This window comes from Solanum stenotomum, chromosome 10, assembly GCF_019186545.1.
Source record: "Solanum stenotomum isolate F172 chromosome 10, ASM1918654v1, whole genome shotgun sequence".
Taxonomy (NCBI): Eukaryota; Viridiplantae; Streptophyta; class Magnoliopsida; order Solanales; family Solanaceae; genus Solanum; species Solanum stenotomum.
This window is the reverse complement of record NC_064291.1, coordinates 2,913,235-2,980,456: the sequence shown is the minus strand read 5'-3', so window position 1 is coordinate 2,980,456 and position 67,222 is coordinate 2,913,235. Positions and strand designations below refer to the sequence as shown.

The following is a 67,222-nucleotide window of genomic DNA, read 5'->3' as shown; positions in this document are numbered from 1 at the left end:
AAAACAAAAAAAATAATGCTTTTATAAGAAGCGGGGCAGGACAAAGTCTTTGAGGATTTATGCGAATTTACTTCGTATTCACCCTGCATACTTCTTTTATTTTTTGTGTTCGGCTAAGAAAATAGTAATAACACTATGATCAATAGGGGCCGAGGTTACAATTCAATTGTTTCAACTTACTTTGGTACCACTAAAATGCAGTATTCAAATTTACGTACCCAAAGGTCCACCCTCTTCTAAAAAATAAATAAAAAGTTTTCTCTTGAAAATATAAATAAAAAGAAATACAATTTTTTTAAAAGTAGATTTTTTTTCATTCGATATCGAATTAAAACTTTGACTAAATTTAAATTCGCACTAGAAAATTCTATATTCCAAGATGAATCATTTTCTAACAAAGGCAACGCATATCCAACAGAGTTTAAACTTGAAAATAACTAGTGAAAAAATAATTATAACTCTATCATAATTTTAGGGAAAAATGACAAATATACCCTCAAACTATCGTAAATGCCCACATCGCCTTTGGCCTGCACACAACGGTCAGCCGACGTTGGACATGGGCTGCCACTATCGTCCATTGTCTGGACACATCGGTCAGCCGACGTCGTCCGTGGCCTGCACACATCCGTCTGCCGATGTCGGACGTTGCCAACCGCATCATCCGTGGCATGCACATTTCGGTCAGCCGACGTCGGACGTGGCCTGCCCGTATCGTCCGTGGCTTGCACTTGTTAGACGAGCGACGTCGCACATGGCGACACTAATCGAGGTCTAGTCGACAACATGTGGATGTCCATGACGTACAAAAATCAAAAGAGTGTGAAACACCCTTCAAGATACCCTCCGTCATACTTTTGGGACATTGGTGCCCCTGTCATCCAAAAAGTAGAACATATATACCCTCTACACTAACGGACATGCACGTGTCATAATCTTATCCACGGATCTGATATTTATTAAATCAGATCGACGGATAAGATTGTGTCATGTGTCCTTATTTAGTCTTCTGTTAGAGTGAAGGGCATGCATGCTTTAATTTTTGGATGGCAAAGGCACCAATGTCTCAAAGGTCTGCATACCATTTTCGATAGTTTGAGAGTATATTTGTCCTTTTTCCCTAATTTTTATTGGTCCCCAAAAAAATATTTCCCCTTTTAGGAATTTTAAACTTCTCCTTTCCACTTGCTCTTCCTCTTATAAATACACATTCATCACTCTGCACTTCTCAAGCTCAGAAAACAAAGGGAGAGAAAAAAAACACCTCTCAGTTTCCACTAAACTTTCCAAACAACAAAAATTTCAACCTAAAACAGAAAAAATGAGAACAGAAGTTGGCTTCTCTACAATCACATCAAAGTTCGAACAATCAAAATCTACCGTAAAAGCTACATTTTCACCGCCGGCGATGGTACAGAGATCGCCATGGCATTCTCCGGTACCGTATCTCTTCGGCGGTCTAGCAGCTATGTTAGGGTTAATAGCTTTCGCTCTTCTAATTTTGGCTTGTTCTTACTGGAAACTCTCCGGTCATTTAAGAGAAAACGGCGAAATTGATCACGATTCGGAAGTAGATCCTGAGTCCGGCGACGGTGAAAAACCGGCGATCGGAATTGTGAAGGCGATGCCGGTGTTTGAAGAGAAGATTGTTGTGATAATGGCTGGAGATTTGAGGCCGAGTTTTTTGGCAACGCCTGTGTTAAGTAAAAACTCTGTTTTGGGAGACGGAAGTGATTTGAATAAATTCGAGAAGAAATTGGAAAAGGAAACCGAAGAATTAGGTGATGAGAAGGAGAAAGAAGAAGTAGTGATTGAAGTTAGAGAAATGAGCCATGGAGAATCTCAAAACAGCCATGGACAAAATCACTAAAAGAAATTCTTCTATTACTCTTTTTTTTTTTTTAACAAATTTCGTGCGACGAGCTCAATTGAAAATGCATGCAGATAATATGGAACTCAAAATCTACTACTTGGAGTGTGACGAGCTCAATCGAGAAACACATGCAGATCGTATTGAACTCGGAATTTTTTACTTGAAAAATCTTCTGCTCAATCAACTCGATCATCATCACCAATGTGGCATTTTTTGTTTCTTTCTTCTGCTTTTCTGGGGAAGGGGGATTTCCAGTTTTGAGTTAACGGGAATTGTAAATTGTTGGTTGAGATGAGATGAGTGTAAAATTTATTTTTCTTATGCTATAGAGTTTAATTTTAAACATTGATGGGGTATTTAAAATATTTAGATTGAATATATCGTAATCTTTTAAATTTGTTAGTAAATTTTATTTAGATATTTGAACTATTATATCTTTCAATTGAGAACATTACCACATGATAAAAAAACTTCATAAAAGGATGTGATTTACTTATGTACATAATGAATATTTGAGACATACATTAAAAAAATTCAATCTTTCTATTCAAAAGTATCTATAGAAATATTTAATTATATGTTTAGGTGTTTAATTGGAAACATGTTATAGTCCAAGTATCAAAATAATATTTATTGACAAATTTAAGATATACTATCAAGTATTTTGCCAAATATGTATCATGTCAAGTATATAATTTATCTCCGTGTTCCATGAGTTTGAGCAGAGAAATCAACCACTAATTCTTGCATTAGAATAGCTTGTATGTATCATGTCGTGGTTATGGTAATGGTTATAAATGGTAGCTAATAATGGTGACGACAGATGATAGACATTGATAACTATATTGGTGGTTATGATTAATGGTGTAGTTGATAATGAAAGGTAACAACGGGGATAGTAGGTAATAGTGGTTGATGATGGTGATGAATGGATGGAGTTGAAGAAATATCATTAAGATTAAATGCAAACAAATAAGATTTTAATTTAAATAACGCTCTTTATAAATATTATTAAATAATTTATTTGATGGATATATCAAAACCTAAAAATTATTTACTGTGAACTAAAACAAGAATAAATAGAAATATATTTTTAAAATGCTAAATTCTTCCTTTTAAAAAAAATAAATGAACATCGCTATAAAGTTACTTAAAATGAAACTCGAAAATCAAAAGACAGATCTTGGTTTTGATGTTATCCATAGTGTTTATGTAATTATAATAATTTAATAAATAAAATACTATTGCATTTTGATCCTCCACTAAAGAGGGGAATAATAAAGTGGAGAAGAAACAATAAAAGTATATATTCTATCTGTTGGATTCAAGTGTGTTCAGCATTAAAAAAGTTTTTTTAAAAATATATATATATTAAGTGGAGTAAATTAAATGTTTCTCCAGTTGTATGGGAAGTGATGTTAGCAAATAGTAATGTCTCAGTTATTGATAAGGATGGCATTAAAATGAATGAAATTTCTTTATTTTTAAGTATTAATTTTGGAATTTTAATCTTAAATATAAAAGAAATTACTGAATATGTTATTCTTATTGTTATGGTATATAAAAGAAATCATGTTATTAGAAGATGTTTTCCAACTAATATAAAACCCACACAAATTTTAAATTAACCAAAACTCAATATTAATATCAAATAACAAAAATCCCTTTATTTCCATTTTTGTGACACTTTTATAATTCGAAATTTCAATAAATTTATTTTTGATCCTAACTTTTTCATATATATTTTCATTTGTCAGTTATTGTGATTTATAGTATTTTTTTAGTGTAATTTTCAAATATATAAATTTTAATTTTTTTAAAAAAAATTATTTCATACCCTAATTCACAATTAAAATCAAATTATTTGACTCTTAAAATTCAAACTATGCAATATCTTGAGAAAAAAAAGAGAGTAGCAATGTCTAAATTTTCTTGGCGGTGATAATTTTTTTTTTTAATATTTGATATCTGTATTAAAATTTAACTATTTAAATTTGTGTCACGTAGTTTCTATTCATAGTGGTGGTAGTTGAAAAACAGGTGAAGTGAAATAATTGTGGCACTGTTTTCTTCGCAAAGCTGATGTTGAATTGGGCGCTGTGAGGCTGGTGGGTTGTCCGTGAAAGTGGGCGACGCGGCGAAAATGCGCCTGTGAAACCTTTTAATTTTGCTAAACTGTTAACTCATTTATTTTAGTGAGATGTGAGACAACTGTTTTAGAGATCCGAAAAGAGGTGAAGTTTTGAAAAGTTGTATTAGAACTGTATTAAATATTTTCTCATTTCAAATTAATTGAATTGTTAATGTATTTTACATATTTTAAGAAAAGAAGATTAAGACATAAATTAGGCATAACTTTTCATTTTTATCCTTATTAATTAATAACTAATTCTAATACTAACTAATGAAGGGTGAAATTGGAAGAACATTTTAAAAATAATCTTGAAAGTTAAACAATTAAGTTAATTTGAAAAATGAAAAATGTCTCAACAATTCAATTAATTTGAAATGGAGGAAGTATAAATTATGGTTGTAATACAATTTGAATTCAATATTATACATGGTAATGAATTCGGTAGTTGTAATTCTAGGACAAATATAATCCATTTTTGACAATGAAAACTAGTTTAGGTAATATTGAAATGTTTGAAATTCTCATAAAATACTTATAATATGTTTGTATTAACAATATCTTAATTATATATCCACCACGTGCATTAAAACATGCTTATATTATGTATTATGTATTGAATTCAAAATGTATTACATTTTTTTTCTCTAATTAACGACGTAAAAAATGGATTATATATGAATCTCAAATATTCAAATATTATTCGAGTTAGTTTTTGTGTTACTATATTAAAATTGTTTTAAAATATATATATTTGGTATATGCTAGGAAGGATTACAAACATAATAGAAAAAGTTTTCTTGGTTGTCTAGCACTTGAAGAATACAATTATTTGCCTATGATAAACTGGAAACAAATATATTATTGGGAAAGAAGCAGCAAAGATGTAGACAACCAAGAAATGTAAGCACTTACGTCATCAAGAAAGAGATGTAAAAGGAATTATTTATATATATATATGGGTAAGACTAATTTATGTAAAAAAATATATATATTCCATAATTCATTAATAAAATTATATAATAAATTATCTATGTAAATTTTGGCCAAATACAAATCAGCCTTTTTGTCTAACTTATCAAAGAAAGAGAACAAATCAGCTTCCAAAAATCTTCATATTACCCTTCTTTAAACTTGAACAGTTTCTGAAATAACAAAATGCAAACAAAATTTCTTATCAAACTACATCACACAAGTACATTTTATAATAATATTGAAGATCAATTTATAAAGTTATTTGATACGTTGTGTAAAACGGAGTATCTGAAAGTATAATCAATAATAATATTATTTTATTTTATTTTAAAAAATAAAAAAATATTGAATACAATTGAAATTCATTCATACCTAAAAGTCTCAATATCGTGGCTTATAGCCATACTAGTTGCTCTAGTAAAAATAGTACGAACTATGCACGGGCCCAATAATATTAGGAAAAAACTTTTATATTCCAAAAAAGAGAACTATTTACAAGCGGTTATCTCCTTACTTTTACACTCTGCTATTTTTTACTACTAATGCATATTTACTAATTGATACCATCAAAGTATATATATATATATATATATACTTTGATGGTATCAAAGAGGAAGAACCATTGCTTCAGTGAAAAATACTACTCAGTTACTCCTTGATTCCATTAGAGTATATATTTATACTATGCTGGCATCAAGGAGGATTAGAGAATGTTTCAACGAAAAGACTGATTAGTTATTGTTTGATGCAATCAGAGTATATAGATACTATCAAAGTATATATATAATACGATGATATCAAAGATGAAGAAGCAGTGGTTCAATGAATAGAACAAGGGGGTTGCCGGTTAAATAGTTTGAGTCGTGAGCGAGTCAGGGTAAATAGTTTGGATTGGGTCTAATTTAGATAAATACTTTACTTGAATCCAATTTGTATTATAATTTTTTAAATAATTTTGTTATATATATATATAAAAGATACCTCTCTTCTCTAAATTCCATGAATAGTAGTAAGTGAAGATTGTGATCTTCAGCCCTAGGAAAGAACAGTAAGAAAGTAGCCGTAAGACTGAGGTCGTGAAGGCGAAAAACTGTTCATAGCCTGAAATAAAAGAAAATATCTAGAAAATTTTTGCACCAAAAGCAAAAAAGAATAAAGACTTTGTGAGTCAGATGCAGGGTCAACCCAATGAGTAGCATTTCCTTAATACAATCAAATATTTTGTAATAATATTCTTCGAATTCACAAGTGTATTCTTGAATATAACTCATTTTGCAAATTTGCATATATTATATATATAAATGACAATAAGCAGCCACCCTACCGTCAACAAGTGTGGGTATTTTCGAAATTCACTCAAACTATTGCTTTAAAAGTTGGCAAAAGAGTCTGGTGGACCCTTGTACTTGTATGAGTTTGTATTGTAAATTCTTCTACTTACCCATTTGTCATCTGGATCCCTGAACCCATCTAAACTCAACATTTTAAACATGTTTTCTGACTTGGCGTCCTATGTGGCAGACACAACCAAAGGGCGTGTGATACACACACCTGAGGAGCGTGAAATCTGGTTAAAAGGGTCTAATAGCCACATTAGGGTTTTATAAAGTCATCTTCTTCCCCATTTGCATTTAACGCCATTATTAGACAAATTTGAGCTTTTTCTTGCCTCTTTTTCTATATTCTTTCTCCAAATTTCTTCTTCAATTTTTTTCATCGTTATACTCCTCTTTTATTTCTATGCATTTCCAGTTAATTCTTTGCTTCATTTTGTGGTTGATCCTATTGTAGTTTTCTACATCATCATGAAAGTTGTTTTTCTTAGAATCCTATAATCTAATAGAAATCATGAAACATGTAATTGAAAGCATAACAAATAGAATCCCCAAAAAATTTCAAAAAAATCAGTATAATCGACTAAAAACCTAAAAATTAAACAAAGACATAAATAAAAGATGAAATCTAGACTAAACAACATACAAATACGAAAATAAGTTACAAAATTTACATAGATAAATTAAAAATCAAACAAAACCAACAAAAATACTCAAACAATTTTGTGGGAATGAAGAAAAAAATGAGAAAGAAAAAATGTGGGTATATATCTACACACAAATATTGATCTAGGACGACGTTCACACACTGTACACTCAAGCGGCGAACCTCTTTTCTTCGATTTGGATGAAAACAAGGACGGATTGCCTTGATTGTTGTTGGTGTTTTTTCTTCAATGAAAAGAGTAGAAGAGGTTGAAAAAAAATGTGTAAGGAAGATGAAAGAGAAATGAAATGAGATTGTGGGGGAGAGTGATGGGTTTGGTGGCAAAAGGCAAATAAAAATCAGAAATACATTAATTAAATATAATAAAAATGTCAAGATGACATGAAGTGGTATATATATACACATATCATTTTATAATTATTTTTAAAATTACGTGTCAGGCGTTTGTGATACACACACAACTAAAGGGTAAAAAAAGTGTTTAAAATATTGAGTTTAGATGGGTTCAGGGGTTCAGATGACAAATTGGTAAGTAGAAGGGTTCACAATACAAATTTATACAAATATAAGAGTTCACAAGACCATTTTACCTTAAAAGTTATGTACATTCAACTATTAAGGGTTGTGCTACTGTCTCATTTACAAAATAAAAATAAAAATGACTTTTCATAATTTCACTTGGACAGTTCCCCTTTTACCCTTGCTTTTTCTATTTTATTTTCTTAATTTTCGTATATATTTTGGTAATTATAATCAATTCTATATACTAATTAATTAACTAGAGAAGTCATGATGACATTAGCCCATTGTAAGCACCAAACTGATCCTATTCATTTTACTTGCTAATTCCTTCGAGCACCTTTTTTCTTCAAACATTATATTAATTCCAACCTCAAAACATTTTGTGATCTTTTTCTAATATGAAATTAACAATATGTTATATAGCTATTTTCATAGGTAGCTTTTTAATCCAATATGCTATATACCCATATTTTATATAATTAACAAAGTAAAATAAAATTTAATTGACTAATATATATATATATATATATATATATATATACTTTTATAGTATTATTGACTAATAAGTAATTTATGAACAAGAAACCTTAATGATACCACAACATAAATATACTCTTATAGTATCATGGACTAATGAATAATTTCTGAACAAGAAACCTTAATGATACCACAACAATATACATATACTCTTATAGTATCATTGACTAATGAATAATTTATGAACAAAAAACCTTAATGATATCAATATAGTATATATATGTACTGTATCAGTTAAGCGAAATTATTAGCCATAATGATACTAATACAAATATGATATTGATATAGTATCAGTTAAACAAAAATTATCAGCCTCAATGAAGGAGGTTATGAGCTGTAATTATTTATGAGAGAATGAATATTTCATAAATTATTTTCGATTTGGATATGAACATGTAATTATTTTGGATTTTATGACCTTTTCCTAATTTTTTGGTCCTTAATCTGAGCCCAACCTAAGACCCATTATTGATTTCGGGTTCAAAAGTCCGGTTGGGGGCTCGGCACATATTAAGCCACATGTTCCACTTGCGTGCCGCTCCATAAACCGTCCACGTAAATCTCTCTCTGCAATTAACCTTTAAAAAAATACGCAACAGTATCAGTATACAGAAAAATCCAGAGATTTCTCTATTCCATTTCGCAGCTTTGCGATTCATTCATAGGTGAAACGGATCATGTCACGTTTAATTCAAGCTCGATCCTCTCTCTCCAGATACTGGTAAACACATTTTCGCCCTAATTCTTCAAATGTGAAGTTTATTTTGTGCACAATAGAAGCTCAAATTCTCGTCTGTTTTTGTTTTTTGATGGCTCTGTTGAGTTTTCTGCATTGTTGATTTGTTGCTATATGTTGTGAAATTGTGGATTTTGTTAAATGTGTTAACGGATGTATTGTTTGAATAAAAGAGGTTTTTAATCCGAAATTATAAGGGAAAAGATAGAAGGAAGACAAGTGTATGAGCAAATATCAAGCAACTGGGCTGATAAATTCGTATCTATTGCCTGAGCATTTATTTAGTAGATACCCTTGGAGAGACGAGGAGAAAATATAGAACAATAAATGATAGTAATACAATCAGGCTTCGTGGCTCGTGCAATGTAGTGTTAAGCTATTTCAATAGTGTGAATTTTTTTTTAGTATTAACCAAGCCTTCCTTTATTAGTGTGAGTTGGAAAAATAAAATTTAGATAGCAAAACCAAGAAGTTGTGAAGTTGAGTAGTTGGAGTGTAGTTAGGCTAATCCTAAATAGTGTGAAGTGTCGAGAACCTCCCATGTTTTCCAATTAAACATTGCCATGTGTCAGGAAGGCTATCCTGCGAATGTTCTTTTGCCTGAACTGAAAGAGAAAACTAGGTTCTAAATATTTTGATTGCATTCTTATTAGACATGTTGAACATAATGTTGAACATAATGTTGAACATAATGTTGCATATCGGTTTTTTATTTTAAAGAGTGATGTGTTTGGCTGCAATACAATAATTGAAACAAAATATGATAATTTTTTTGAGCATAGTTTTCTACGGTCGGATAAAATTTCTCATGCACCTATCGAGACATATAATGAAATGACCACTACTGAGTAACTGAGAAGCAAAAATCCAAGAAAAGAATATTTTTTCTTATGGAAATGATTTTCTAACTTTTCTGGTTGATAATGAACCATCTACTTATTTTTAAGCTCTATCTTCTTTTCATGCTACATGTTGAAAGAGACGATAAAAGTTGAAATTGATGCTATCATGAAAAGTAAAACGTGTTTTGACTAGTTTACCTCTTGGTGCAAGATTTATGGATTGTAAATGAATTTTCAAAAGAAAATTAAATCTTGATGGCTCTTTAGATAAATATAAAGCTCAATTAGTAGCGGAAGATTTTCTCAAAAATAAAATCTTGCACTCATAGCTAGAATTTCCTCTACTTGAATTTTAATAGGCTTATTCTCAATTGATGAGTTTTTTATTCATCAACTGAATGTTAAACCAACTTTATTAATGGTGATTAATTAAAAGAAGAGGTATATGGTTCAACTCAAGGGATGTATCGTTCCAAGACAAGAAAATAAAGTTTAAAATTAATTAAATCACTTTGTTGCCTTAAACAAGCTCCTAAATAGTGGCATGAGAAACCGGATCAAGTCTACGGGCCAACTTACGTACACCTCGACTAATTCAATGTGATACCTGCCACTTTCCACTAGCAAAAAGGACTAGATAACTATGTCTACTAAGGCTAGGATGGGTGGGAAGAAATCACTTAGTGTGTTTGTCTCCGCTAAGATTTGAACCTGAGACCTTATGGTTCTTAACCACTTCATTAACCACTAGGCTACACCCTTTATTGAAAGGCTACTTTTCTTCCGATGAAGTGGATAAATGTGTTTACGCTAAAGTGATAAGTGGAGATTATGTGATAATATAGTTGTATGTTGATGCCATGCTTATGTTTTGTACAAGTTTAGTTATTATGGGAAGTATCAAATGATTTTTGTCAGCCAAATATGAAAGATATGACGGAAGTAAACATGATAATAAAAAGTCAAAATTATGAAGGGTGAAGATTGTAACACAAGATTACTATGAGGAGAGACTTGTTTAAAGTTAGAATGTTTTGATGTGGCACTTGTGATTACTCCTTGTGATGCTAACTCTCAACAGAAAAAGAAAGATGGTGACACAATTGCGCAAATTATTAGGAGTCTAAACATGATGAATGTTCAGGGTTCAGGGTTAGATTAATGAAATATTTGAGAGGTACCATGAATTATGTTATCTTGTATAGTGAATTTCCTTCTATTTATGAAGGCTACTGTGAAGCAATTAGATATCTGACTCAATTCACTTGTGGTTATGTTTTGACCCTTGGTGACAGTGCAATATGTAGAAATCAGCTAAGCAAACGATTATTTCTAGATTGACTATGAAATCAGAGTCGTTTGTAGATGTGGAGTTAGCTGGTTCTGAGGATGATTAACTAGGAAATTTCTTGGCTAATATTCCTTTAATCAAGTACTTGTTGTTTATACATTCTGATTTTCAAGCAACAATTGCTATTGCCAAGAACAAATCTTATGACTACAAAAATAGACGCATGAAATTGAGACATGATGTTTTTAGTCAGTTGTTAGGAGATTGAATAATTTTCCTCTACTATGTGAAGTTAGAAGTAAATTTGGCCGATCTCTCTCAGGCTAAACCCGTGGAATGTAAATTAATTCTTCATACCTAGAAAAAAAATGAGGTTACTACCACCTATCGAAATGAAAAAAGAGGTTACAGCCAACATGATATCAAAAGAGATGGTAAACCGACCTATCTGATTGGAAACTCCATGAGGCATGAAGTAAGTTTATATAAGTAATAGCAAGTCGATATTGACACTGAAGTACTAAAAGATGAGTGCTTAACTGCTATTAACTGTGAGGATGAGATATAACTCTTAATGAATGCATACTCCTTAAGAGTGATGTATCTAAAGCAATGTACACTTGACGAATTCACCTAATGAGAGTGGAGTGGGATCGCTTCTATGAGATTTTGGTTAAGTCTCTGGGGCTCTCACAAATAACCATGTGCATGACTTATTCGTGCAAAACTGCGTCAAGCACCAAAATTGTGGGGGTCACAATGTGGCTGATAAGATTTTTGACATACAATAGGAATTACTGGTTCATAGAAATATAACCCATTTACATTTCACCAGTAATTCTGTAAGTCATATTTTGTCAGTCTAAGTTTGGTTCATAGTGCAAAAAGACACCAAGGTGATTGCATTTGGACCATACAAGTCCAACAAGTCTTATTCTTTGAATCCTAAAATGCTATTGAAGTATGCGAGGGATGGTTGACAATATTAGTTATTTCAAAGGAATCTATGTTCAAATGTCATGTCTTGGGGACAAGTGTCCAAAGACTATTGACTACTTGGAATGGTTAGTGGCACTTTTTCCTAAGTTGGACAAGTCTCATTATTTAATTGGCCTAGTTGGGAGGTTCTTGATACTAGGTCACTATTTAGGACAAGCATCCTAAAGATGAACCAAAATGTGACATGTCTCATGGTTAGTGACGAGTTTCCTGGTTCTCTGAGAAGTGGGTCCATATCGTATACCTATAAAGAACCTCATTATGATTTCATCATTTGAATACCAAGAATTAGCTAACTAGCACTCCCACATACCTAACTCTCTTTCACCACTTGTTGGGTTTTGTATCTAAATTTTGTTATTTCCCATCCTCCTAATAGAGGAAGGCTTGTCGAGTGCGGGGGAACTTTCACACTGCTGAATAGTTGTTAAGAACAGTGCACTGCATGAATCAAGCCCTATTTGTATTTTCTCGTAAATAAATAACATTTTATTGATCTATTTAACTTGTTTCCCCAACAGATTCCCTTATAGTCTCTCTTATTGGTGCTTAAATACCCTGGTTTTGAACTCCAGTGATTCATTATATGCGTAGGTGAAGAGAAATTTTTTGCTGCTAGATACCACCACACTACTAAAAATAAGGAAAGATACCACAATATTCAAGGTGTGGTCAAAATATGGGATGTGTTCTTGAGTTTTCAATTTTTTTATTGATTAAGAAGCCTAAAACATCTGAAGCAGTTTATTTCTGTTCCACATGACTAGAATGATCTTGGAAGTTTCTATCATGAAAGGAGTAAGATCATAGAATTCCAAGATATGTTGTACCTCCATATTGGTCATTGAACTTCTGTTTAGATATTTTTGCTGGTCATGATGTTATTTTTGCTTAGATATCTGTAAATTATATATACTTGGGAGTTAGGACTGTACAACGGTCGAGTTGACTTCTTTTCATTTTTGCTTTATTTCTCAATTCTACTGGCAAACCATTAACTTTTTTTGTTGTAAAATTGAGATATAATTTCATTCATTGGAGATGTCTGTTTTAGTTTGGCTGATTTACAATCTTTTAACAGGAGTGTTGCATCATCCAGAAATGTTCGGTTTTTGTCAACTGAATCCAATAAAACAGATGAGCCCTTTAAAGTTGAGGAAGCAGAAACAGTAAATATGCCTCCACCCCCAACGGAGAAGGTGTTAATGCTTTAAGTTTTAGTGGGATTATATCACTGTCAATATGTTGCTGCTTGCACTCACTCATTTGAGGTCTCTTTAAACTTTCACTTCAGTTACTTGTGCTTGGTGGAAATGGATTCGTAGGCTCACATATCTGTAAGGAAGCTCTAGATCGTGGTCTTACAGTTGCTAGTCTTAGCAGGTATTTTGCTTCACTTCCATTGTGAGTTAGTTATATATGTCTGCTGTACTTGGAGCATGAGCATTTATTTAGGAACTGTTTTGTTGGGTACTTCTAAGTTTTTGATCCTTATTTTGGTTGAAAGTGCAAGGGGGGGAGGGGGTTAAGCGGGATTGACTCTTTGACTAGAGGAAAGAATATTGCATTACAGGAAAAGGGGAATCATATTGACATCCCTATCTTGTGTAATTCACATCCTTCAAATTAGATTACCTACTTCCTGCTTCCATGCATCTAAGCCACCTTCCCACCCTTTAAAGGTCTAGATAAAAGAAATAAGGAAAAGGTGAACTTACGAAGAAAGACCTAAGAAAATGGGAAGTTGAAATATGACCAAATAGCAAAAGAATATGAAAACTCTGCAGTGTGACCAAAGTAAGGGGGAATAAGTTCAGCAACAATGTTGATGCTCTTGGGGAAGAAGTTAAACCTAAAGCAAGAAAAAGGAACTGAAGGAAGCCATAGTCAAACTGCATGCACTAAGAGCTTCCTGTGACCTACTCCTAATTCTTCTTTCTCCCTCTTGGTGGTTGCACTGAATGTTGCAAGGAAGAGCACTGTATGCAGGGCAATGGTCTGAAGTTGGGGAGGAGATAAGGTGGTGGAGGAAATAGATGATTTGGGAAGTAGGGGTGGGTGGAAAAAATGAGAAACAACATTGAGAGGTGAAGATCTTCTGCTGCAGTGCAGAGACTCTCTTGCTGAGGCGGAATTTGCTGCTGAATATCTGAACTCTGTTTTAGCTACTCATTGTCCAGATACACTCATGTTGCTTCCCCAGCATGTTCCCAGCATCTTCACAAGCATGTGTAAGGGTTTACAAGACATCTCCAAGCCTCTTAACTCATATTCCACCAGAATGCACTTATTAATCTTCAATTATAGCACGACTAACTTCTCTTGAAGCTCTTTACCATGCGACCTCGTCATAGGACGACGAGGTGAATCCTTAGCAGCAGTGCCACGCGATGAACTTTCTTGTGTGCTAACAAACTCCGATATTTGGGACTATATCATCTCTAGTGACGAGTGACCTCTGATTTTATTCTTTATGTCTACCATTTGCATCTTCTGGCGAAGGTGATCATTCCTAATTTGTCTTATTTTGTAAAATTGCTTATCAATCTTAACATCCGTATTTTATTTTAAGACTCATCTTGTAGAATATGTTTGACTTTATAGGTCCAAAATCACCCCTATATAACATTATTGGTCTCACTATTGTTTTATAAAGCCTTCTTTTCAATTTGGTAGATATCCAATTAAGATAATATCCTCTACAAATAGTTTACTTCATGGGACTCATCTTATATGGTGTTAACTAGCTCATCCACAACTAGAGTAAATAAGGTAGGCACTCCTTGCAAATCCCTATTGTGAACTCATGGGGTAGAGGATTGTGTATCCTATCACTGATGTGACTGTTCCTTCATACATATAAGTTTTATTATGAGATTCATATATGTAATATAAGCATAATACATAAATGTGCCATTAACTTGGCTTCAACTGACATCTATGCCCTCCAACTCTGAGTGTGCACAAGCAGTCACTTAAACTTGCATGAAGTTGAACAAATGGACACACACGTCCTACGTGGCATATTGCACGTAGGACGTCATGTGGGATGTGAATTGCCACATAGGACGCCATCAAGGACGCATGTGTGTACTTGTTCAATTTGGTACAGGTTTGAGTGCCTACTTGTGCACCCAAAGTTGGAGGGCATAGATGCTGGCTGAAGCCAAGTTAAATGACATATTTATGTATTATGTATTATGCCTTTCATATAAATTTATTTTTTCTCCAGTCATAGCTGAGAACACTTTAAATATGCTTATTCTCCAGGTCAATAAATACCATGTATAGATCATTTTCCCCCTCCCTCTAAAGTTTCATTTTTTCAGCAACAATACAACATCAAATCTAGTAGGTGTAAATCCAAATTGGTTTCTTTCTCTAAATCTTAGCACTATCATTATTTACCCACAATTTAATTGTATAGCTCATAAGTTTGACGTGATGAAGTTTGCACAACTTCGTATATCTCATTGATCTTATATTTTGGAATCAAGGTAGTCTTGCTCCACTTGTTTGACATCCTACCATTCCTTAGAATAGCATTAGGTAGCTTGGCACGCCTCGCTAAAAATCTCAGGGGTTTATTTATATGGAAAAAAGTGTTCAGATGTGTACATAATTACTCTTTACAAATCAACTTGAATTAAAGTTGATTGATAAGCTTAATGAAGGACTAGAACTGGATGTTGCATTAAAACTTAAATTGTTCTGAACATTATCTTAAAAGGCTTTCCTCTTGTATGAATCCTCCGTCCTGATGGAGTCTTTGTTTCCCTATCCAAAAGGAGACTAAAGAGGAATTATTATCTGACAAAATAAATGCAATTTGTTTATAATCATTCAGCAGAAGAGAATTTGCCTATCATTCCTCTCAATTTTAGGCATCATGTTGTAGGTTCTTTTTTCCATGCCTTGTTTCAATATGTCATGCAAAATCATGCATGACACAATTTTTTCTTTTTACTTTTTGAGTTCATTGTGCATGCCGTCTATATCTAATATAAATGTACTTAAAATAGTTTTTGGACTTGGTCAAAGGGAGGGCCAGTCTATGTGTCCTATTGTGTCTTCTATCATCTATTGTATTCTGAGGTCCCTCTAGTCTATGACCCTTCTATAGTTGGAAGTTTTGTGAGGTTGCCAATTGTGTTGTTCAAATCATTTTTTGGCCTTTTTGCAGAACAGGAAGGTCGTCCATACAAGATTCTTGGGCTAACAGTGTGATTTGGCATCAAGGTTGGCTGTTTCTCGTCGTGCAACTTACTTTTAACTCTTCATGATGCTGATGGGCCTTCTAAGCATTTTCTCCTCCTAACAGGAAACCTTTTTTCAACTGATTCATGGAAGGATGCACTCAAGGGAGTAACTTCTGTTGTATGTACTGCCTCTAGCCCTGAATTTTATTATAATTGCTAGCTGGAACTGTTACTTGGTTGAAGCACACTGAAGCAGAAATGCTGCTGCCTATCTTTTGTTGGTTCTGTCTGTCTCCCCCTTTTTGCGGGGGTGGATAATTTGAAAGTTATGGTTCCTCCTTATTTTAGTCGCTAATCCTACTAAGAAAGTTGTTGTTGGCCGTGTTTTAAGGATTTTCGTTTTCTTTAAAGAAAAATAATTGGTAGCATGTTTCAATTTTTCACAAGATGTGTTGTTAATTTGTGGTATTTTCCTGAAGGATATAGTTTTTGCGGCAAAAGATGCTAAACTGTGGTAAAAAACTGAAGAATATTTTTGGGTAATTGATGCTGATATAATCTGTGGGCTCTTGCTGATGGATTCTCTTTGTACTGAAACTTATCCTGAGCTATGTGCATGGTAATCGTAGGAACAGTCAATTCTCCACATTATGGAGGCTGGTTTATCTTTGTTTAATAGAGTGTAAGGAAGTTGGAACAGTATGCAAGTAATCAATCAGTCAGATCGGTTGTACCAGAGAGAGATGGGATGTTTGGTTCACAAGGTCTCTGGTTCGAGCCCTGAGAATAAGAACTTCTTGCTAGGGAGTGGTACTCATAGTGCCCTCCTTGTCGCAGACACAGATTCTGGGGGAGGAGTTGGTTTCGGGTTTTGGATACTGGATGGTTAAATAAGAAAAAACAGAGAGAGGGAGTTCGTCTCTTATGCAAGTTGCTGAGCAGAGTGATAAAATAATTGGACCAATTAATGCAGGTCTAGAATTGGTGCGAGACTAGTCCTCAGATCCACCATCCTTTTTTTTTTTTTTAATAACTGTGAATATTACCAAATGATAGCAACAACAAAGACAAAGCACCTAAAATTACCAATTGACAGCAACAACAAAGACAAAACACCTAAAATTACCAATTGATAGCAACAACAAAGAAAAAATACCTATAGAGGACCTAATCCCACAACCACCTTCTAGGAAGGGTGTTATGAAACTTAGGCCTTAGAACAGTCACTAATTTCACGGTAAATGCTGCAAAAAACTGCTAAATCCATGAACTCGCCTAGACAATTTAAGTTAATCTATCCTCTCTCAATTTCCTTCTTAATGTGTGCAACTACCACCTCATTATGTACATTTACTCCTTTAAACAATTTCTAATTCCCTGCTATCCACGAATGATAAGACTATATCCCCCCAAATTGCAGCTATCACCTCCTTGAATTGCTTCCAATGCTTCCTTTTGATTCTGGCTAGAACTTGTTGCGTCTCTCCAGCTTGTATCTGAATTCCAGTCCATTGTATAAGGGGATCCCTGACAGTTTAGTCCCAAGTGCAATCCCCAAACAAGTGATGATTCATTTCAACTGCCTCAGTATCACATAAGCAGCATCTCATATCTTCCACAGGAATTCGTAAGTTGAGTAGTCTCTCCTTGGTAACCAGCCAGCCCTGAACCACCATCCATAATATTTGAACATTCTGCACTCCAATTGAGTTCAGAAATCTCTATCTCCCTTTGAGTCCCAATAATGGTATTGTAAATTCTTGTGATAGAATATTTTACTCCAGGAGTTGGGTTGTAGCTCCTATGCTTATACCAAACATTCATGTCCTCTTTCAGGGAATTGATATTTTTCTGGTACCAACTGCAGTCCTGTGGAGCTTTGTGTGTCCATACTGTCTAAATGTTATTCCATGCATCCATTTGACGCAAAGAGAGGCTTTGTTCTCAATTAGATGCCACACCAGTTTTCCAACAGATGCCATATTTCAGTTCCTGCACCCTTTAATGTTCGCCCCCCTACACTTCTTAAGTAAACAGACTTTCTACCAAGCTAGTGAGCTACTAAAGAAGCTTTCCTCTTCTCTTCAAAACAACCCAAAGATGATCATTATTTTTTCTATCAACTTCCTTCTCCCTGCATATGATAATTGTTTTAGAGTATGTGAAGTTAATCTGCTAGCAATCTTCTCAATCAATTGGTGACATTCCAGCTTGTTCCATCTCTTGGGAGACAATAGCAAACCAAGATACCTTAAAAGGAAAAGAACCTAGTGAGAGGCCTGTCTTAGCCAACAATAATTCCTTTGTATGATCATCAACCCCAGCCATGAATATACTGGACTTCTCCATATTAGCAATCAACCCACAAGCTTTGCTAAAGTGTGTCAAGGCTTCAATGACCCTAGTCACAGAACCTAATTCACCCTTGAAAAATATCATTGAGTCATCAGCAAAAATAAGATGAGCAAGTTTTAGCTGCTTACACATAGGGTGATATTGAAATCAGGCAATTCACTCGTACTCTTCAGAATTATCGGAAGATGCTCCATGACTATTTTATTACCCTCAAAACTGAGAATTTTTTCTATGTGAATAAAGGAAAGTAAGTTGGATCCCTAGTGGTTTGAAAATGAATATGGGCTTTACTTCATAGAGCTTCACAATATTCAGAAACAGTTAAATTTACCTGTACTTGTGGATCGCCTTATCTATATCTTTTCATCCACAGCTACAATTAAGTGGACTTACTGATGAAGTATGTTTTCCCTCTTCATAGGTTCGAAAATATTTGTCTATGCTTTTTCCGGTTAAAGTTACTGTTCCAATTCAATATGATTTTCGTGAAGTCTTTCTGAACAGCCGCTATGTTCACTACTTCTTTTTTATGTTATTTATATGAGAAGTTACGAGCACTGGTTGTTTTTTCGCTTATGCGATGGCAAAATATCTCTGCAGATCTCTTGCGTTGGTGGGTTTGGCTCTAACTCACACATGTATAAAATCAATGGGACAGCTAATATAAATGCCATCAGAGCTGCTTCAGAAGAAGGTATTAGCTAGCTATAAAAGCCTACTTAAGCACCTCTCCATATTGGTATGAGATTTAAATTTAATACTTTTTTTTCCAAACCTTGAAACTATGTTCTTTCAATGCCATAAGAGAAGCTTAGTTATATATGTAGATAACTTTACCTGAATGTTTAAGTCTTTAATTAATTGCTATAGATTGTATCCTTCCTCTTATTAATCAAAGAACCTTCCACAGCCATTAAGATAATTCTTGTTTTTTTTATAAATAATTTTCTCACTTGCCTGGAATTTTAAGTCTTAAGAGATGCCTGTTGGTAATTCAAATTGGTCGTAGACCACCTCAAGTTGCTTCTACAGTTGATTGCTTAGTTTTGACCTGGATTTTAAATGTTTATTGCTGCCTCTAGGAGGTAAAAGTAGGTTAATTGCCTGGAAGGACCTGATGGTTGGTAGCACTTTTAAGTGATGTTCAACAGTTGGAAAGGTCTCTGTTATCTTATGAGGAGCATATTTCTCTAAGCAAGCTTTTCAGCTCTTTTTAAAAAATCCCAGTGGGAGTTATGAGTATTGATGTTCTATGTACAAATTCCTTTTGATAGGTGAAGTTGAGGTATGTGGTGGAAGGAGGGGGGGGGGGGGTTGATCTTGTTGATTGGACTTTGTGCGCCATCTAAGGAGGAGGAAAGTTGGGTCTGTAATCCAGCGGTGAAAACATTTCATTGTTAGGAAAAAAAGTTTTTAAATGTTTGAAAAAGAATAATCTCAGACTTGATAATTCATAATGACTTACCCTGTTTCAATGCCACCTAAAAATAGTAATGGTAGATATAATGGTAGATATATTGGTTAATGTTTAATTTTTTATTGCATAATTGATTGGAACCCAAGGTAGTTAGATGACAATTTGGTGCAGTCATAGAATCAACTATCAAAAATTTGTGAAGTTTTCCATATTAGAAGGCATGATCGTTTCTATTAGAATATGAATAGGTTTATATAATCCTATAAGAATAGGAATAGGTTTATACAATCCTATAAGAATAGGAATAGGAATAGGTTTATACAATCCTATTAGAATAGGAATAGGAATAGAAATAGAAATAGGAATACTAAATAGTATCCTACTTGGTAAAGGATTGTATTCTAGGGTCTATAAATATGTCTCAATGTAATAATGTAAACAACACAACAATTCAATATTATTCTTTTCCTATATTTCTCACATGGTATTCAGTAGGGTCGTGCCATCATTCCGACCGTACCCATATTATTTTTCTTTTTCAGTAGGGTCGTGCCATCATTCCGACCCTACCCATATTATTTCTCTTTTTCAATGGGGTCGTTCCATCAATTCGAACTATCCTATATAATTTCTATTTTCTAGTTGGGTCGTGACATCATTCCGACCCTACCTATATAATTTTATTTCTTAGATTGTGATCACTTTTACCCATCAAATCTAATACTCCGGCATATGAGCATGTTTCGGGCAGTTTTTCGGTGACTTGTTTAATATCAACTGTCTATTGATTCCAACATGAACCATGTACTTTATACTAGATTTTGAGCACTTACAATGTTCGCTGCATTGTGAAGAAGTCTATATGGAGCAGCCACCTAATTTTGTTGCTCAGGGGGAGTTTAGTAGCCTTGTATGTTGATTACGTAAGTCACTCTATGGTCTGAAACAATCTTTGCAAGCTTGGTTTGGGAAGTTCCAACACTGTAATTTTATCACTTTGTGTTTTATCGGCATTATGCAGCAAATTCAGTATTTCATGAGAAGATCAAACACATTGAAATTTATTGTCAATTTTGTGAAGTTGAGTGATCAACTCGCAGATGTCTCACCAAGCCCCTCATCGGTCCTCGTGTTAATTACATTTGTAACAAGCTAGGTACATGAATTGTATGCACTAGCTTGAGGGGGAGTGAGGGGGAGTGTTAGAATATGAATAGGTTTATACAATCCTATTAGAATAGGAATAGGTTTATACAATCCTATAAGAATAGAAATAGGTTTATACAATCCTATTAGAATAGGAATAGGAATAGAAATAGAAATAGGAATACTAAATAGTATCCTACTTGGTAAAGGATTGTATTCTAGGGTCTATAAATAGGGTCTCAATGTAATAATGTAAACAACACAACAATTCAATAATATTCTTTTCCTATATTTCTCACAGTTTCATTTCACGAGTTTATCTTCCCTTCTTCTGCCTATTGTCTGAAGGAGTGGATAACGCTGACCTAACTTTCCTTCTGGAGGTCCCTTTAATTTGGACATCCCTTTCTACCTTTCAACTGTTGAACCTGAAATATACCTATCTCACCTTTCTGTATCAACTATCAACAATTTGTGGAAGTTTTCCATATTAGAAGGCATGATCATTTCATTTCACGAGTTTATCTTCCCTTCTTCTGCCTATTGTCTGAAGGAGTGGATAACGGTGACCTAACTTTCCTTCTGGAGGTCCCTTTAATTTGAACATCCCTTTCTACCTTTCAACTATTGAACCTGAAATATGCCTATCTCTCCTTTCTGCCAAAGGGAACTTAATTTCTTCTCTCACTAGATTTCCTTTGAAGTTTGATGGTAGAGAAGTGAATAATCTCATAACTATTTTGGCATTTCCCAAGTACCATGACCGTATTCCCACGAGAAGTCAATGAAGTGGTTGATAACTATGAGGTCTCATGTTCAAAACTCGGTGGAGACAAAAAAAAAACACTGGTGATTGTTCTCACTGGCTTAGCCTTGGTGGACAGAGCTATTTGGTACCTGTTGTTGGTGGGAGGTGGCAGGTGGCAGGTGTCCCATGGAATTAGTCAAGGTATGCGAAAGCTGGCCCGGACACCATGGTCTTCACCAAAAAAAAAAAAAAGTTTTGTACCTCAGAGTCATTTTGATTCTCTTCGAGGCTGTCTCAGGCCTGCATGTGAACTAGGAAAAAAGCCTGTTATATCCCATGTGTGAGGTTCCAGTTAGTGATAGCCACACACTTACTGAAATTCTGGGTTGTAAGGTAGGATCACTCCCCTACCAAATATCTTTGTCTGTCCCTGGGACTCAAAGAACAAAGCCCTGGAGATTTGGAATGAGGTATTGGACAAATTTGATAAAAAAATGACAAAATGGAAGGCTTTATCTCAATCCCTTTGGGGTAGAACCATCTTGATCAACACAGTGATAGATGTAATGCCCACCTATGTCATGTCCCTATTTCCTATCCTTGCCAAAGTGGAGAAAAGGATGGACACTCTTGAGGAGTCAGTTCTTATGGCAAGGGAATGCAGAGAATAATGGGTACAACCTAGTGGTGATGGAAAACAGTCACCCAGAACAAAAGGGAGGGAGAAATGGATATCAGAAACCTCAGTTTCAAAATAAAAATAAAAATGGATATCAGAAACCTGAGGTTGATGAGTTAACTGGCAAAATGGGTATTAGAGAAGAAAAAAGCCTATCGAGGGAGGTCATTAATATAAAGTATGGATCCCTTAGCCAATGGAGCACCAACACAGTCAACACCCCCTATGTAGTAAGGAAATCCATCAGGTTTCTATGTGATGTTTTTGAAAGAAACATTGAACTTTCCCCCGGGAATGGTAGGAAAATTGCTTTCTGGAATAATAAATGCAATGGCTAAGAACCTTTGAGGGACAGCTTTCCAGGAATACATAGACTAGCTAGGAATACTGATGCCACTATCAGTGAAGTCTTGACCAAAAACTTTAACCTCAGAAGAGGGCTAAATGATTGGGAGATGGAAGGATTGTATACATTTCTTCAGCTTTCAGAAGGGATCAGAGAACTAAATGAAGATGTTCTGGTATGAAGGACATAGGGAAGAAGGTGTTCACAGTTGGGGCTACTTATGCTTACTTAGTAATGAGATTCAGCAGCAACCCAACTGGCCTTGGAAGTTAGAAGGCAAAAGCTCCGTACAAATTGAACTGTTCCTCATGGTTGGTGGCTCAGAGACTTGTTTAACTATTGTAATCTTCAGAAAAGGGGTATGCAGTTGACATCCAGATGTTTTTTTGCAAAGCAACAGCAGAAGACAACACCCACCCTTTTGTGCACCGTGCTTATACTTCGCAGCTGGCAGCTTTTGCTGATTCTGAATAACCTGAAATGTGTTATGTCTGGCTATACTTTTGAACTTCTGATAGCTTGGGACCAAGCTGGGAAGAATGTTAAATAGAAGAAATGGTTGAGGGAAATACCAGTGTGCATATGGTGGACCATTTGGAGGTTAAGGAAAAACAGATGTTTTGAGAACAAGAGTAACCCAATCCAGAAAGTCAAGGTGAACTACATTCTGAGCTTGCATTTTTGGTGTAAAGAGCTGGAGGATGCTGACCCCATCCTAGATTTTTTGGAAGCCTTGTGAAGTGTACATAGGCTTCTTTTCTTTCTCTGTGTGATATTCTAGGTGCTAGTACAATCTTTGTACTGATGAATAGAAAAGAACTACCCACATACTCTTTGTGTAAACGAAAAGAGGACCCCCCCTGCTGTATGGTAGATCTGATATGTTGTTTTCATGCTAGAGTGGTCGATGTTATGTTATAATATACTTTATCTCTATGTGCAGGAGTGAAAAGATTTGTTTACATCTCCGCTGCAGACTTTGGCATTGCAAATTATGTGTTACAAGGTTATTATGAGGGGAAGGTATTAGCTCAATACTTTTCATTGATGTAGATGAATGACTATTTAAGAATGTGCAAAAGATGTCAATTTCTGTACTAAAAGACATTGTGTGGTATGTTTTCTTTTGAAACTGATAAGGTTGTATTCTTCAGCATTAAGGGCATGCTGGCCACCACCAAAAAGTGTCAATTACAAACTTCCTAACAAATCTACAATCTGATCTGTATCTACTATACATAACTGTTTACACCAAAAAAGTAGAGATACTATACAATTCCATTTGACCTTGTGTATGGAATTGGATCTATTTTTGAAGCATCTACTATTCCTTTCCCTCCAAACTGACCACCATATACATGATGGTATTAACCTCCACCATTTCCTCTGACTCTTGGTGCCTCCTCTCCTTACCCAGCTCTTCAACACGTCTGATGTATGTTCTGGCATTGTCCAATTCAGATTTGAAATGCTAAGGAACAAATTCCAGATTTGAGCAGTGTAATTACAATGCAAGAAAAGGTGGCTGTTAGTTTCACTTGTCAAATTGCATAAAAAACACCTAGGGATCAGCTGTCTACCCTTCTTCTGAAGTACTTCCTGTGTTAAACAAGCTCTCTTTATCACTAGCCAAGTGAAGCATTTCTCTTTTGTAGGGATATCCCCCTTCCAAAAATGGTTCCAGAGGTGTTTTGGTCTCCCTGCCATCACCTGGAGACCTCTTCTGTAGGCACTGTTGACTGAGAAAAGGCCATCTTTGCTGTGCTTCCACAACATCCTGTCTGTGGCACTTGCGTTTATGGTCTAACTCCACCTAGCATCCCTAATAGCTCAGCCACCCTTTCCACCTCCCAATCATGGTATCATTTGACTAATTAGAAGTTGTGCTTTTTCTTTCGGTTGGTAATTCGAAACCTCTAAGAAGAGGCTTGGGGATGGTTGTTAATTCCTCCAAGGGGTCCTCTGCTGTTTGGAAGCATTTTTTAGAAAACATAACAGACACTTTAGCACCAGTTATCACTTATGCCAATAGACACTACAGCACCAGTTATGCCAATTCTGTCTCCATTCCCCATCTTTAAACGAAAAAAGAAGAAAGAAAGATTATAAGAATCTTCAAATGACTTCTGGTACCTTTGACGTTTAAACAATTTTTGGAGGCCTTGCACTGACAATTTGTGTAAAAATAAATATTATGGTCTAGGATGTAATGGTGAGAGAGTAATTAAACTAGCACATAATGGTGGAACTTACTGTTAAGTAGGTCGGATGATCGGGAATGAAATCTAGAGAACTTCTGAAAGTGGCCATTTTGTTCTTCTGCCTCATGTCTCTATTATGTTTGCAGAGAGCTGCTGAAACTGAGCTGCTAACAAGATATCCATACGGAGGTAAGCTGTTTCAGTTTTCATTGCGTAACCACTTTTTGGTGCACCCACTATGTCTATTAACCACAGGACTTGCATTGAAGCAATATGCAAAATTGCAATTTGTCGCATATCGGGTTGTTGCAATTATATTCTTTGTCAAACTTTTGATTAGTTATTTTAAGATAATTGTCAACAGATCATAAACATTGTGCTATTTAATCGACCTGTCCTGATCCTCACTTACTTCAAACTGCATGGGCAATGTAACAAACTATTAGAGCTTCTTTAGGGGTTTCCATTTCCAAATATTCGTGGTATTTCTTCAAGAGCACATTATGTCACCCCATTATGGGCTTATGCAACATATATCAGCCTTATAGGGTGTTCACCCGAACCCCCTCGGCTAAAAATTACACTGTATATAAAAGGTGACCTTTTTTATTTTTATGCATATATATATATATATATCCCAAGTAAATCCTAGATCTACCATTAGTCGGAGGAGTGATGTGAGGAGCTTTTAGATGGATGGAAGACAATCATCTGAATTTGTGACCCATTAACAAGTGGCTCAAACTAGCTTGTTTAGAAAGTTGAGGATCCACATCTAGCGCTTGACCTAACTCTATAAACACGGGAAAAAGCCGCAAATGAGTGAATATAGAGGAACACTCCTTGTTTTAGAAGGAAACTTTCATGGAATGTTCGACTTGATGCTTTTCACCTTTATTGCACAAGGTTGTTAGTTTATTCTGCTTGTAATTGTATCTTTGTTTTAGTGATTTAAGATCAAGTGTTGAAGACTTGCTCCACAAGTTTATAAAAATCCATCTGATGAATATCATATTTTTTCAGGAATAATCCTGAGGCCTGGATTTATCTATGGAACCCGTCGTGTCGGGAGCATGAAATTACCCCTCGGTGTAATTGGTTCTCCTCTAGAGATGGTGTGTACCCTTTGCTTAATTTTACTCCTTTTCAGGCACAACTAGTGCACATACTGCTTCTTATCCTGGAAAATGAACAAAAGTTGGACTACTCACTGATCCTTGCACTTTTTCTTTTCATCATGTACATCCAACAGAGATTAGTTTTTTTTTGTTTCACCTAGCAGTCATTCCTTAACGAAACTCCTTCGGTTATTGAATTGAACCTTTGCTGTATTATCCAAAGATGCAAAGCACCTCAAATTTCATTGTCCCATTTATGCAAAATTAATAATGTAATAAAATAATAGTTTAGATGGAAAAGAACGTGAATCTCTTTTTTTGTCTCCTGTCCGATTGATACTATGAATGGTCATTCTATATGAATCTTCCATCCATGCAAATTTTTCCTATTTGTGCATTGTAATAGTTTCTCTTTGTATATTTAAGTTTCTGTTGGTTCCATTTTCAGATTCTACAGCGTGCAAAACCTCTGAGTCAAATACCCCTTGTTGGGCCTCTTTTTACTCCTCCTGTGAATGTCACTGCGGTAGCTAAAGTTGCCGTCAGAGCAGCAACAGATCCTGTATTCCCTCCTGGTGTGATTGATGTTCACGGAATCTTACGCTACAGCCAGCAGAGATCTGTATAAGGTGAATGATTTCATCTGAAAATAATGATAATGTGATACCAACGGCGGAATTCTTTTACAATCCTCAAAGAAGCGTTTTCATATATTTCCTGATGGTAAAAGCGTAAAAGGTTCCATTCAATAAATAAAATGATGCTTCTGTAATCGTTATTTTCTTCAGTATATCTTGCTTGTAGCTAAATAGGTTGCATTTTCGTCAATGACATTCGTCTGTCTGTAGCTCAACAGGCTGCACCAGATATTTATCCGCCCCCCCCCTCCTTTTGAGTTTGGCTATTGCTAAGTTGTTTTTGCTTAAAGAATAAGAAAATTGATGCCCTTAGATATAAGAATTCAGTTTCTTTTTTATTTCTTCCCTTCACAACGTGATTTCAAACAGAGCAGATTGGTTCAACTCATCAATTTGTATTGATGAGAAATGGTAGTTGAATATGTGCAAGTGGTTTATAAATTGAGAAATGACAATTCACTGTCTGATACATTGAAATTACAATTTTATGAGTTTGATTCGTAGGCATTCAGTTTGATTTTTGATTTTATTTCGATTTATTTATGAGTTTACAAATCGTAACTTTTGAATTAATTGCAAAAATCTTCTTTTTCCTTCTCTCTTAATATTTGGGGACATCCATTCATCTTTATTAGATAGATACATTGCAATTTTGTTTGTGTATAATGTGTCTGGTACAAATGTTATTGTTGGCATATATATAATACCAATTATTTCGAATCTAAATTAGTATGAATCTGGTTTAATGATTTATAATTATGTATTTGATATTTGATACATAACTCTTGCATCATTTGTTATGTATAGGGTGAAGAAGCAATGTATTCGTGAGTTTTGAAAAGTTTAAAATTATTGTAATTTGAGAAACTTTCGAAATAGGGTGTAAATTAAGCCCAAATTATTAGAGTTTCTGTACTTTATGCTGAATGTAAACTGTGAAGTTGATTAATACTTGTAAAAAATAATTTAAAAGTTTGTGTGTACTAGCAATTAATATGAATGTTTATGTACACGATGCAACATTTTTTGTTCTCATGCAAAGGTGATTGCTCTTCTACTTGGATTGATAGAGTTATTCGAAAGCAGCCTCTCTATCTTCAAGGGGCAGTGATACGATTTGTGCACACTCTATTCTCTTTAAATTTCAGTTAATGAAATTTTATTGACTACGTTATTTTTGTTGTTGCATGCAAAGGTGAGCATGAGGTTTAGTGAACAAACTTTATTGAATACGTTAGGAAGATCAAAGTTTTAAAAATGAAGTAAATAGTATTCCTCTGTTCCTATTTATATATCATCCTTACTAAAAATAGATAACTCTTAATATTAGTCATTCCACAAAATTAATGCATAAATGATATTATTCTATTTTTTTTTTCTTGATTCAAATCACCGTGGATGGGCTTTATTTAATATTAAATGACACTATTCTTTCTATTATACTTGAGAACTATTAGTCTTGAAAGTATAAATTTGATCAATATCATATAAAAAAACTACATGATTAATTCATGTTCATTGGTCAATTAATTAATAAAAATAAATCAATTTATGTTAATTTATTGAAAACTTGACTTCAAGAGAATATTAAATAAGGAATAATGGTAAACTTACATGGACGTGAAATCTAAAATGGTGAATAGGAACCGAGGGAGTAGTAACTTTTTGTTTGCCAATTCCTTTTTTGATGAAATATATGCATCCACCAGCATTCAATGGACCAGGTCCCTTGACTCAATAAGAACAGTGCAAAAAGTAATATGCATAAAATAAGGAACACAACAATTAACGTGAAAACCCCCTTACTCCAGGGAGGAGAAAATCACGACCTGTATCACATGATTTTAACCGAACTTCATTATCTTTAAAGAAGCCAATTTAAAGGAATTAAGCTATTTTCTCAGTTTTTTTTTGTGTGTAAACCAATGAATTTTTTGGTGATACGACTTCCGAAAGAATTCTTTGCGAAATTTTTACAGAACCCTCCATAGGGAGTTGAGGAAGAAGTACGTAAAGTCTTACCATTTTTAGAGTTCATTTGGGCATTTAGGGGTCAATTTACAAGAACTAGGCAATTCTTTTAGTTTTTCGTGTGTTATCCCATGAATATTTTGGTGATACGACTTTCGAACGATTTCCTTGTGAAACCTTTACGGAACCCTCCTTAAGGAGTTGGGTGAGCAGTAAGTATAGTTTCACCATTTTCATAGTCCATTTTTGGACATTGAGGGGCCAATTTACATGAATTAGGCGATTTTCTCAGTTTTTCGTGTATGTTAGCCCATGAATATTTTTGCTATATGGTCTCCAGACGATTTCTTTGTGAAACATTTATGGAACCCTCCGTAGGGAGTTGGGGGAGTAGTACATATAGTCTCACCATTTTCAGAGTTCATTTTGAGTATTGAGAGGTCAATTTACAAGAATTAGGTGATTTTCTAAGTTTTTCGTATTTGTTAGCCCATGTATTATGGTGATACAACTTCAAGATGATTTTTTTGTCAAACCTTTACGAAACCCTCGATAGGGAGTTAGGGTAGCAGTACGCACATTATAATCATTTTTAGAGTCTATTTGGGGAATTTAGGGATGATTTTATAGAAATTAAGCGATTTTTTAAAGTTTTTTCATGTGTGTTAGACAATGATTTTTTTTTGTTATACGGCTTCTGAATGATCTCTTTGCGAAATATGTATTTCATGATTCGGCGTAAATACGGGTAAAAAATATTTATTCAAGCTCAATTATTTACTTACAAATTATTTTAATCTTCGGCAAGAAATTCTCCTTCAAACCAATAAGAAACTATAAAACGACGTATTACAATTACCATCCAACAACAAAAAGAAAAAACCACTAAGGCAGCAAACTATCCAGATATAATGGAGTATTATTTACAAACTTATATTGGGTGAACCGAAATCATTAGTTATAACTATTCACTTAGATTTTGAAGACATGGTGCTTAATACACGTGCAACCTTACGAGGTAGTGATGAGTTTCACGCGCTTTAAGCCCGGTCCATGTGCGATTATGAAGATTGGCCGCAGAGCGGTACCACCCACCCTACCCTACCACCTATATGCGTATGGTGAATCCCGATTATATGACAAATATAGTATGGATACAATTCAGGTTATATGAATCTCAAGACTAAGCTTTAATACACGTGCAATATACGTATGGTGAATCTAGTTCACAATAAAAGAGAGTAATAATTTTATGTTGAATGGAAATGTTTTTTTTAGGGAGCTTTCGACTCAACATCTTGTCTAGAGTTTGTTTAGTTACACGATCTTGTACAAGACAAGTCAAGAATGTTACTGGTGAAATATTAGTGAAGATTATAGCTTAGTGGACTTGAATCTCTTTAGAGAAAATGAGACATACACGCCTCAATTTAAATATTTATTAATTCATTTTATTTTTCAACCAAAATACAGACACTTTTTATATATCCAAGTTGAGGTGCCTAGCCAGTTCGAAATCCATGCTTATGAAAGGCNCAAGAATGTTACTACTGAAATATTAGTGAAAATTATAACTTAATGGACTTGAAACTCTTTAGAGAAAATGAGATATACACGCCTCAATTTAAATATTTATTAATTCTTTTTATTTTTCAACCGAAATTTATGATGTTTTCAGCCAACACTTTTTATATATCCAAATTGAGGTGCCTAGTTAGTTCAAAACCCATGCTTATAAGAGGCAGATATACTATTTATTTACTCACATAGTTGACAGCTTGACACTTCTGTTCAAATTTATTTACTCACATAGTTGACAGCTTGACACTTCTGTTCAAATTTATTTACTCATCTTGTTTTATATATTTGATTAGAATTTAAAATTTTAAATACTGTTAGTAGATTATGTTTTAGGAAAATAATTTAATAACTTAGCAATATTGTTATGCTAATTTATCAACAAATCTCTGACTAGGGCAAAATGATCTCTGAAAGGCCTTTTTAGATTGTTTTTCATTTATTTACTTTTAAAAAAATATATGATTTTTGGACAAGAGGAAAGAAAAAATATAAAATAAAATAAATTTAGTAAGAAATCCTATTCACCAGATTAATTGTATTTTCTAAACAATAAGACTAAATTAAGTAGAATATATATATATATATATATTCGTTTTGACCAGATTTCTTTAAGTTAGATTTTTTAAGAAAAATAATCTATGTTTCTAGAAGAAAGAAAAGGAAAATTATTAAATAAAAAGATTTTTTAGTAAGAAATTGACCAGATTCATTTTATTTTCTAGACCATAAGAATAAATTAAGTAAAATATTTATTTACTTAATAATGGAAAGAAAATTAATTGTATTGACCAGATTTTCTTTAATTCAGATGATACTTGGCAAGCTATAAATAGGACCTTCTAAGTAAAAATAGGGTAAACCCAAATGAAGGAAGCGATAGGTGAATAGATCGGCAAGATGAATATAGAGAGGCTGAGCTGCTTTTCCGAGAATTGAAACTTTGAAACGAAAATTCACATTTCTAGAGCCACTGTTGGAATTGTCGATAAAGCACCTCATTCTTTGAAGGTAATTTTTTCCCCGGAGAATGGTTCATAATAATATTTATCAATTTTTCTTATAGTGGCTCCAGAGGTGCGAAGTTTCATTTTAAAGTTCAAATTCTCTAGCAACCAGTTTGGCCTCCCTGTATTCATCTTTGCCTATCTATTCACGTGTCACACAAGTGTAAAGATATTTCCATTAATAGAAGGTGCTAAGTATCTTCAAAACTATCTGTCTACTAAAGTAAAACAGGAGTATTAACTTTCTTTATTTATGAATCGCTCTTTTTATTTATGCCCGTTAAGTAAAATTTTATACATAAATCTATCGACATTTGTACTTGCGCTTTTTTTTTTTATATATATGCTAGCTAGCCTTTAACATGGATTATATTATGAACTGGACACCTCATCTTGAGCAAAATATAAGTTATAAATGCCTTCTATGTTGATTATGCCAACATGATTTTGGCCGGTTTTGAAATGTATAAAATGCATGTCCTTGCTAAAAATAATGTAACAGTTCAACTATTTTCATTGAACATTGAGGTAAACGCAATAACTGTATAAGATGATTATACACAATGATTTATCTCAACGTGATTAGATATCTGGTGAATTTAATTTATCTGGTGATCAATACAACTTCTAACGTTAGCTTGACAATAACAATACTATTTATCATAGACTTGTTGTTCATTTAGTTTTAATAAATTTTTTTTTAATGAATCATGTATCTGTTGTATGTCATTTACTTAAATAATAGATAATCTATTGTATAGAATTTATTTATACACAGAAGATTAAGTTAATAATTTTTATAAGTATAAAATTTATATATACAATCTAAGACATATGTAGGACAAACCATCACTGTCTGATTATACTATAAGATTAAATATAATTTATTTTGATTATTAGAGCAATATAGTTGTAACTTTTTGTACTAGCACAGTTTNGCTTAAGTTTTCTTGAGTTCAATTTTTTCACAAGATGTTTCATTACATATGGTGTATTTATAGATAAAGTGTGAGAATTACAACCACATAATAAGCAAAATATCTCACACCAAACTATGTACCTATGTGGCTCACTAACCACCACACATTTTAAATCAAGACTAACATATCTACTACAAAATATCTCCAACCTAGGAGTTTCTAGACAGTTCTTACTTTTCTAACATATCTAGTACAAAATATCTCCAACCTAGGAGTTTCTAGACAATTCTTACTTTTCTAACATATCTAATACAAAATATCTCCAATCTAGAAGTTTCTAGACAAATCTTAATTTTCTAACAAGTTGTATATATTATTTCTTATTTTAATTTATTAAGATGTGATATTCTTTTATGAGTCAATATACCTGAGAAATCTGATGATATAATATACACTGGTGAAGTAATAATTAGTTGATGAAATTCATGTCTCTTAAAACTTTTCTTAGTAAACTCTGCATGTGAATTTTACATCTAACACACAAAATAAGTCATGCAAATTTTTTAATAAATAATAAATTAATTAAATTATTGATAATTTAATTTGATTGATTAACATCTGAATCCTAACGTGAGGAGTTAAATAATGTCTAAAAGAATATTTTTGAAATTGAACTAAGTGCAATTACAATTTTTTAATGAAATAATTCATAATTTATCATGATGATAAAGATTAATTCAGCAATATATGATCCCTATTGTGCATGAATAAATAAGTAGAATTTAATGAAACCAGGAGTCTTTTTTGTGGAAAGAAGACCTGATATATACATGTTTTAGAAACAATTATGTTTTTGAAATGATTACGGTTGAAAAATTGTTACAACTGGAAAATAACTTTAGAACCCTAAATTGTATGTTAAAGGGTCTCTTTTTCATCGAGAAGACAAATAATTTCTAAGGGTGATGAGAACATTAGTTATTCTAAAGGGATAGTGTATGACCCAAAAATGGATGTGTATGACCCAAAAATGGATGTGATGACACTCGTCTTATTCCATCAAGACAAGTTAACCTTACCCAAAAATATGATAGAAATGTGGAAAATAAACTATCAATAACATAAGTGCGGAATACTTAGAGTCAATCTCATAATACCCCCAAAACTTGATTGTCACGTGTACAAACCACTAATATATTACAACAGAATGGAAAGATAAATACAAGTCTCAATGTCTTTGTTACTAGAATAGAACAAGAACATAATAAAGAACAAGAGGGCATGCTGAAGTGACAAATGTCTATCTCTCAACTTGACACTTCTGTTCAAATTTATTTACTCATGTTGTTTTATATATTTGATTATAATTTCAAATTTCAAATTTCAAATACAGTTTGTAAATTTATTTTCTAAGAAAATAATTTAATAACTTAGCAATATTGTTATGCTAATTCAAGCGTCTACAACAAATCTTTGACTAGGGCAAAATGATCTCTGAAGTCCTTTTAGATTGTTTTTCATTTATTAACTTTTAAAAAAATAATTTATGATTTTTGGAGAAGAGAAAAGAAAATTATAAAATAAAATAAATTTAGTAGGAAATCCTATTCAAAGTGATCAGATTAATTGTATTTTCTAAACAATAAGACTAAATTAAGTAGAATATATATATATATATATACACACACTTAATAAGAGAAATAAAATAAATTGCATTGACCAGATTTCTTTAGAAAAATAATCAATGTTTTCTAGAAGAAAGAAAAGGAAAATTATAAAATAAAAAGAATTTTAGTAAGAAATTGACCAGGTTCATTGTATTTTCTAGACAATAAGAATAAATTAAGTAGAACATATATATTTACTTAATAATGGAAAGAAAATTAATTGCATTGATCATCAGATTTCTTTAATTCAGATGATACTTGGCAAGCTATAAATAGGACCTTCTAAGTAAATAGGGTAAACCCAAATGAAGGAAGCAATAGGTGAATAGATCGGCAAGGTGAACGTAGAGAGGCTGAGCTGCTTTTCAGAGAATTGAAACTTTGAAATAAAAATTCACATTTCTAGAGTCACTGCAGGAATTATCGATAAAGCACCTCATTCTTTGAAGGAAATTTTTTCCTCGGAGAATGATTCTTAATAATATTTATCAATATTTCCTATAGTGGCTCCAGAGGTGCAAAGTTTCGTTTTGAAGTTTCAATTCTCTGGCAACCAGTTCGGCCTCTCTACTTTCATCTTTGCCTATCTATTCACCTGTCGCACATGCGTAAAGATATTGCCATTAATAGAAGGTGCTAAGTATCTTCAAAACTATCTGTCTACTAAAGTAAAGAAGGAGTACTAACTTTCTTTATTTTTCATTCGCTCTTTTTATTATATTTTCAATTTTTATTTATGCTCATTAAATAAAATCTTATACATAAATCAATTGACATTTGTATTTGCCCTATTTTATATATGTTAGCCTTTAACGTGTATTATGAACTAGACGCCTGATCTTGAACAAACTATAACTTTTTAAATCCCTTCGATGTTGATTATGCCAACATGACGTTGGTCTGAAATGTACAATATTCATGTCCATGCAATTATTAGAATCATTAATTATGTGAAATAATCTCTCCAAAAACCAAAAAACGTAACAATTAAACTATTTTAATCGAACATTTAGGTAAGCGCAATAACCATAAAGAGAGTTGATTATACACAATGATTTATTTCAATGTGACTAAAAATATTTGGTGAGTTTATTATGTACTAATTATTGTCACCTATTTATCATCGAAACAACATCCAACGTTAGCTTGACAATGACAATAATATTGATGTTCATGAACATTTCATAATAAAAAGGCACAGAGATGGAGCTAGAATTTAAACTTTATGAATTTTAAATTATAGGATAGCGATATAAAGTGTTAGTGACTTGATTCTGAATTTAATTTGTATACATAATTAGTGAGTTTCTTAACACAAATACTGAATTTGAACTAAAACTCCCAAGTTCAGCCAAACCAATACCTTGACTTCTAGCTCTGTGCCTGAAAATGGCATCGCGCAGTAAAAAGTAACAATGGTAAGCACCATGAGCCCATGACTACACAAAACAATTCTATTAATTAAAAAAAATGCACGAAAATCCATGAAAATGACTAAGATACCCTCAATGCCAATGTTAATAACTTTAAACAGCCATGTTGAATAAGTAATCCTTTTTCATGCTTCTATATAGTATAAGTAAAAGAATAAGAAAAATATCATGCCTTTTGGCATTGCTGGAGATTTGACAATTAATCTTTTCTTATAGATGAAGCAGGCAAAGGGTAAATGCTTTTTTTGAGTTCATACCAAGATCCAAGAAAAGACTTTTTGCTCACCCCGTGAAAGGAGCATGTGTTGACTCTATTTCTTTCTATGAGTTAGCAGGTGAGAAGGAAAGACTAGTGCTTAGAAATCCGACTGACATTGAACTTAAACTACCTGTTGTCATTGAAAGAGTTCCAATTTTTCGAATGTCCCTTAAGTGATGAGACTTCACAAATGCAAAATAGGGTAAATTTACTCTAAACACTCATGTAATATGAACAATCACACATACATTCTGTACATTTTAAAATCAAACACTTACATCCTTTATACAATGTAAATGATAGCACATACATACATAAATACAGGGGTGGAGCTATTATAGGTAAGGGGATGATTCAATTCTAAGGAAGAGTGAAGTTAGAGGCTTACTAATACTAAAAAAACATCTTAAACCATTTCTACTTGACCATTAACTGTTTCATTCTCGCCACGCGAAGGTGAATCTCCTTCCTCCCCTGGAAAATGTAGCATCTGCTCTGTATGACTAGAATTGCTTGGACTTGGTGGTCCAATAGTCCGTGGAGAAGGTAACGATGACAAGTTACCATGAGGACTCCGCGAACAATCTAAATCATGTGTTGAATCTGCTAGTACATCTCTTAGTTCACTTTTCTTGAAAGTATGACAACTATAGTCCTTTGTGTCAAACTTCCTTGCCAAGATTCTGCTTCTTTCGCGCAATGAAAGATTAGATCGTCTTATGATGTACCAATGCTCATGTATGAATTTCGTTAGAAAGATGACGAGAGCCAAAACTGCAGCAATTACAGCCATGACAAAGAGTCCCCAGAAGCTATCTAGGCCAAGACTGTTGGAGGAGAGTGATGTACTAGAATCGGAACATGTAGATTCACCAAACCATGCTCTCTCTATTTGTACCATCTTTTCACCTTCTGTCACATTCAACACTGCTCTCGAAACATCAGGTACTAGAGGAGATCCTATCGGGAAGGCCTGAATATAATTCATAATATTACTGTTAGTGGAAGGAACTTTCTTGATCGAAAAAGGTGAGGTAATAGAGTATAAAGCTAAGACGTTCAACTGAATCCAACATTTTCAACATCGTACATAGATATATACATATATATATATATGTGTGTGGAGTACTATACCAGAAAGAATATCAAGTAAAGGAAGAGTTACTTACAAATCCAAAGCCATCAGTCTTATACGTAGGTCCAATCGTGGTAAATTTCAAGCAATAATTTGCAAGGAAAAGCTTCACATAAGGAATCTCATCGAAAACAGCAGCAATACCACCATTTGAACTTCCTTTAGCGAGTAAATCAACGCATTCCTCTGGAGTGTTATATGCCTTAAGCCTGTCCTCATCAAAGTTCATTTTTCGTAATAGTCCTACTACAAAAGAACCCGGTTGGTAGCCCACATAGTCCTTGCTCTTCAGAAGTTCTTTTACATCTTTAACAGTTGGCTGGAGTTTTTCAACTGTTAACATTGATGTAAGACTTGCTGTATAGCTTGAAGTCAATATGAGTACCACTAGGAACCAGATGATCAATACAAACCTCGCCAAATTGCTTACGATCCTCTCCTCTGTCGATATCAAGAATCACAAAGAAGAAATTTCAGGTTAGAAATCTAAAGCATAAATTATACATAAGAACAAAAGGTAATTCAAATTGAAGAGTGTGTGTGTGTGTGAGTGTATGTGTATACTCCCTCTGTATCGTTTTAAATGGTTATATTTGACTGGACATGAAGTTTAAGAAAGAAAGACTTTTGGTACATACCAAAAGTGACAACTTATGGTCTTCTAAACATACCATGACATTTCTTATGTCTATGAGAACATTGTCATTAAAGGCAAAATGGGAAGTGCTAATAAGTAATATCAAAAGCAAAAAGCTCTAAGGTGTGTAGGGCTTTAAGCACAAAGCACAAATATAGTGTGGGGTTTAATGATAAAAGGCGCAAAGGGAGCAAAAATATACAAATGTATATGTGTTTAGTGAAAGACTAATGATTATAAGCATGAATGACAAATTTTTTTTATGATAATGTGAAATATCAATTGTTTAGTGTCGTCTCTTGATTGGCAAAGAAAAGTGACACTGAAGTGCACAAGGCAGAGCGCTCAACACATTTTGAGCCTCGCTTCAGGGCTTAAGCGCGCCTTTGATAACATTGATACTAATTCAAGAGGAGGAAAGGGAAATTACTCTGTGCAAAGACCATAGTTGAGAAGGAGAACCAAAAGATCATGCCAACTTGATGCCAAAAAGGTCCTCTGAAGTCTTCATTTACTCTATGTTCGAGTAGCCAAATGACGAAGCCAATGAAAACAAAAGAACAGAAGCTTGTTAGCCAGAGCTCCCAAGTCAATGGCTTCAAGAATACCCATGTATTATCTCTATTATCATCTTTGATTGGCACCATCATCGTAACTCCAGATTCTGTGTATGGTAATGTGAAGTCTACAAATTGTGACCTATTCGAGACAATGGTAGTGTCCCCTACAACAACATCAAAGTTCTGTTCATCGGTTAATCTTTGTAGCATGTAAGAATCATCAAAGTATACAAGTGCAATATATATTTCCCTATAAGATCTCTTCGCATTATCAGTATATATAACTTAAAAGTCGATAGTAGAGGAGTCAGAGAAATTTACCCCAAGAAATACTTGATAAACCAGTTCATTATAATCTCCTGCACTCTTTCCATCAGGAGCAGCAAAAGGAACATATTCATAAGGAACATAATATGGTAATGCTTCCATCACTGCATCAAAAACATCGATGCAGTATCCAGTAACTGTCGTTGTGTTAGTTGTAAGATCTCTTGTAACTTTCACAAACTCGGTGAAACCATCCTTCACCGGAACTCCAATTTTCAGTATCTTCCCATTTGTTGGTATCACCCAACCTTTAGGAACAGAAGTAGTGTCACCAGGCCATATAATGGATCCAAAATTCTCCTTAGAAACAGAATATCCGCGTCTAGAATTCAGTTTTCTAACAATGCCATTTTCTCTTGTCCAAAATCCAATTTCTTTAGCACCATTACCAACAACATTGATGATCTGATAAGGTGGAGATTGCAATTGTCCATCCACAAGTTGAAAGTTTCCGCCAAGGCCTTTGAAAGTAGTGTTTAGTATAGCTTTAAGAAGCTTTGGACCATCCCTCGAAACTCCAAAAGCTTCAAGATCTGTTGCATTTCCTGAAAATTTTAGAGGTGTCAAAAAATGTTGCCGCACTCATGTTGGATCCTTAAAAAATGCACTACTTTTGAAGAAGCTAACATGTATTTTGTGACATTTTTGAAGAGTCCGAGCAACATAGCCCACCAACCGAATCTGCTCAAGTTTAAACTGGTTGCATTACAACCTATTTGTTGACTTATCAAGTTTATCAAAGGCATAATATATAAATGTGTCCTTTAACTTCGACTTATTTTGCATTTATGTCCTCTATCTTTGGATGTGCACAAGTAGACACTTAAACTTGTATAAAGTTTTACAAGTAAGCACATGAATCATATGTGGCATAATACATGTAGGACACAAATTGTCACGTAGGATGCCACATAGGACATGTGTGTCTATTTGTTCAACTTTATACAAGTTTAAGTGTCTAGTTGTGTACATTCAAAATTTGAGGGCATAAATATGATTTGAGTCCAAGTTAAAGGGCATATCTATGTATTATGCTTAAATTTTAACGTTAAAATGGGTTCAAAATTGATTAAAGGTTCATATGATCCAATTCACGCTAAGTGTGATTTGGTCGGATTGAATTGGGTCAAAATATATCAAATAACCGGTTATAATTAAACATGACTCGTAGTGTATTTGACTAAGCTTTTGCGAGACAAAATTTATTTTGTTAAGAAAAAAGCATAATACATAAACATGACCCCTAACTTGGCTCCAACTGGTAACTATGATCTTTTAACTTTGAGTGTACTCAAGTAGACGTTTAAACTTGTATAAAATTAAACAAATAAACACATTATTCGTCCTACATGACAATTTTGTGTCCTACGTTGCGTCCTATGTTATGTAAGACACGTGTGTCTACTTGTTTAATTTTATACAAGTTTAAGTGCCTATTTGTATTTTGTGCACAGTCAAAGTTGGAGGACATAGTTGTCCGCTAGCCGAGTTAAGATCATGTTTATATATTATGCTCAAAATTTAACCCAATCCGTCCATTTGCCACTCTTACCTGAAACATTTGGTTTACGAAAAAAGGCGCCACTGATTTTCGATTTCTCCACAGCCATGGCTAATGCAGTAGCAGAATCATAAGCCCATAATCCATACACATCCAATTCCACATCAACAATCCTCGGATTTTCTTCTCGAAACTTGATCTTCCATCTCTGAGTAAAATCCTCAACTTTTTTACTCTTCGGTACATAAGGTTTCACCCCAATAACACCTTCCATAGATTCAATAACCGAAGCATCCATCGAATTCAGTTGATTCGCCATTGCATCTGAAACAATCCAAACAAAACCTTCACTCATCATACCAATTTCCTTCGCCATTGCAAAAAGCTTCGATCCGAGTGAAATCGGCATATGCACGATAAAAACCCTAGTCTGCATATTCATCAATTTCAATAGCTCAGATTTGATCTGATCTAAAGTGGCGAATTCAGAAATTACACTTCGATAAGGCATACGAGTGTTGATTTCTTCCAATGCGTCTGCTAAAAAGGGGATTATTCCTTCTCCGAATTGATTGTCGATGTAAATTGGTACGATTTGTCGCCATCCGAATGATTGGATTATTGAACTGATAGGTTTTACTTGAGATGAATCGTTATGAGTTGTACGAACAAAATATTGATTGCGGAATGATGAAATTGATGGACTCGTTGCAGAGAAGGAGATGATTGGAACTTGTGATTTTTGGCCTAAATTGATGAGGAAATCTGCTTGCATTGATGAAATTGGACCTATTATGGCTTCCACTTCAACATTCTTCAATAGGTCAAGTGCTGCATACAATCAATTTAAACGACGTGATCACATTAAATTGATCCTCATACAAAAATGGTATTTTTCGTGGTAACCTAACAATGAATTTAAATGATCTATTATAATAAAGTTTAAGTAACTGTTGAAATAAATATAGTATGAACGAACAATACAATACAACGGATAACAACCATACAAACAAGATCAAGTAAATGACTGCAGACGTTTGATCACAATATATGCTGCATAATTCACAATCGCAGAAAATAAGTCAGAACATTATTGATCCTCTGATTAATCAGGTTATATTGGGGTAAAAGAAAGTAGTTAAAATTGTTTGATAGTCTGCTAGAATTATGCATGTATTATTAATACATGAATTAATTATGAAAAAAATTATGCATATTTTATATAGAGAAAAAGAACAAATATACCGCCGAACTATCGTAAATGGTATACAGATACCTTCAGTCATACTTTTGGGACATTGATGTCCTTGCTTCCTTTCTTTTTTAACAAATAGAAAATTGTAAACTATATCTCATACCTCCATTATTTTTTATAATAATATATTATGGGCTGTTGATATGTTAAAATTTTTTAATTTACCTAATCTAAAATTTTCTATATCATTGAAGAAGAAATCAAGATTAGAATACAAGTCAGTTGAGTCAGTGCCATATGTTTACCAAGCATGCACCCATACTTAATTATGTAAATTTTCAATTATATATTAATAAAAGGTTATGTCAACCTAATAAACTATATTAATCACAACTGTTAATAACTTGTTATTTAAGTTACTATAAGTTTGAACAGGTCAAATGGACTAACAGCAAATATGTGTGGTACCACTCTATCATGATATTTTATATTCTCCTATCATAAAATATTTTGTAATACTCATCTATCTTAATCTATCTTAATTTGTGTGATGTAATTTTATTTGATTTTGATTTTAAGAAAGAAAAAATATTTTAAAATTTGTGGTTGAAAATAAGTCACATATGACAGTATGGATAAATCATTTTATTAAGGATAAAATGCACATTTTAAAGCTAAATTGTTATTAAATATATAAATGTATCATTTTTTAACTGAATAAAAAAAGTATGTCATATAAATTGAGACAAAAAAAAATAGTATTTATTCTAGGGGATTGTTTGGCAGGAGGAATTAGAAGAAGAAAAATAATTTATATATATATATATCAAATTTAGTATTATTTGGTCTCTTATTTGATAGTGTTTCAATTTACGATATATATTAAATATACACCTTATTCCATACTATTTTTAAAATTATGTCATTAGCAATATTAGATATTATCTCTATATTATATTCAGTGCTATTCTAATATCAAACCACCACTAAATTCTTTAAGTTTTGGTTGAAAAAGTCAGAAAGTCAACATAAAAAGACTTTAGCTATTTAATTCATTCATACGTACCAATCTATCACTTGAATAAGATTAACAGAATATCTAATTATAAAATCATGATGTGACTTATTTAACTAAAATCATGATGTGACTTATTTAACTAAAATCATGAAAAGCTGTTAGAACTGTTAAAAAATTTCACATGTTTTTTAAAAAAAATAAAAAATTGGAGGAGATTATTATTGAGTGAGAGCATATATATTTGGCTATAAGTTGTTTAAATTAATTTTGTTCTAAAAATAAATTACTTTTTTAAAAAAAGTTCAACATGAATAATGATTTGTTTTTGACCATATTATTTGAAAAGTGCTTTCATTTGTTTTTTCGTATTTAGAATATTTTCAAAAAAGTGTTTTTAAGTATCAAGTTACCAAAAATGAAATATATTTATGTACAATATTAGCAAGGTGACACACAAAGCATGCATGGTTAAACACTTATATATATAGAAAATGAGTTTAATTATTTAGGATACGTCAAATTTTAGTTTTACTTTGAATCACAATTTGACTCATCTTAATTAACCTAATCAATTTTGAACGGATAGCGTCATGACCCTATCTATTGACATTAGCGACATAGCTAAAATTGATCCAAGAGTGGTCACTCGAATATTATTTGTCAAAAAAATAGTATTGTGCATAGAGACAATAATATTATGTATACAGGTCAGAAATAACTTTTTAAAGATATATAAAATTTTAAACACTCCTACCAAATTTTCTAGTTTTGCCATGATTGACATTAATAGTTTTGATATTTTTACACACGTATGCAAACATATATATACAACCAATTTTATGTGATTCCACTTTTAGACATTTATAGATAACACTTTTAAATATTAATGTAACTCATATTGTTTTTGATATTTATAGTATTTCCAAAAGAAAAAGAGAGATTTAGGGTCATGGATGATAAAGTCATAATTGATATTTGAGTTTATCTTTAGTTTACTATGGTGAATTTTATTACTATTACGTTAAATTGACCGACAATAATAGATAACTTTTTATATAAACTATAATATGAAAAATAGAGTCACAATTTACTGTAACGTAACAAAAAAAAAAAACTCTTCATATTATCAATACATATATACGTACCTGCTGCAGCAGCACCAACAACATCTCTCTTCGAGTCACGAGTATGGAGAACCAACCTAGTCTTATAATTAGAGCCATCAAAGCTATAAAAGTCTGATAAAGCCATAGATATACAACTCAAACCCATTTTTCCAAACGATTCATCCATGTCCAACACAACTCCTACATTTATGGAAACTATCGATGATTTGTTTTGTGCCATAGCCATTTTCATGGAGAAAAATATAACTAAACATAGCAAGAAAAAAGAGAAGGAGAAAATAATGGATTTTCCTGTTTTCTTTCTCATCTTGACAAAAAAGAAACTTTGAATCTTTGTTTAGTTGGACATGACTTAAGTTTTTTATATAGAGAGAGGGAGACTTGACTAAAAACAAATATACTATCATATATCAAAAATATAGATATATATATATATATGTTGGATATTATTTTGGTAGACGGTTAGCTATTTCAATTTGTCTCCCATCTTGACAAAAAGAAGCCTTTTAATTGAATCTTTGATTAGTTGGACATGACTTGATAAATTTTATAGAGAGAGAGAGGGAGACTTGACTAAAAACAAATATATATATAATAACTTACGAATATATATATTTATTGGATATTATTTTGGTTGACGATCATTTATTTCAATTGTTCTTTTAATAAGTTCACCTACAAAGGTTAGGGACTTGAGGTTAACTGTAACCAGTGTCGGTATTAAGAAGAATTTTCATGTTTATGTATCTTTCAAATATAGAGTAATTAATGATAAAAGCGGATTCAAAATTTAAATTTTATGACTTCAACTATTTATGAATTTTTGAAATCTTTAACATTAAATCTACTATATTAATGTTAAAGTTGTGACATCTATTAGCTATGATAATTTCAGCATTACACAAAAGAAATTGATTATATATACATATAACATATACTAACATATACAATTAGATAATCTTTTCATAGACAAATATGAAATTTTAATAACTTGTACACACATTTTGCATACAAAAATTCAAAAATTATTTCTCTATCTTAAAATAAAATAAAATAGGGTGTGGGTACATATCACCTACTTCAAACTTTACTTGTAAAATTGCACTAGATATATTATTGTTCAACCCCTTTAAACTCCATCCTCGACTACATTCGTTCTTGCTCCTAATCAAATGTGGAGCTACAATATAAATTATGAATTAGACATTATCGAATAACTTTATCTTAGATTACATAATTATATTAAAAAATTATTCAATATACATAAATAATTTATTTGAATATATAATAATTTTATGTTACAGCTAGTTCTGCGTGACTTTTCAATATGCATAAATATTCCTCTTACTTTTCTCTCCCTCTTTTCTAATTTCAACAGTCAAATATTTTAATTGGTCAACGCCAAAAATCAAGTCCAATTTTTTAGGAGACAAGTAATGAAAGTTACTAAATTAATGACTTTCATATAAGAAGCCAAATTCTAACAAATATTTTTTATATATTTATTTCAATTCGCGTGACACTATATATGATTATATGAAAATTATGTAATTGCATGATTTAAATAACATAATCTATAAGAATTCCTATCATTTAAATTAATTACAAAAACTTATTTCCTTCTCTCTTAACATTCAAATACATCACTCCACCTCTATTAGATGAACGATTTTCCATGTTGATTGTCTTCTTATGAAAATAAATTCCTTGAGAGAGAAGGAAAAACAAAATCAATAAGTGATTTTCCATGTTGATTGTCTCCTGCCTATCTCAACACTTCATCCCTCATTGTATTCACCGAAATTATATATAAATGTTCTTAGAATAATACTTTCACACCTACACTTATAAAATATAAATAAGCAACCCATTTTTTTTAGAAAAATATTATTCTTCATACCAAAATTACTAAACTTCTCCTTTTATTCTTAATAATGACATGATTCTTACTTACATATTGAAAAAGTAATAAGAATGACAAGTGTTAAATGAACTAGAGTGTTCATAAAATATCTGTAATGGAAGGTTAGTTATTTTGGGTGGTGGATCCAATGGTGTCGGTTCATTTGAATCCAGTAATTCCAACACAAATGCATAGATTTATATGTAAAAAAATTTAGATTTCAATAAATACTAGATATAAATTTATAGCTTTAAAAATATACTTTCCCTGTTAAAAACGAATGACCTAATTTGATTTGACACGGGGTTTAAAAAATTAAAGAGAACTTATTAACCTTGTGGTCATAAATTAAATTTATGTCAAATGTACTAAAATATCTTTTAATCTTGTAGTCTTAAACAAGCCGCTTGAAAAACTGAAATTGAAGTGTTGTCAAAAAAGGAAAGGGTTGTTTTTTTTTAAACCGAAAAAGTAATAAATTCAACGCTAAGAATCTTAAAAATTGAACTCATAACACTTAAATTTTAAATTTTCCTTTGTTATTTTTCTTTACCAATAAAAAAGGAATTAAAATTTCGTTGTTGAGTTGTATTCATTGAATGGTGCTCACAAATCACAATCTCCCTAGTGATCATAAGAATAGGACTTTGCAATAACAACAATGTATTACTTTGATATGATTATTAACTAGTAGAAAATTATATAGCTTTTCATAACGATAATGATAGATTAAGCTTCATCTTTAATTTTTTATTTGGTATTCAGTATCGACTTTAGAATCTAACTAATTCAGATGCATGTGGTAAAATATTCTCTATCAAAAGCTATTCAATATTTAATTTTCGGGACTCAAACCTGAAACCAATTAGTACTTACCACTCTACCTTAATGATAGATATTTTCTAATGAAATGTAAAACCTGCTTTGTTGTGTGACTAGGTTTCTTGTAGAACTTGCTATACTTGAAAAGATTCTTGATGTTAACATTGTTGAAAAAAGTGAAATGACAAAGGTTGAAATACAACTTTGTAGAATTTTCTTTTATGTTTTACCAATTGCAAACTAAAGATTAATTATTTTTTTAATGGCTCATCATATCACAGAAGTTTCCTGAAGTACCTTTTAATATTATCAAGTATATATAGTGAGTCTTTGTCTAATATGTCATTAATGGGTCCTTTGTTGTTGATGTACACTTAAATACACTAAACGGTCATACTTCTTTGTGATTATTTTCAATATATTTTGAATATCAAATTATACAAAAATAAAAAATAAAAAGAATGTAATATGGTTTATAAGAAACCTAATTTGATGCACTAATCCTTTGTACATTTGACTAGTCACTCTTTAATTTTAAGGGAAACAACTATGATGATATGTCAATACATTTGGAAGTTCTCAATTAGTTGATTATCTGATTATTATTTTTTAAGGAGAGTTTGATTCTTGTAATCCCCTTTCCTATTTCCTTTGTCCCAACCCCCAATTTAAGAAATAAAAAAATGGCAATACATCCATTATAAATTTATAATGATGTCTAAGTCAACACCAAGGATTGTGACGAGATGGATAAGGTGCCTCTATCTTTAACCAAAGATCTCGGGTTCGAGTCTCAGTGATGGAAATAATTCTTATAGGAATTAGTTTACCTTCCTTGGGGCTCGAATTCGAAATTTCTGGTTGTAGATACATGTATCTCATCTATCCCAACACATCCTTTTTGTTCCTTTAGACGTTTACTTTTGACCAATTCAATGTCTCTAGTCTCTAGGTTTTACGTGCTTAATACTAAGATACTCAACGTGATTTGCTTATTGTAGTCAATCTCAATAAAATATTCACTATTTTAAGTGATAAAACGTTAAAAAAAAGAAGATACGACTGTAATCTTTCAATGATAGTAAATATCTTCATATACTATTATTTATGGGCATATTTGATCAAACTAATTAAAAATAATTATATTTGCTAGTCAAATATACAAAAAAAAAAAAACTCATATTAGTAATAATACCATAAAGTATGTATATTGAATCATGGGAGTTAGTCTCAAGCTTAATTGTCGGGTTGTTGCTTATTTCAAGCTTCTTTGTGTGTTTACTTCTTATCATTTTTTAAATTTCCTTAATAAAATTTTTGACTCCAATACTGTACTAAAATTAACGATAAGTTTCCTTAATCTTAACTCAAGATATATCAACACATGAAGTTCTCAGTTAGTTGATTACCTGAATTATTATTTTGTCAATGAGAGTGTGATTCTTGTAATCCCCTTTCTTATTTCCCCTTGCCCCTACCCCTCAATTTAAAAAAGAAAAATAAATGTCAATACATCCATTATAAATTTATAATGATGTCTAAGTCATCACCAAGGATTGTGATGAGATGGATATGATCCCTCTATCTCTAACCAGAGGTCTCGGGTTCGAATCTCAGGGATGAAAATAATTCTTGTAGGAATTGGTTTACCTTCCTCAGGGCTCAAATTCAAAATTTCAGATTGTAGATAAAAGTATCTCATTCATCTCAACACATCCTTTTTGTTCCTTTTATCAATTCAACTAATTTTAGTTTTAATTTTATTAGCTTCTTGTAGTCAATCTCAATAAAATCTTCACTATTTTAAGTGTTAAAACGTAAAAGGAAAAAAAATACAAATGTAATCTTATAATGATAGTAAATATCTTCATTTATAATTATTTATGGTCATATTTGGTCAATCGACTAAAAATAATTACATTTGCTAGTCAAATATACAAAATAAATCATGTTAGTAATGATATCAGAAAATATGTATATTGGATCATGGAAGTTAGTGTCAGGCTTAATTGTCAATTGTTGCTTAGTCTCAAACTTTTTCGTGTGTTTACTTCTAATCATATTTTAAATTCTCTTAGTGAAAATAGTAAAAATGTCAGAAGCACGCGTCTTTTCGCCGACCTTCTTGGAAATTAAGTGGATGAAAGGACATTTTTGTTATTTAAGTAATAAATTATTAAAAAGAAAATTTCAATAATTTATATATTTAAGAATTATGTAAAAACTACTATAAATTACAATAATTAACAACTTAAAAAAATTAAAACATATAAAAATTACTGTCAAGGGAAATTTTTTTTGACTCTCCAAAATTTGATATATGCCACATAAAAAGTAAAGACATTTCCAATAATTTATATATTTACAAATTCCGTTAAAATTACTTCAAATCTCAACAATTAACAACTTAAAATAATTTTTTAAATTTAAAAAGATTACAATAAAAATAACTGAATGACTCTCAAAATTTTATCACTATCACATTAGTCAAAATAAAAAAAGTAACATATATTTAGTTTATGTTGAAGACTTCTATATTCTAATTTATTACAATTAAAAAAAAATTGTTTGACTCTCAAACTTATTGTTTTCTTTTGTTTTTTCTTTAATTTTCTCCAACGATACTACCCTTGAATTATTTTAGTATATGATAGATAACAAGAACTGATTTTTGGAATATCTAGAATTTGAAGTGCCCAACTGAAAAGGAAAATATTAAATTGATTTAATATATAATAATATTATCTTGTTAATTAAATCTAAGCTAATTATTAAATCACTTAGATTTTCCACATCAAGAATTAGTCAACACTACTTGCTTGATCATTTTTCGAAATAAAATAAATAAACAAAATCTATTGAAAGATTGCATTTATTTATTCAAGTCACAACTCATAAGAGCCAAGAAGTATTGTTGAAAAGTCATTAACAAATAACAACTTTTTATAATTGAGTAAATTTTAAAAGTAGCTAGGTTGAATGTAATTATGTAACAATAAGCAAATTCAATGAAACAGTATCGAGTGGTATCAATAAAATTAAAGTGTTATAACAATTAAAATAATATAATTACGATGAAAATGACGTAAAAATAAAATAACTAGGGATAGACATGGTAGAAAGGGATAAAAAGATAGACGAAAGAAGTAGATGAGATGTCAAAAAAATTGAAATGAGACGTTACAGAATAGCTTTAGCGATTAATTCATGATTACCTCGTGAGAATATTACCCTATACTATTATTTAACGAGAATACAATATATGTTCTCTTAGTTTGAATTCCAATGTAACGGGTTAAGTATTATGTAATAATTAATGAAAAATAATAACCTTTACCAACTTTATTGAGAATGGCCGCAAAAGCCTTTAGCGACCCCAACATCGCCAGCTAAAGATCAATGGCCGGTAAAAGATATAGCGACGATTGCTATTGCCGTAAAAGTTAATTTTTATTGCCAATAAAGACCCTTTTGTAGTTGTGGATGCACTAATCCTTTGTACATTTGACTAGTCATTATTAAATTTTGAGGAAAGCAACATATCAAAAATTTTAATAGCTCAATTAGTTGATTATCTGAATTTTTATTTTGTCAGTGAGAATCTAATTCTCATCTTGTAATATTCTTCCCTATTCCCACTTGCCCTTGCCCCCAATTTAAAAAAAGAAAAAAAGATTGTCAATACATCCCTTAAAAATTTATAATGATGCCTAAGACAACACCAAGGATTGTGACTAGATGGATATGATCCCTTTACTATTAACCAGATCACGAGTTCGAATCCCGAGGATGGAAATAATTCTTGTAGAGAGTGGTTTACCTTCCTTGAGGCTCGAACTCGGAATTTCTGGTTATAGATAAAAGTATCCTATCCATCCTGACACATCCTTTTGTTCCTTTAGGCGTTTACTTTTGACTAGTTCAACGTCTCTAGTCTCTAGGTTTTGCGTCAAAACACTAAGATATTCAACGTGTTTGGAGAAACTCAAAACTATTATTGAGTGATTTATTAAAAAAACAAAACTATACATTCAACTCATTATAGTTTTAATTTTATCTGCTTCTTTTAGCCAATCTCCATATAATGTTCACTATTTTAAGTGATAAAACGTAAAACGAAAAGAAAATACAAATGTAATCTTACAACGATAGTAAATATCATCATATACTATTATCCACGGACATATTTGGTCGACCAACTAAAAATAATTACATTTTCTTGTCAAATTTACCAAATGAATCATGTTAGTAATATTACCACAAAATATGTACATGAGCCATTTATGCAGTGATAGCATGATAGCTAGCATTCCTATTATTCAAGTAATAAATTTTTAAGAAGAAATTTTTAAAAAATTATATATCTAAAAATATGTAAAAAGTATTATAAATCACAATAAATTAATAATTTTGAGTGAACATTTTTGGACTATTACTGCTTTATATCTTGAGTGAAAAAAGATCTCAAGTTCGAATCTCAGGAATGGAAATAATTCTTGTAGTTTACCAACACATTCTTAATTTTTACAGGTTACCAGTTCAATATCTCTAATCTCTAGGTTGTACGATCTCAATTATAAAAATAAAAAATAAATTGAGATTTTGATTCTTGTAACCCTCTTCCCTACTTTCCCTTGCCAATCCCCCCAGTTTAGAAAAGAAGATACTTGTCAATACATTATTTTATAAAGGGAAAAGACATAAAATTCCCATGAACTTATCCTCATAACTTACTTTAGCACTTTAACTATACGGGTGTTTAAATATCCCCTTAACATCTTTTAAGTGTTTTTTTTCAACCCTCCCATCACTAGCCCAGTTGAAGGCTGGGTGTTGTTGAGTCACACGCGTTTTTATTCGTCCACGTATATATTAACTAAATTTCTAATTAATTACTTAAATCTCCATAATAATTTTTTTTCATCACTAATTGTCTTCCCCAATGTTTGTCACCTTCTCAACAACAACTCTTCTTTTTATAGTGAAAGTTTCTTCAACTTTTCTTCTTCCATTATATAATAATTTTCTCTTTATGTAAAAAATAAGAGAAAAAATTTGTCCAATTTTCTTTCTTTTCGTAAGAAAATAGGTTTCAATATTCTATTTGTAGACATCAATTTTCACATTAAACCAACAACTCCTACACCCACCATGATTATATCTAAAATTGAGCCAAAAATTAAACCCATCGATGAATTTACCCCTCAATCTACAAATTATAATTCAAATTTCAATTGCAATTCCAGTTCAATTTTTAGTTACATCATACCACCTTCCTCGAAAATTTAAAAAATTATTTACATAAAAATGTTAATTTATCAATCAATTGGACGAAATCTCCACAATCAATTTTTTGCCAACGATATCTTTGAATTATTTTTAGTGAAAATCGGGTTCTTTTTGTGATAACTCTTTAAACTCATAGATCTAATAATCTTTTTTGATGTCGAAAATGGTGTTTTGTCTAAAAGAAAAACAGAAAAAAAAAAACGATTAAAAACAGAAAAGAAATGAAGAAGAAAAAATGTGAAAAAAGTTACAGTTGGGAGTAAGTAAGTAAATGTTTACCTTGAACTGAATGAAAAGAATAAGAAAGAGAAAGAGTAAGAGTCGTAAGAAAAGAAAAAGAAAGGAAGAAGAAGATGCAAAAAAAAAAAAAAAAAAAAAAACCTACAGAGAGGAGAAGTTAATTGAAAAATAAAATGTTTAAAAATTAGTAAAATAAGTTATTAAACATGTCATCCAATAAAAAGATGACATGTGTCAATTTTTTGATTTTTTTTTTCTATCTCACGCGTTTATAGAAAGTTGGTAATACAAATTTTGCCACATCACCCTTTAAGGGGTAATTAAATTCANAAGAGGGGGGGGGGGGGGGGGGGGGGGGGGGGTAAACAAACACCTATGTAGTTAAAGTGATAAAGTAAGTTGTGCAGACAAATTCGGGGGAGAATTTATGTATTTTCTCTTTTATAAATTTAAAATGATGTCTAAGTCATCACAAAGGGTTGTGACAAGATGGATATGATGCCTTTAACTTTAATCAGAGGTTTCGGGTTCGAATCGTCATTCATCCCAACACATCCTTAATTTTTATTGGTTACCCCTTCAATATCTCTAATCTCTAAGTTTTACGATCTCAATTATAAAAAATGAACTATCGACTCAACTCATTTTATTTTAAATTTTATCTACTTCTCGTAGTCAATCTCAATAAAAATGTTCACTATTTTAAATGTTAATACATAAAATGAAAAAAAAATACAAATATAATCTTATAATGAAATAATTTCATATTCTATTATTTATGGGCATATCTGGTCAACCAACTAAAAATAATTATATTTACTAGTCAAATATACAAAATGAATCATGTCAATAATATTACCACAAAAATATGTACATGAGCCATTTATGAGGCGATAGCATGATAGCTAGCATTTCTGTCATTTAAGTAATAAATTATTAAGAAGAAATTTTAAAAAAATCTATATATTTAAAAATTATGTAAGAAGTACTATAAATTACACTAATTAACAATTTAAAATATTTTTTAAATATATAAAATAATTTACAAAATTGTCTGACTCTCAAAATGTGTCATATAAATTGGGACATAAGGAGTAAAAACATTTCTAGTAATTTCAATAATTACAAATTACATTAAAATTAGTACAAATCACAATAATTAATAATTTAAAATACTTCTAAAATTATAAAAAGATTACGATCAAAGAAAAATATTGTTGACTGTCAAAATTTTAAAATATCACATTAATTAAAATAAAAAATATAACATATATTGGGTATGTGCCGACACAAACTTTTATATCTAATTTTTCTTATATATAAGTCACCTTTATTTTTCTCTAAAGATCCCAGTGGCCAGTACCCTTGAACTATTTTAGTACAATATCAAGAATTGACTTTGGAGTATTTAGAAATTGTAGTCCCCAACTGAAAAGGAAAATATTATACTTTTATTTAATATATAAAATAATATATTCTTGTTAATTAAATGGCCAAACACATATATAGCCCCTCTAACTTGTCCATATTTTTCATTTTGACTCTTTATCTTAGCCTTATTCCATTTTAATCCTTAAACTCCATTTTTATGTTCCATTTTAACACAAAATATTATTTTTATGATTTCTTTATTTTTATATATATTTTTCAATGGCAACTTCTTATTTTAAATTGACACGTGTCAGTTAATTTTAGTTAAAAAATAAAAAATTAACAAAAAATAATTCTTTTAAAAAATAATAATTTCTTTTCAAGAGTGTTATTTATTTTTGTGTGAAAAATAACCAACGAAATTTTGTTGGTTTTCTTTCTTTAAAATCACCGACAACTTAACAAAGTCAGTTGAGTTTTAACATTGTTTAGTAGTGTTATTAGCAATGAACAAAAGTCTTTTTTTTAGTAGTGTTATTAACAAAGTCAGTCGAGTCTTTTTGAAGATGGGTTTTTTTATTCGTATTGATTTATATTAAAAATTAAAAGTGAGTATTTGCGTTAAATTTAGATTGCCTAGATGATAAGAAAAAATAAATAAGTAGTGCTATTTAATTTAATTGAATGTTTAAGAAAGAAAATCATAGAACTTCCGTCAATTTATTTTCATGCAAAAATACAAAAAAATATCAAAAAATAATATTATTGTTTGAAAATTTTATGTTCGTTCGCAAATGTTTAATTTTTTTACGAAAATTAACAGGCTCACGTCTATTTTTTTAAAATAAGAAATTGCTATTGAAAAACATAAATAAAAACAAATCATAAAAAATAGTATAAGTGTTTAAATGATACATAAAAAATGGAGTTTAAGGATTAAAATGAAACAAGGCTAAGTTGAAGTGTCAAAATGAAAAATGAGGACATGTTTGAGGGATTGTGTATGTGTTTGGCCTAATTAAATCTTAGCTAATTTATCACATAGATTTTCCACATCATGAGTTAGTCAACACTACTTGATTGACAACTTGTCAGAATAAAATCTATTGAAAGATTGCATTCAATTATTCAAGTATCACAACTCATAAGAGCCAAGAAATATTGTTGAAAAGTCATTATCAAATACCAACTTATTAAAATTGAATAAATTTCAAAAGTACGTTGAATGTAATTATGTTACAGTAAGCCAATTCAATGAAATAGTCGCTTATCAAGTGGTATTAATAAAATTAAAGTGGGATAACATTTAAAATAATATAATTATAATATATAGAAACATCACAAAAATAAAATAACTAGGGATAAGTGGTAGAAAGGAATAAGAAGGTACAATATATATGTGCCCTCGATCTAAATTCCAAATTAATCTTGAAGAAATTAGACAAAACATTCATTGAGTCAAAATTTCTTATCTAAAATGACTTAATTGTTATTTTATTTTTACCAAAAGTGGGCATGCAAGTGAAGTGCAATTCGCGTTTTTTCTTCCCTTCTTTGGTCTTCTTCTTCTTCCGGTCATTAATGACTTTTTTAAGAATCTACGTGCCGTAAACGTGAATTATTTCAAGTAAATAATATATCAAAAAACTTGAAGTATTTAGAGTATCCCATATCCACATTTTGGGATTGTTTAGAGGAGATTTAAGTTGGTTGGGATTGAAATCTGCAATGTATACTTTTATTGTAATAACGATGCATGTAGAGTTATACATCTCTAATATATAGTTATACATCATCTATACATGGTCAGTATACACTATTTATACAAATCGATATATAATGTTGTGAACCCAATACTGGACAGTGAAATAGTTGGGCCAAGTGATCTCGTTGAAGATTTTGGGCTTGAAAGTCAGCTACGCAGAAGCAAAGGGGTGAGACAGCCCAATAAGCTTTTTGAAGAGTATGTTTGGCAACCTGGAGGAAAAACAAGTGTCAATAGTTGATAGGTTCTTAGAGGAATATTATTATTATAATAGACAGGCCTAGGCGGAGTACGGGGAAAAAAAAGGATATGGGCAGCACTCTCTCTCCTCTCCAATATCTCTCTGTATCCCTGTCCTCATCTCCCTTCTTATCATTTTGCAGTAGTCTCTTGTTTGTAATTTCTTGGCTTCTTATTGGCAATCAAAACTCCCAGTTACTTGTTATTTAGAGTTTGTTCACTCCATTGGTGCTTTCATTGTTGTATTCCAATGGTGGATACTAGACTCCAGCAACTCGAAGACACTCAAACAGGCATGGTTAAGGAGTTGTCGGAGCTCCGTTCCGCTTTCGATAACCAACACAAACTGATGCAGGAGGTCCTCTCTCAGGTCGCCTCAATTGGTTCACAGTTGAAAGGTTCCGGCACGGAAACCTCTCGTTCAAAATCAACCGATGTTGCTCTGACGACAAACCCTCATGGTGGTGCGCCCATCACACTCCGGCACAAACCGGCTTCGGTGGAGTTGAGTTGGTTCTCCGGGGACCAGCCCGCTTCTTGGATTTTCCAAGTTGAAAGGTATTTCGATTTCTACTTTATTCTACCAGAACATCAACTATCTTTAGCTTCCTTCTATCTGGAAGGGGAAGCCCTTGAATGGTATCGGTGGCTTTTTCGAAATAAATAGTTGATTGATTGGTCTCATTTTGCTACTAAGTTAGTCCTTCGATTTCGCAAGAAAGAGTTGGAAGATCCCGAGGGTCGTCTTGCCAAGCTCAAACAGTTCTCCACCGTTGCAGATTATCAGGCACGGTTTGAATCCCTAGCTAATGAGACAGAGGACATTTCCGACCCTCTGATGGTCAAATTGTTTTTATCTGGGCTCCGCCAGGATATTAAGACAAATGTATTGGTCTATAAGCCCACATCTCTTGATGAGGCCATCTCGTTAGCCCAAACCCATGAGCAACGCCTTCAGTTAGAGAGAGGGCCCATGACCCCAGCCCTTGCTAAGACCCAACCCTTGCTTCCAACACCACAATCCAGATCTTTTGTTCCTACACGAAATACCCCCAATGCTTTGTCACGCGTTCCAGTCAAGCGACTCTCGTCGACGGAGATGCAACAACGTTGAGAAAAGGGGTTGTGTTATTATTGCGATGAGAAATATACGACAAATCATAGGTGCAAAACTCTTCCCCGAATACTCCTTCTTGAAGATGATCCAGACGCCCTTTTCTTTGCAACAGAGCAACTCACCTCTGATGAAATGCTAGCAGAGGAATTACAGGCCTCGGCAGTGCAGGCTCACTCTACAATATCTTATCATGCTTTGTAGGGTGGTCACTCCCCAACTATTCTGCGTTTCAAGGGGCATGTTCGCGGGTCACCTATTGTCGTATTGGTGGACGGCGGAAGTACCCATAATTTTATTCAACCTCGGATGGCAAAATTTTTGAATTTTGTAGTTTCTCCTACAACCAATTTCTCAGTTGTCGTGGGAAATGGTCAACGTCTCCCGTGTGAGGGTGTGGTTCGGGATGTACCAATTTCAATTCAAGGGACAGACCTCTTGATGGATTTGTATGTTTTGGCCTTTCATGGAGCGAATGTTGTTTTCGGGGGTTCATGGCTGGCCACCTTAGGTCCAGTGCTTACTGACCATTCCAACCGTCAGATGGAATTTTATTTGGATGGCAAGCAAGTTAAGTGGGTGGGTGATCCACCTGATGAATTGCAACCAGCTCAGTTACAAATGTTATGTCGTTACCACACTACTGATGCTGTGGCGGCATGTTTTTGTTTATTCATGGTGCATGATGATGCCGAAATTACTGATGCTATATCCCCAGACTTAGAAGCCTTGTTGGAATCGTATTCTGGGGTTTTCAACAAACCTCAAGGGCTTCCACCCGCTCGAGACTCTGATCATGCAATACATCTCCAACCACAAGCCGGCCCTGTTAATGTCAAACCATATCGCTATCCACACTTTCAGAAACAAATCATGGAACAGTTGGTTTCTGAAATGTTACAAGATGGAGTTATTCAGTCTAGCACGAGCCCGTTCTCGTCTCCCATTTTATTGGTTAAAAAGAAAGATGGTTCTTGGCGTTTTTGTGTTGATTACAGGGCCTTGAACGCCATCACTGTGCGGTACAGATTTCCAATTCCTTCTATTGATGAACTCTTTGATGAGTTGCATGGTGCTCAATTTTTTTCTAAACTGGACTTATTAGCAGGCTATCATCAGATTCGAGTTCGTCCAATCGACATTCCCAAAACTGCCTTTCGAACTCATAATGGCCACTACGAGTTCTTAGTCATGCCATTTGGATTGTCGAATGCTCCGTCCACTTTCCAAGCTACCATGAATGACATCTTTAGGCCATACCTTCGTAAGTTTGTCCTCGTGTTCTTTGATGATATTCTGATTTATAGCTCTACAGGGACCTTGCATTTGGAGCATTTAGAGTTGGTGCTAAAATTGCTCAAACATCACCAGTTGGTTGCTAAGCGCAACAAATGCCATTTTGGGCAGAGTAAGGTTGATTATCTTGGCCACATCATTACATCAACCGGACTTGCGGTGGATCCTTCTAAGATTGATGTCATCCAACAATGGGCCATTCCAAAGTCAATTAAGGAGGTTCGTAGTTTCTTAGGCCTCACGGGCTACTATCGACGTTTCATCAGACAATTTGCTACTATTGCTAGTCCCCTTTCTGACTTGTTGAAAAAGGATGGTTTTCAATGGACAAACCAGGCACAACAGGCTTTTGAGGAGCTAAAATGTCGTCTTAGTTCCACGCCTGTCTTGGCGTTGCCTAATTTCGACGAGGATTTTCACCTGGAGACGGATGCCTCAGGTGTGGGCATTGGAGCAATCCTCTCACAAAGAAGACATCCAATTGCTTTTTATAGCCAAAAGTTATGCCCTAGGATGCAAAAGGCCTCAACATATCACAGAGAGATGTATGCCATTACACAAGCAGTGGCAAAATGGAGGCAATATTTGTTAGGGCGCAGATTCACTATCTTTACTGACCAGCAATCCCTCAAGAACCTCACAAACCAAGTGATTCAAACTCCGGAACAACAAAAATGGTTAGGCAAGTTGGTTGGGTATGATTTTTCCATTGTTTATAGGCCAGGGAAGCAGAACAAGGCTGCAGATGCTTTGTCCAGACCTCCAGATGGAGGCGTATTTTTTGCTATCTCCGAGCGCACATTTGAATGGATTTCAGAGCTGATAGAAACAAATAAGACCCATCCAGAATTGCTTGAGATTCAGCAAGGGCTGGCAGACAATCACATGGCCTATGCGGACTATATTTTTCGCCAAAGACTTCTTTTTTTTAAGGGTCATTTGGTACTACCACGGGACTCGCCCTTGAAGCAATTTCTACTTCAAAAGTTCCACAATTCGAAGATAGGGGGGCATGCTGGGGTTGCTCACACTTTTCATAGATTGTCTTCCAATTTCTATTGGCCAGCGATGCGCAACGATGTTAAGGTTTATATTGCGTCATGCCAGACTTGCCAGCGCTCCAAGGATAGTAATCGATTACTCGCAGGCCTCTTACAACCGTTGCCGATCCCAGATATGGTTTTTGAGGAAATAGCTATGGATTTCGTTACTTGCTTACCTAGCTCAAAAGGGAAGGCGACAATCATGACAGTGGTGGATAGGTTGTCCAAATACGGTCACTTTATTCCTCTTCCATCTACTTTCTCCGCCCATACTGTGACACAGGCTTTTGTCATTCATATCATCAAATTACATGGTCCTCCTCGAACAATTGTAACAGATCGTGATCCCCGTTTCTTGCATACTTTTTGGCAAGAGATCAATCGCTTGCAGGGAACTATTTTGGCCATGAGCACAGCATATCATCCGCAAACGAACGGGCAGTCTGAAGCTTTGAACAAATGTGTCGAGCAATACTTGAGATGCTTTGTTGCTGACAGTCCCCATGAATTGGTACCTATGCTACCTTGGGCAGAGTTTTGGTACAATACAGCCTACCAAACATCGGCTGGTATGACACCCTTCCAAGCGTTATACGGGAGGGAGCCTCCTAACATAACCAGGTATGTGTTGGGTAGTACTTCTGACGATTTGATTGACAAGTATATGATGCGTCGTGATGAGGTTTTGAGTCTCTTGAAGTTTAATCTAGCCAAGGCACAAAATCGTATGAAAGATTCTACAGATAAACGGCGAACTGATGATCAATTCAATGAGGGGGATTGGGTGTTTGTCAAGTTGCAACCATATAAGCAACAATCTGTCAGAGGTTCCCAGCAACACAAACTAAGTAGAAAATACTTTGGGCCTTATAAAATTATCAAGCGAGTGGGGGCAGTTGCGTATAAGCTTCAACTACCAGAGGAGGCTAGAATTCATCCTGTTTTTCACATCTCCCTGCTCAAGCGTTGTAAGGGACAGCCTGATCAACAAATTACTCCTTTGAAACTCAATGATTCTGCTACACCAAACCTTGAGGACAAGGTTCTCTTTTCAGGAAGTAGTAATGTTGTGAACCCAATACTGGACAGTGAAATAGTTGGGCCAAGTGATCTCGTTGAAGATTTTGGGCTCAAAAGTCACGCATAAGCAAAAGGGTGAGACAACCCAATAAGCTTTTTGAAGAATATGTTTGGCAACCTAGAGGAAAAACAAGTGTCAATAGTTGATAGGTTCTTAGAGGAATATTATTATTATAATAGACAGGCCTAGGCGGAGTACGGGGAAAAAAAAGAATATGGGCAGCACTCTCTCTCCTCTCCAATATCTCTCTGTATCCCTGTCTTCATCTCCCTTCTTATCATTTTGCAGTAGTCTCTTGTTTGTAATTTCTTGGCTTCTTATTGGCAATCAAAACTCCCAGTTACTTGTTATTTAGAGTTTGTTCACTCCATATAATATATACATATCAATATGTTACACATACATATGGTCATTTTGTTGAAACTATATTGCTAATTTGGACTATTTTTTATGTAAATGAAAATTTGACTATATTTGTTACAAATAAAACTACCTTATTGTACAATTATGAAATCAACTCATTAACATAGTTATAATTAAGTTGAAACTTAAGGATGATCTTTCACTTCTCAAAATAAGATTAATGACATTTTTTTAGATTGACATTATACAAATATGCAATTACAACGTGAATCGAGAGTATAGAACCCTAGAATCAAGTAAAATTTCATGGGATGCCTTATTTTTGTCTCGTTATTTAAGTAATATCCGCCTTCTGATTCATCCATTTCGCCAAGAACTTAAACATGACAGTTCAATTTGGGCAACATGTCATCAATTAACCATCTTGTTAACCAACTGTATGCTGCTTGTGTCAAATGGAGTCCATCCCAATTGAAGTGAGTACTAGGGTCATCACACACTGGGACTCCTTGACTTCCACATTTTCTACTTTTGTCGTAATTATAGTCTCCTCCTATTCCACAACATGCTTTTTGTAGAGAGTTTTTGTCAAATCCTGAAAATACATAAAGAAAGTTTGTGAATACATATAGCTTTCTTCGCGTTACCATTTACTCTAACCTCAAAAATAGGAAAATAAAACGATGCTTTGAGCACATACCAAGAGTGACCGCATTTTGTAGAAACCACATATACGCGTTGTAGTAGTCGCCATAAATGAGTGTAATGTTTGTATACTCTTTCTTCATCTCATCAATGGCTTGTTGCAAATGATCATTATAGAAAATCGCCAAATTATTCAAGTCTTTCAAGCAATGGTACTCATCGTAAGAAGATGAGTCGTTGGTCATGAATTGCGTTAGGGAAGCTGGACCACAACCTTTTGGGAAAGTCCCTGGAACTACAATTCGAGTAGCACCAAAACCAATGACTCTCTAAAAAGTAGTGAGAATCGATCGTTATGAAACAAACTTCAGGCAAATGAAAGTGACAAATAACAATCATGAAAACAGAGAGATTAAAACTCACTTTAACACCATGAATGATGGTCTGAACAACATCTGGAACCAATCTTTGCAACTCTTCCATTGTTTTACCTTGCGATAAGCCATAAATGATATCATTTCCTCCTATATGTCCAACTAGGAAAAGAGACTTCTTTAACTGTACTAGGCAATCTAGCAAGCAAAAACTAGAAAATTGTCAATCAGTGGATCACACTATTTCCTTAATCGGAAGTACAACAACAACATATTCAGAGCAAAATGTACGCAAATGTTATCACTCCTTAATTGGAAGTATTACCGGTGGAGCAGGTAGTCTCGAAATGAGAAGACATCCAATCAAGTTGAACATCTAATGAACTATTTGTGAAGGACAGAACAAACTTCTTCTCTGTCATGACTTGGGCTGATAAAGCAGTAGCCCCTGCTACTGCAAAATTTGCACCATGTCTAAAATTTGCACTTTGATCTTTATAAGGATTTAGGAGAGGAAGACCAGATTCCAGGGCTGTATGAAAAAACACAAAATCAAAAGGTGATAAAATTTGCTCATGAAATCATAACTCGCCCAACCTTATGGATTGATAATTGACTCGCTCATTTAGTATCTCAGGCCTGTGTTGTTCGGACTCTTTCAAAATGTCGGTGGATGCGTGTCGGATGCTTCAAATATAGTGTATGTTTGAAGGATCCGACACGGGTGCAGCATCATTTTTGAAGAGTCCGAGCAACTTAGTCTCAAGCCATCAAAGTTTGATCCCGCCTAAATCTTATTGTTAGTGTTGGGGCATTTTAATATTACAAAAAATGTTGCATAGCATTGCCACAGTGACCGTTGCCTCAGAGTAGTTACTTCCTCTATTCATTATTGCATTAGAATATGCATTGGTTGACTTTCATTTGCTGTAATATGTTTGGGAGTTATGGCAATTACTTTGTTGCCGTTGGAGTGGCTAATTGCTGCATTACAACTGCATTACTCCATTAGGAGTTATTGCCATATGCACTTCAGGTTTGCAACAGATGCAAAATGCCGTTGATGGCATTAGTGTCTACTTGGTTGCCACTCATAATTCCTCTACTATATAACCTATGTAACTTCTAACACCATTATCTTCACTATTTACTACACCATTATCTTCCTATTCATTGCTTAGAAAGATTTCTTCAAGTATAAATAGTGATGGTCTTCATTTGGTTTGTGGGATACAACACACAAGAAAAATATAGAGTGAAAGAGTTAGTCAAATAAAGAGAGTTCTTATTAGTTGAAGGGAGGTGTTCTTTTTTGTGGAGCTTTAGACTCAACTCTTGTCCAGAGTTGTTGAGTTATACTTTGTGAAGGCTGTTGTATCCCGGAGGGGACAAGTCAAAGAGGACTACTGTTGGGCCGGCGAAAAACATTTGCTGCAGTGGGCTTGAATCTGCTTAAAGAAAGCGAGATATCCGCGCCTCAGCCTGAAGAGATTTATTTCTTCATTTTTATTTTGAATTGTAATCTTGTATTTTTTGTTATTTTGTAAGTTTTTCACTAACACTTATCTTATCAAAATATTATCAAGACAAAAAATATTGGGTGATTCTTTTTATCTATATTAGCCTTGGTGGACAAAATTACCGTATCTATTGCTAATGAAAAGTGGCAAATATCTCGTAAAATTAGTTAAAGTGCGCGAAAACTGACTTGAACACCACGGTTATAAAAAAAAAGACATTTGATTTTAAAATAATTAGTCCAATTAGCAACCCATGATAGCAATAAATTCAAAATTGTCATACTTTTTATCAATTATACATATAGTAGCTGGTCGGTTCATGCTTATCTGGTATTTTATTAGATGCCACTTTTCTCTTTTATCTCTACAGTTGCACATTCCTTTTAAAATAATAAAGAATTTTTATTTTATTTTATCTATATATATTCATAAAAAAAATTTATAAGATAGCTTAAAAAAATTATAAAAAAACAAATAAAACAATTGAAATTTGGTTAAAATTCAGTACATTTTGACCCATCCAATTAACCTCAACTCGCTCAGTTGCCATCTATACATACATTATATATATAATATTAGCTACGAGCAATTTAGTAACGAAGTAATTGGGGATTGAGCTTTGCATACCTATGAAATCAATCATGAGCAAGCCATTAGAACAACGCCCAGTTGGTTTATGGAAAAAGTTGATTCCATAAGGAGATTTTGCACAGGAAGAATGAGATCCACAATAGCTTTCTCTGATACAGTTTCCGGTATCGGAAACTGAATCACCCAATTGATAAATTTTATCAAATCTGCAGTTCATCAATCTTCGTTTTCGATGGATTTGCAATTTTTTAGCATCGATTTTCAGTTGAAACACCGTGAAAATAACTAGGAGAATTAGCAGCACTCTGGTGGAGAACGCCATGGTAACCAAAACTTACGAGCGGTAGTGGTGGGTTTTTAGAGAGATAATTAGTGTTATTTGTTGGTTTAGTTAACCAATTGTGACCCAAAGTTCTAATTTGTAGTATTAGTTTATTAATCAATTTAGCTTTAATTTAATCAACTTCTTTTCAAACAGTAGCAGCAGCTGGAGTCAAAAGGGTTATTTGAAACCTCTCGAAAATTACCTTATTATATATGGTTTTAAAGTTATTATTTTTACGTATATATAATAAATGCTTTTTTGAAATTTCAAAATAACTTGCAATAGCTATAACTTCTGCACAATCACTATGTAATAGCCTGCAGATCATAAAGTACGTAAATCACATTAGATAAATTTTATAAAATACACTCGACTTAAAGGGTATTGCTTCCAGATCATCTACGCTCTCCAAAGTCATTCAAAGGACCCAAACCAATTAAGTCATTAATCCCTTTTTGACCCTCTTTATATATTTTTCTTTTTATATTTTGAACTCTTTAGCGAAGATTGCAGTTATCTCCCTCGAAAAGCAAGAATTTCTTTTCAATTAAAGAAGTTATGGAGAAATAACCCAACCATCATGGCACCATTTATGGATTGAAAAAGCAACTACGATCGGCATAAATCATCGTATTGAAATTTAATTTATCATAATGAATTGAATTATGGATATTCACTATTTGATATTTACTTTCAATTATCAATTGAAATTGAACTTTAAAATTATTAAATATTAAACGTCTATAGTTATTATTACACAGTATAAATAAATTATTTATATATAATTACGCAAAACTGATACATTGTTCATCTATAGTTATACACATAAGATACATTATCTATTTATGTATAAAAATGTCAATACATGACTACACATTGTGTAATATAGATTTAAAAGAATTGAAAATGAAAAAATAAGTAGTATGTTTGTTCTAGTAGTCAGCTATTTATGATTAGATACTTCATATGAACTTTTACTATTGAATTATTTTTCGAGAAAAGGGTCAACAATACCCCAATACTTTCGTCTATTAATTAGTCAAGTTTTTTCAACCTTGAGTGTAGTCCCAAAAACAGGGTCTGACAAGGGTAAGGTATACACAGACCTTACTCCTACCTTGAGGAAGTAGAGATGTTTTCAAAAGACCCTTGGCTCGAGTAACGAACATTAAAGAAGCAAAAAAATACAGAAGTAAAGATGACATAAAATAATAGGGAAACATAACATAGCATTCAAAAGAGTGCTCAACATAATTCACTAATGTGATAACTGAAGCATATTGAATAACGATGAGTAACAAAAGTCATAAGACAAGCAACTACGAGACAAATCCTACTACTACTACTGGTGTAAACAGGGAAACATGTACAATGCACCAACCTACTACCAAGCCTATCCTGCTAGGAAACGAGACAACGTTCAACTAATCCACATAGTTTATACAACCACGACCAAGCCATACTGAGTCATCGAGGCCTGGACAAAAGCTGGCTAGTCAGTCATTACTTCCAAGTCTCACTCATTTACTTACCTTACATGAAGATTTTGCAGAAACATTGTACATAGGTTTTGAAGTTTATATACCAAACATTGGATCAACCAATTTGTATTTTTAATAGTGAACTTGCTTCATTACTGTTCCTCGCTCTTTGCAACCTTTCCAGAATATTTGCCTGCAAAACATCATTTTATATTATACTGTCGGAGCATAGAACTTAATCTTGACAAAGTACATTACTACATTAGAACTAAAAGAACACTTACAATGGAATTGTGCTATAGGCATTTCCCCATTCTTGATGAGTTCAAACTTGTAAGCATCTCCTACTCGGAGTCCATTTTCTGCTCTGAATTTTGTCCATCCACGTATAATTCCAAAATGACGTCCAGCGCTCCCAATCCACACTGACCAACATCTTTGTGCTTCATCTTTCAGAACCATCTCACACTTTCTATTCATCAATCCATTTGACTTCACAAAATCCAATGGAAGATGCTACCATAAAATTCATTCAGTTGAGTCGATTAAGTTACCGTTGTATTTAAAAAAAAAGGACTACAACAAAAAGAGTCCAAGTCCTAGACACTCAACAGAAGTTGCCAACATTATTGTATATAATTAACTTCAACCTTAACAAAATTTAGTTCAATAACTTACCAAAAATGCCCTTGTGAAGCAATAAGGTTTAACGGTTGAACTAAAAGAAGGATGGTGATCATCACCAGAAGTCGAAGTAACTACTTGTGCATTGAGAAGACTCATGTTTGAGGGTTTTTTCATAATGTCTGCTTATTATGAAAAACATAGCAAAAGAAAGAAAACTTGATAAGGAAGTGTAAAATTAGGATAAAAAGGAAGAATAACATATATATAATTTTCGAAAATTAGCAGGGGACACTTTCGTGAACTCTTTTTCAAATTCCAAATCATTTTGGAAGGAAAAAAACAGAATAACAACTACTACTACTACTATACCTTAATGCAAACTCAAATTACGGTCTGATATATGAATCCTCACTGAGGATGTCGCTCTATTTAGAAAAAATAGAACAACAACTAATACTACTATACAATGGCATAGTCAAAATTTTCATTAAGGGGTTCAAAATATGAAAAGTAAACACACAAAGAAGTCAAAGGGGCTCAAAATCTACTATAAATATAAAATAATAATTTAAACCTGTATAAACAGTGTAATTTTCCGCCTATGAACCATGTTCACCCACCTAGCCTTGCCCCTGCTACTATGCCTTGATCCAAACTCAAATTGTGGTTGGAGAAATGAATCCTCATTGAGGATGTCGCTCTATGAAGAAAAACAGAATAACAACAACTAGTACTACTATGCCTTCATCCAAACTCAGATTATGGTGACCGATGTATGAATTTTCACTGAGGATGTCACTCTAATTAGAAAAACATAATAACAACAACTAGTACTACTACTGTGCCTAAATACAAACTCAAACTGTGGTCTGATACGTGAATCCTCACTCCTCAGTGAGGATGTCGCTCTATTAAGAAAAAGAGAATATGATATCAAAATAAAGTTTACTGGTTTGGAATTGAACTTGACTATATTCTAAAACACGCAATTATATATTTTTAACTATCAGCCCCCCTGATCAGTGACTTTGATATTGATTTTCAGCATAACCGGTAAATACCGTTTTCAAGCTGCATTCTTGAGTGAATACATACAGCAAACTGCACTTAAGCACTATTCTACTAACACGAAGAAGTAGCTAAAAGGTACCCCATAATCGAAAAGAAATAACAATCATACATAACACTTCTATTTAATCACATGAAAAACACATTACATAGATAGATTATAGGTAGCAAAGGAAATAACAACTACTATATTGATCGAAACAAGTGATATGAAATACAAACAGAAACAGTTTAAGTAATGGAATTACACCCATTTTTTTGTTTTATTGGGTGAAAATGATTTACACACTTGAGAAAACGTACCAAGAAAAAAAAAGACTCAATCCAAGACGTAATACTTATATAAACAACACAGAATAATACACATATATGACAATGAAAAAGATCATCATCAAAGACTTAATTAAGAGATTGGTTACATGAGAAAACTTGCCTTGAAACTTCTGCAATGGAACTTCTCGATAAGTAACTTGAAATTTCCATATTGGTGTTTCTCCATTAGTAACGACCTCAAACATTATGCAATCTCCCTTCTTTAAGCAATTATCAGCAAAGAATTTGGTCCGCCCACATCCAATGATAGAGGTTCGAGTTTTAGAAGAACTTAGCTTTACATTCCACGACGACCTTTGTTTTTCATCTCTTATAATCAAATCACACTTCTTATTGGTGAGGCCATTTGCATATGCGAATTGTCGAGGAAGGTGCTAACATGGAGTATAACCATTTTACAAAGAAAAAAAAAATAACAAAAGGAATTTAGTTTACATACATTGACAATGTAAACGTTTTTATAATTCTAGTCTAGTTTAACATGTGATTACAAATTAGTTATCATTTTTACCATGTAATTAGTAACTAATTAATGGTTATCATAGCTTCTAATTATCTAATACGTGGCCTGATTGTGTAACGCATTCACTTGAAGAGTTTGCAAGTAAAAATGAATTTTGAAACTTACCAAATAACCTCGCG

General features: G+C 33.0%; 6 protein-coding genes across 8 annotated transcripts in view; 2 read left to right on the top strand and 4 right to left on the bottom strand.

The window, feature by feature from the left end:
• The first annotated feature begins 1,254 nt into the window (after positions 1-1,254).
• Positions 1,255-2,244, top strand: LOC125841964 (protein GLUTAMINE DUMPER 1-like). Its single transcript, XM_049521152.1, has one exon. It carries the CDS (start codon positions 1,322-1,324, stop codon positions 1,868-1,870), a length of 549 nt encoding a protein of 182 aa, XP_049377109.1. The 5' UTR covers positions 1,255-1,321; the 3' UTR covers positions 1,871-2,244.
• A 6,342-nt stretch (positions 2,245-8,586) lies between these two features.
• Positions 8,587-27,005, top strand: LOC125842383 (uncharacterized protein At1g32220, chloroplastic). Of its 2 annotated transcripts, none has more exons than XM_049521667.1 (10): positions 8,587-8,760; positions 12,989-13,106; positions 13,202-13,290; positions 16,091-16,146; positions 16,229-16,284; positions 19,062-19,155; positions 23,741-23,820; positions 25,145-25,187; positions 26,022-26,113; positions 26,565-27,005. In XM_049521667.1, the coding sequence occupies exons 1-10, from the start codon at positions 8,717-8,719 to the stop codon at positions 26,742-26,744; spliced, it is 852 nt and encodes a 283-aa protein (XP_049377624.1). In that variant the 5' UTR covers positions 8,587-8,716; the 3' UTR covers positions 26,745-27,005. The 2 variants fall into 2 exon arrangements, with proteins under 2 accessions (XP_049377624.1, XP_049377626.1); XM_049521669.1 differs by having other exon boundaries at positions 8,634-8,760; positions 12,992-13,106.
• Positions 27,006-35,820: 8,815 nt separating this feature from the next.
• LOC125842616 (glutamate receptor 2.8-like) lies at positions 35,821-43,266 on the bottom strand. Its single transcript, XM_049521934.1, has 6 exons — positions 43,108-43,266; positions 39,801-40,580; positions 38,243-38,793; positions 37,792-38,104; positions 36,759-37,165; positions 35,821-36,562 (listed from the first exon to the last, which is right to left on the bottom strand). The coding sequence occupies exons 1-6, from the start codon at positions 43,253-43,255 to the stop codon at positions 35,996-35,998; spliced, it is 2,766 nt and encodes a 921-aa protein (XP_049377891.1). The 5' UTR covers positions 43,256-43,266; the 3' UTR covers positions 35,821-35,995.
• Positions 43,267-59,833: 16,567 nt separating this feature from the next.
• On the bottom strand, positions 59,834-63,145 carry LOC125841798 (acetylajmalan esterase-like). Of its 2 annotated transcripts, XM_049520968.1 has the most exons (5): positions 62,783-63,145; positions 60,961-61,167; positions 60,685-60,833; positions 60,317-60,590; positions 59,834-60,211 (listed from the first exon to the last, which is right to left on the bottom strand). In XM_049520968.1, the coding sequence occupies exons 1-5, from the start codon at positions 63,066-63,068 to the stop codon at positions 59,994-59,996; spliced, it is 1,134 nt and encodes a 377-aa protein (XP_049376925.1). In that variant the 5' UTR covers positions 63,069-63,145; the 3' UTR covers positions 59,834-59,993. The 2 variants fall into 2 exon arrangements, with proteins under 2 accessions (XP_049376925.1, XP_049376926.1); XM_049520969.1 differs by lacking the exon at positions 60,961-61,167.
• Positions 63,146-64,435: 1,290 nt separating this feature from the next.
• LOC125841669 (B3 domain-containing protein REM17-like) lies at positions 64,436-65,335 on the bottom strand. The gene is made up of 3 exons (XM_049520837.1): positions 65,231-65,335; positions 64,837-65,068; positions 64,436-64,745 (listed from the first exon to the last, which is right to left on the bottom strand). The coding sequence occupies exons 1-3, from the start codon at positions 65,333-65,335 to the stop codon at positions 64,705-64,707; spliced, it is 378 nt and encodes a 125-aa protein (XP_049376794.1). The 3' UTR covers positions 64,436-64,704.
• Positions 65,336-66,585: 1,250 nt separating this feature from the next.
• Positions 66,586-67,222, bottom strand: part of LOC125841667 (B3 domain-containing protein REM9-like) — a 2,032-nt gene continuing 1,395 nt past the window's right edge. Inside the window, exons 3-4 of the mRNA XM_049520833.1 lie at positions 67,209-67,222; positions 66,586-66,954 (exon numbers count right to left, since the gene is read on the bottom strand). The exon at positions 67,209-67,222 is cut by the window's right edge and continues 132 nt beyond it. Of these exons, the coding sequence (XP_049376790.1) occupies positions 66,586-66,954; positions 67,209-67,222 (383 nt within the window). The remainder of the gene's footprint in view (positions 66,955-67,208) is intronic.

Excerpts from the sequence above, each read along its gene's own strand:
- LOC125841964 (XM_049521152.1), top strand. The coding sequence starts at position 1,322 with ATGAGAACAGAAGTTGGCTTCTCTACAATCACATCAAAGTTCGAACAA.
- LOC125842383 (XM_049521667.1), top strand. The coding sequence starts at position 8,717 with ATGTCACGTTTAATTCAAGCTCGATCCTCTCTCTCCAGATACTG. Across the intron at positions 13,107-13,201 it reads CTCCACCCCCAACGGAGAAG|TTACTTGTGCTTGGTGGAAA; the intron begins GTGTTAATGCTT and ends CTTTCACTTCAG. Across the intron at positions 16,285-19,061 it reads TCAAGGGAGTAACTTCTGTT|ATCTCTTGCGTTGGTGGGTT; the intron begins GTATGTACTGCC and ends ATATCTCTGCAG.
- LOC125842616 (XM_049521934.1), bottom strand. The coding sequence starts at position 43,255 with ATGGATGAATCGTTTGGAAAAATGGGTTTGAGTTGTATATCTATGGCT. Across the intron at positions 38,105-38,242 it reads TTTATCAAGTATTTCTTGGG|AACTTTGATGTTGTTGTAGG; the intron begins GTAAATTTCTCT and ends ACCGATGAACAG. Across the intron at positions 36,563-36,758 it reads AGACTGATGGCTTTGGATTT|GCCTTCCCGATAGGATCTCC; the intron begins GTAAGTAACTCT and ends AATTATATTCAG.
- LOC125841798 (XM_049520968.1), bottom strand. The coding sequence starts at position 63,068 with ATGGCGTTCTCCACCAGAGTGCTGCTAATTCTCCTAGTTATTTTCACG. Across the intron at positions 61,168-62,782 it reads GCTCATGATTGATTTCATAG|CCCTGGAATCTGGTCTTCCT; the intron begins GTATGCAAAGCT and ends TTTTTCATACAG. Across the intron at positions 60,834-60,960 it reads CGAGACTACCTGCTCCACCG|ATTGCCTAGTACAGTTAAAG; the intron begins GTAATACTTCCA and ends TTTGCTTGCTAG.
- LOC125841669 (XM_049520837.1), bottom strand. The coding sequence starts at position 65,335 with ATGAGTCTTCTCAATGCACAAGTAGTTACTTCGACTTCTGGTGATGAT. Across the intron at positions 65,069-65,230 it reads GCTTCACAAGGGCATTTTTG|CATCTTCCATTGGATTTTGT; the intron begins GTAAGTTATTGA and ends ATTTTATGGTAG. Across the intron at positions 64,746-64,836 it reads GCCTATAGCACAATTCCATT|GCAAATATTCTGGAAAGGTT; the intron begins GTAAGTGTTCTT and ends GATGTTTTGCAG.